Consider the following 72,089-nt stretch of genomic DNA (forward strand, 5'->3'; position numbering starts at 1 on the left):
AAAGTGCTTATAAGCCAGTTTGACAAGTTAATAAGCTTAGCCAAACACCCTTTTAATTATAACGGTCACTATGTTTACACTACCCATAATCAACAATCAAACTCACATCTAATAACCATCTAGCATAATAGCCATTTAAAGGCCTTAAGCCTAGCATAACAGCAGAAAAAGAAAAAGGCAGATTGGTGGCTATATAAACATGGGATGAGTCTTTGTTATTCAGGTTGGTCGATGGTAACAGAAGTAATGAAGAAGAGAAAAGAGAAAGGAAAATAAAAAGAAAGAAGAAAATGAAAAACAAAGAAAAGAATAAGAAACAAATAATATTTTAATAAAATATCACGTGTCAAGTGAGTATTGTTCACTGCCCAATAGAAATTTGATCGTGATATTTAAGAGTGAATTAATTCTACTTTAAAATAGATCGGGGGAGGGGGGAGAGGGCAATAGTATCCCCGCAAAGGTAAATTGTGTAGTAGAAAATTTGGCCTTAGTTGAGGGAAGCTCAGCCACTTAGCCTTAGCATCTTGAAGTTGTGCATGTAATTGAGTGGCTTCTTGGCTGTGGGACATCACTTCTTTCTCACTTTGCTTCAAACGACACTCAAGCTCACCCGCCTTTGCCTCTAACACTAGGATGAGTGCAGCAAGTTGGTCCCTTTCGGACAACAGTTCATCCCACTCGAAGGTGATTCCTTGCTTATCAAGGATCAATTTCTGCAGGACTTCAGAAGTAAGGAAGTTGTCCTGTAAAAGGAATATCAAGGTTAGAAATATCGATTATAGTAGAAAGATAGAAAACAAATGATAAAAAAGCAACTACCGTACCACTTCCGCATTATGTATTGCATTGTTTAACAAACACTCCCCAAAATGGAGCGTATTTTCTTCTTATCTTTCTCCGAAGCTAGCGGCTTTAGATAGTTAGCAAGCTCTACCAGCTAGACAACATATGGCAATCCTTTGAAACCGAAAGAGTAACACTCCCTCTCCCCAGAGATCTGGGGAAGGGGGTGAGTAATTGTAACGCCCCGACATGTCGTTTTGAGTATTACGACCCCGTTCCCCCATTTACTGCTAAATTTATGCTTTACAGTTATTTATGACTTACCGGGTTAGTTGATTCGGGTCCGAAAGAAATTCAAAGTGAAATGAGAATACTTAGTCTCATAATTGAAAATTTAAGTTAGAAACGTTGACCGGGTGTATGTGTAAACGACCTCGAATTTAAAATTTGATGATTCCGATAGCTCCGTAGGGTGATTATGGACTTAGGAGTGTGTCAGGAAAATTATTTGAAGGTCCGTAGTGGAATTAAGCTTAAAATGGCGAAAGTTGAATTTTTGAAAAGTTTGACCAGGGGGTTGACATTTTGATATCGGGGTCGGAATCAGATTCTGGAAATTTGAATAGGTCCGTTATGTTATTTATGACTTGTGTGCAAATTTTAAGGTCAATCAGACTTGATTCGATAGGTTTCGTCATCGAATGTAGAAGTTGGAATTTCTTAATTTCATTAAGCTTGAATTTGGGCGTGATTCATGATTTTACCGTTGTTTGATGTGATTTGATGCTTTGACTAAGTTCATATGATGTTTTAGGACTTGTTGTTATATTTGGTTGAGGTTCCGAGGGACTCGGGTGAGTTTCGAGGCGGTTTTGGACTATTTCTAGGCCATTTTTAATTGCTGATTTTTGTATACACAGGTGTGCATCGCGATCGCGAAGAGCAAACAACAGTTCTGGGCCTTCTGAATCGCGATCGTGGAAGCTCTTTCGCGATCGCGTAGAACAAAATCTCTGCTGCACTAACCCAACTTTGGAAGCTTATAGCTCGCAATCTATAAGGAATTTGGAGATGATCCAAAAATAAAAGTTGTAGATCTTGATATCTAGTTTTCAGAAAGCTAAACCATTTGTCATTTGGAGTTGTGTACAAAATGTTATGACCATTATACTAGAGATTGTGTGGAAGAGATGTGGAGTTTGTTCTTTGCGATCACGAGTAGTTTTTTGCGATCACGAAGGGAAAATTTTGGGCTGGAAAGTTTTGTGCTTAGCGATCGTGAAGTAATTTCTGCGATCGCTAACAGTAAATGTCTGGGCAGAAGCTATATTTCAAGGTTTCGGCCATTTTAACACATTTGGAGCTATGGAGCTCGGATTGAAGCGATTGTTGAGGCGATTTTTACCATATAGATTGTGGTAAGTAATTCTAACTCGGTTTTGGTTAAATTATACGAATATATTATTGTTTTTATTAACAAATTAGTATTTTGGGTTGAAAATAGTAGAAAAATTCATAGACTTTAATTGAAGATTTGAAGGCCGAGTTGTGGTCGAATTTGAGTAATTTTGTTGGAGTCGTGGTTGAACGGGGGTTCGAATTTTGTGAGTTTTATCGGATTCCAAGACATGCAATTTTTGAGTTAATTTCTGATTTTTATTGGAAAATTAGTATTTTCTTATGGAATTAATTATAATAATTGGTATTGACTGAATCGAATTAATTGTGGCTAGATTCGAGCCGTTCAGAAGTTGATACGTGCAGAATGGGATTTCTGGAGCATTGTTTAGCTTGCTCGACATTAGATTCGTCTTGTTCGAGGTAAATAACTCTTCTAATCTTGGAGCTGAGGGTATGAACCCTGAATATACGTATTATGTGAATTGTTTGGAGGTGACGCACATTCTAGGTGACGGGCGTGTGGGCGTGCACTATAGAAATTGTGACGTAATTGGTTCTGTGAAATTTTGTAGTCAAATAATCTTGGCATTTTCTATGTAGTTTTATGTGTTAAAGAAATTGATCTGAGAATCATATTAAAAATCAAGCTGAGGCTATGTGTCAGTGTTATTGAGACCTACAAAGGTCATATTGTTGTTAAATTATTTGTTTAAAATGAAATTTCATACTCAGTCATGTCCATTCATTTCATATCATCTCTCAGTCTCTGTTGCTATTTATTGATTCATCATATCATCATTTTGGGCTAGTTTCATGACATTGTGAGCCCGAGAGACTGGAGAGATTGATGACTGAGTGAGGCTGAGGGCTTGATTGTGAGGATAATTATGGAATCGGGCTGCACGCCGCAGCAGTCCAGATTGGCTTATTATAGCACGTGAGTTGTCCGTGCGGATTACAACACTTGGGCTGAAGGAGTCCCTCCGGAGTCTGTACACACCCCGAGTGAGCGTAGGTACCTGTTGAGTGCGAGTGTTGAGCAATTGGGAGGACTGATTGACTGTGAGGACTGAGTGACTGGGAGGACTGAGTGACTAGGAGGACTGGGTGAAATGATACTATGAGAGTATGCATATGGTTTTAGCACTGAGTTGCATCGCATTGACCTGCGCATTTGACATACATGCATAGAGATGCATTTTCCTCATGTTGTACGGTATCAAGTCATTCATGACTTCTCACGCATATTAGCATATAGGCATAGTGATGCATTTTCCACTGTCTATCTAGAAAGGAAATGAAACATCTTATTGTTGAAAGGATTTTTGGGAAAAATCACAGTTTTCAGACTTACTCATATCTTGGTGATTTCAGTGAAAAGAATTGTGTTTTACTATTATACTTGAAAAGAAAATATTTATTTTTCCGGAACTATGAACGAACTAAGCATTTTATTATTGAGTTATTCTTTGTGTTGCCTCAATTTTATTGTTCTGATATTTTTTCTGGATATTGGTGTGACCCAACCTTTGTGTTAACTTGTCACTACTTTCAACCTAAGGTTAGGTTTGTTACTTATTGAGTACATAGGGTCGGTTGTACTTATACTACACTTTTGCACCTTGTGTGCAGATTTTGATGTTGATGCTGCTGTACATGGTAGGAGCTGGATCTGAAGATGTACCTGCGTTCCAGTCATTGTTTCCTCTTATTCATGGTAGATTTTGAATTTTAATCTGTTTATGTATATTTCAAACAGATGATGTATTTTTATTTCATACCGGCTTTGTAAATTCTAATCTTAGAAGATCATGATTTGTACTACCAGTCCTTGGGGAGTGTATTAGAGTCAGTTATATATTAATGAAATTGGATAGTTGTTAATTGGCTTACATGACGGGTTGGGTTAGGTGCCATCATGACTAGGTGGATTTTGGGTCGTGGCAGTAATTATGCCCCAAATTCCCTTGGTCGGGAGACTAGGAAGGAGAAGCATTCCTCTCTCAAACGTCTATTAATGGTAGAAGAGATACAATGGGTGCTAGTGGTGAAGGTGCAGCCGGTGTAGAGGGGCGTGAGGTTGTCGGCGTTGAAGGTTGAGAAGTAGCTGCAACGGGAGCAACGCTGATCATTGGTTGCTCAGTGACCAAAGGAAGAAGAGGTCCGAGCTCCTGGGACCAGAAATTGCAACAGGGGTCGGAAAGCGAGAATCATCATCCTCTACTATCTTACTTTACCCCTAAAGTGCTTGGGTCTCACCGTCGCTCAGGGTTTGAAGCTCTCCTGGGTGAGCACCCGGGTGAGCTGATGGAGATCGTTTTCTCTTTTGAAGGGAAGCCTCTTCATCACTATATTCCCTGTCATCTTCAATGACCACTGCCATGGTCGGCTCAGTTTTGGCCTTCTTTATTTTCTTATTTTGAGTCCCTGTCAAGGAAGAACGTCACCCTTTTGGTTGCTTGTCCTCTAGCTGGGGACTCTGAGAGGAAGCACTCTCATCGGAAGCTGATCCGCGTGCATTGCTTCGAGCAAGGGTACTTTATTGCATCCCCGCGGCCTCCACGGGGTCATCCAAAACATCAACCTCGGTGCAGGTGACAGAGCCCTGCGTGAGTTAGCGAAATTACCTACATCCATACAAAGACAAAAGGAAAAAAGGACTCAGTTTACTATGGTTCTTCGCTTTCCACCCATATTTATGGTCCATTTCCTTTCACCGACGGGTTTCTGGTGTTGTAATATCCAGAATCTTCTGAACCCAGTGGTCAAGGCCTTAAACCCGTGGTGGTGTCTGTTGAGTAGCTGAAACAACGGAAACAAAGAGGTCCACAATTATCACGACCCAAAATCCCTCCATAGGAGCGTGACGACACTTAGTCTCTAAGACTAGGTAAGTCTAACACTTACTGAATTAATAACATATTTCAACCAATCAACTACTAAACATAAACCTGAATTTCTATAAAAAGCCAACAATCCAAAGTAGATATATAACATCCCAAAATCGGTAGTACAAGTCATAAGCTCTACTGAGTTTACTAGAAAATCTCTAAGTACAACTATACCGGAGAAGAAATAAACAGTACAAAGTAAAATTTCATAAGGTGACTCTGAGGCATGCGAATGCTGTCGCGGCCTATTTTCTCGTGAAAGCGGGCTTCGACATGTGACAACGTTTTTAAATGGGTATTAAAAGAGAAGAGTTGCCACCTAGCGACTTTTAAGGTGCGTTAGGACACCTATTTACAAATAACTTTATTTGACTAGTTCGTGTCACCAAATATCGGGTAAGGACTCAAATTACCTCAAAGAGAAGGTGTTAGGCACTCTTCGAGGCCCACAACTGTGGGTCCCGACCGAACATTAAACTATGTGGATTATGTAATTAGACTAGGTGAGAAAATAAATAAAAGGAAATTTAGAAGTCGGAAAGTCTTATTATAAGTCATGGGAATCGATACAAAATCTTAATGACTACAAGGATGCAACTACATTGATCTATGTTAAATGACTAAGTGAAAATAACGAGTCCATAAAGAAAGGAGGGAGGGGTTCTAAGTTTTTTAGCCTAAAGGATCACCCCGTGAAACATAAATAATACTTCGCAACTCTCTTGAGGTAGGGGTTGATAATAATATTCAGCGGGCACAGACTATCATCTCCTGCTACCCGATTACTATATTAAAGTTATTTACCTAAAGGCGCTCTAATTCAATTCTAGGTCATACCCTATGCGTGCATTACCCGTCCCATACCTATGGTTTAGAAGGCTTTGGACCTACTATTAGGTGGTTCTATACTCTACTTAGGTTGCTCAAAAGTTATACATATAATCAACACATAAGGGCTCAAGTTTGCCTCCTCATATAGACACAGATGCACTCATGCAGTTATGAGCTTATGCCAACACTGTTCAGATTATTAGACATGCAACAATATGTAGGTAGGCTTGGAGTCAAGGTGTATTAAATTGTTCAAGACCTATAGGCATGATTTCTATGTAATTGAACGATTCAAAAGTTGACATAAAGTCTTATAGGCAGTATTTCTAGGTAGATTGTCTTGACAAAGCGATTGATTTTAATATTTGATCCTATCAAAAATCCTATAGGCATGATTTCTAGGCGAGTGGCAGCACCCTATAGAAATGATCTCTACATGATATGCGTCTGGGCAGTGAGGCCATTGAAAATGCAGAATTACTCATTTTTGTCCCTATAGGCATGACTTTAGACGAACTATGTAACAAGAAGAGAACAACAACAATATCAGTTTTTAATTAATCAATTTCAGATCCTATAAACATGGTATATAGATGAGTCAAGTGATTGAGAGAAGTACGTTAAAGCATGCATTTCTAGTCATTGCATTGAGTTCCTATAGGCATGATATCTAAGCGTAACAAATCCAATTTCAGACCTTATACGCATACTTACTAATGTTTGCAAGTTAATGAATTATATTAACCCTAGGTCATGCTTTCTAAGTGAATAGACAAGTTAATCGACACGTTGTGCAAATAATTTCCAAAGGTGGGACATGAAAAGAAAATAAACAATTAGAGCCCTATAGACATACTTTCTACCTATTCATGCAAAGATAAAGCATCCTAACCCCCTCCCCAGCTTTCACTATCCCCCAACTGTTGTATATTACAAGTTATTACAGGCCCACATCGAAGAATACATGCTTCAAATATGACCAAATTAATAGCTGAAATAAATACAGGCCCAATATGCAGTTACAGGCCCAAAGAAAATAGCCTGGTGACATTTCTGGGTCTTTAGTGGCCCCATTATTTGCACAAACAACAGACTCAATCCCAACTTCACCCAAGGCATCATAGTGTGCTAGTTACAAAGTACAACTCTAACAACACACATGGATCTAAACCATGCCCAAATGGAGGACTTACTTACCCAGCCAGATGCCAAACTTAACCATAAAACTACACATGGGATTAATTAAACAACCTTTTGAAATCTACACACTGAATTCTCAAAACTGTATCTAACAGTAGCTTTCACTAAAGCATATTGACAAGTTCATAGGGCATACGTAAGGCAGGTTCGTGCTTGCATTCTTTGAGAACAAAGCTAATGTGACAGATTGATCAACATGAGATAACATACTACTTCAAGTAAAGTTTCAAAGCAAACATGGTCCAGGATTAGCATAAAGAACTTAGTCACGAGATTTTACACACGAGAGTGTAATAAAATCGTGGACAGAAAGCCAACATAGTATAGTCCTCACATAAGGATGTCTAACATGAGAAACTGATGAAAATAGAATAACCAAACAAGTTGGTGGATATTGCTACAAACAAACCTTAATTTGAACATGTTAAGTACCAGTCATAACACAAAAGGCTTAAGCAACACCAGAACTTAGTAGGCAAGGATACATAAAAAACTAGACTATCAAATTACACATAAGAGGAAAGCCGGATAGTGCACTTTCACTTTGTAAACCATAGGTAGTACTAGACAACATGGGATTAAGTCAGGCAGGGAACACACCTTAAAACTCACAATTATCAAGGCAATACGTTTGACTAATAACACGGCTAAGAACTAACTCTAGTAGGGTATTAAGTACACACGAATGATCCAATAGGAATTAGAACACATGAGTTGATTTATCACAAAGATACAGAACAAGGCAAGGATATAAACTCAAGATGAATAGTAGGTATAAACATTCAAACACACAAAAACACACTAGGTTGGGCATGCTTAAGGTAGTGGGGATCAATCATGCTGAACATATTCAGTAGGTATACATCAGAGTCAGAAGATGGACAAGCTTAGATGCTAGAAAAGTTCTGAGTCATAAAATGACAGGGATAACACAATAGCATATAGATTCTTAAAGTTTAAGTGACATAGATGTACAAACATGAACACAACGAGAAGAAATGAAATTGATAGAGCCAAAGACACTTACCAGTTGCGAATTAATGAACGTGTAAACAAGAAGAATAATTCCAATAATACTTCAATCATTGACAGCAGGGAGAGCATCATAACCCAAAACTCAGTGCGTAAGAGTTCCCAAGGGTTTCAGATCAATCCCGGGCAGTGCTCGTACTGAGAAGGTCAGTTAATCAAAATTCGGTGGCCTTGGCTTTCAGCCGGCCAAGAACCAAGAGTGCAGAAAGTATAGAAGAATCAGAGCTGTGGTAATAATAGTTAAGTAATGAATCGTTTTTAGCTCGAAAGGTTACGGGGAATGAGTTTTATATAGTGTAGAAATTGAACAAGCAAACTTGGAAAACAATTAATCAAAACTCAAATAAGGAAAGAAAGTCAATCAAGTTTAAGCAAGAAAAAGGAAAATCACATGCATGGCTTATTCCGAATCAAAATAGGTAAAACATCGGACAAACCCTAGTTTGACAAGTAGCCAAAATTAGCCAAGAATGTCGGTGAATAGGACCCATACGACCTTGCTGAGAGTGTATACAGATGAATTTTCGTCTGAAACTTGTAGGTTGAGGACGATTGCACCCGATTCAGAGAGCTAATACTTACCAAAATTGGGAAAGTACTAAGTAATACCACAAGTGCATGGGTGATAACGAGATGGTGCAAATAAGGTAAGCAGATCGTGAAAGGATTTCATGATTTAGCCGGTTTTCAAAGGGATCTGGGAGGAGTCGTATAGGGTTTCTCAGAGAAGAAGAGAGTAGAGAGGATTTTGGGGCGGCGGTTCTAGGAGAGTGGGTCGGGTTTCGTGGGGTTTGGGTAATTAAAGTGAGGGAAAGGCTGTGAGCCATTGATCTTTTGAGGTCAACGACCAGGATTGAGCGAGAGGCAGGGCAGGTTGGAGAATGGGTCCCCACCGGGTTAAGATTAAAGGGGTCGTCTGGTTTGGGCTGGGGAAATTGAGCTAGGGATTTGAGGAGTTTGGGCCACTAATGTGGTCCAAAGAATTGGTATAATTTGAGCTATATTTTAAATACACGAAATGTTTTAAATAAAATATTAATAAATAATAAAATATTACTTATGCAATAAAATAATTGAAAATATTAACTTAATATTATAAAAAATATAAAAATGCTATTTTAGCATGACTAATGTAATAATATAATTATGTATAGAATGTAGGGTATTCTTGCAAATATTGTGTAAATAGGTAAAATGTAAATGTAATCATATACAATGAAATAAAAAACATTATAAAATGTATATGTGGGTGTAAATAATAAATTTGGATGATTAAGGCATCACAAAATAATTTAAGGGGTAATTAATGCATAGTCAAGTAATTAAAATACAAAAAAATCTATTTTAATACTTTAAAAATTATAGAAAATACTTGTATGACTCTTGTAATTAGGTAATGATGCAAAATGATATTTTGAAAGTATATATACTATTAAAAAAATATGAGGACAAAATTGGGTATCAACAAACGCGATGACAGATATACCTTGAAGTCTCCACATCAATACTCGATCGACTATCTAATGACCAACATGCTTCGAGGTACCTGGATCTGTACAAAAATGTGCAGCAAGCGTAGCATGAGTACACCACAGCGGTACCAGTAAGTATCAAGACTAACCTCGGTGGAGTAGTGACGAGGAATAGTCAAGACACCTACTAGACATAACCTGTACAAGTATGAATACAAAACTATAAGGGAACAATATAAAGCTACACATGGTAAAAATAATGTTACAATACTTGCAATGAGAACTAGAACAACAACAACATCAACCCAGTATTAATCCCACTAGTGGGGTATGGTAAGGGTAGAGTGTACGCAGACCTTACCCCACCCGGGGGTAGAGAGGCTATTTCCGGGAGACCCTCGGCTCAGAGACAAAAGATCTGTAACAACACAGGAGCAAACAAGGAGCAAACATTTAATAACACTGTAAAATAAGCAGAATACATATAAAGTCGAGTAAAACCAAATAAGGTAAAACAAGTAACAACCCATTGAAACAACCTCTTTCACACAAGGTTTATACACGAATTTTTCCGAGGTACCACACCTCATAATCACAAATCACGGGTCCCAAATCATGAACCCTAATATCTTGGCATCGTGTGCCCATATTACAAATCACAATCACACAGACAACTCATGTGTTGCACAGATAACTCACGTGCCAATACTATTAATATCTCATATCTGCACGGAGAACTCACGTACTAAGAGAGTAACAATATCCCATACCCGTACAGACAACTCACGTGCTAAAGGTGCAACTCACCCACATAAGGCATGTATACAAGAATACATGTAAATGATCAATAAATGTCAAGGTTCATCTTCTTGGACTGATATGAATGACTAACTACGGTGTATGCTTGTGCAAGTGTTCTATCGTAGCTCGAGTCAACAAGTAAGATCAAAGACAACGAATGGAACATAGGAAACAACATGACAACACCGTTATATGAATGACTCACACAAAGTAGGCACACCACTACATAAATATCATCAATAACAATGCTCCCAGACCATCACAATTAATCTCAAATCATCCCCGACATAGCCCCCTTGTCTCTCCGCGTGCACAACAATAAAGTAAATGCCCGCCATGTCTCTCCACACGCGCATATAATCATCCCACCTTGTCTCGCCACATGCGCAAACTCACATATATAGCCCGCCTTGTCACGACGCTTGTGCAAATATCAATAATAACAATAGCACAGACAACTCACGTGCGAACACCCCGACAATCCTCTCAATAATATCACGTGTGCCAAAAATATAATAACACAATATAGCAACTCGCACCATATGTGTTAATATGCCACAACATTTCCGTAAAATAATTCGAATACCAAAATCACACATAGCCCTCGACTCAATAACACCGAGTACAACAACAATACTAACACGGGAGTACGATAAGTAAATCAACACAAGAATTACAAAATACAAAGAATGGAAGAACGGGCTCACAATTAAATACATAACAAGTAATAATGGTTTCAAACAAGAATAACTCAACAATGAGAGAGATAATGTGTAACAATGACTTCAAATAAGGATAAGTCAAAAATGGAAGACATAACATATAACAATGACTTCTAATAAGGATAAGTCAACAATGGTAGAGATAACAATAACTTCAATTAAGGATAATCAACAACTTCAATTAGGGCAAACAACTTCAATTAAGGCATATGGGAGTATATTTGGGAATAAAGGGTAGAACATAAACCAATCAACTTCAAATAAGACATGTAAGGCTAAATTTAGCAATGGAATATATGACATGATAAGATAACTTAATTTTAATGTACATAAGAACTTAAGAGTCTAAATCGGTCAAATTCCACATATAAGTCGTTTACACACTCGTCACCTAGTGTACACATCTTTTACGTAGTTCAAGTAGTGCAAAGAAATCAATCCCTATAGGGTAGTTCTCCAACACAACATTAGGCAATATAATTACCTCAAAAGCCCTCAATCAATACTCTAAAATAGCTTTCCCTTTACCATTCACCTCCGCTCGACTCATATATAACCAAAATCAACTCAATAACATCAACTTATGCAATAGAAATCAATTCTAATAATTAAAGTTATGATCTTTACACAATTCCTCAAAAATCAACAAAAGTCAACCCCAGACTCACCCGGTCAAAACTCGAGTCCAACGGTAGATTCCGACTACCCGTAACCCCACGAGTCCATATATGTATTTTGTTTCAAAATCCGAGTCCAAATTGACACTCAAAACTCAATTTTTTATTTTTCAAAACATAGACAAAGTTTCCCAAATTTTCACTTTGATTCTTATATTTTTGATGTTAAATCTCATATATAAGCATGTAAAATAGTTGGAAAATGATCAAAATCACTTACCCAATGATTGTAGATGAAAAACCCTCTACAAGATTGCCTCTTACCGAGTTTAGGGTTCCAAAATATGAAAATGAGACTAAAATCCCGTTTCTCAGCTTTTATGTCCAAGTGCAAGCAAACGTGAGGAAACAATTGCAAAAGTGAAGAACCTCACATCCCTGATGTCATCACAAATGCGAACATTGGACATGTCGCAAAAGCGACCCTTGATCGTAAATGCAGAACTGTCCCAGCCCATCCCCCTTCGCAAATGAGAACAAAATATCCGTAAAAGTGAACCAAGCAGTCCCAGCCTTTTCTCACAAATGCGAACAAAAATCTTGCAAATGTGAGACCTGAAGTATATGTTCACACTTTCAATTTCCAAAACGCATCTGAAACTCACCCGAGCCCTCGGGGCTTCAAACAAAAGATCAACACAATTCTAAAAATATAACACAAACTCGCTCGTGTGATCAAACCATCAAATTAACATCCGAAACCATGAAGCAGACCTCTAACACATATGAAATCAACATGAAACTCAAGAACTTCTAAAAGCACAACCGTGCGTCCGATTCCTATCAAATCAACTCTGAACGACGCCAAACTTTGCGGAAAAGTTTCAAATGACAAAATAGACCTATTACAAGTCCTAAAATAGAAATCCAAACATGATAGCTATGAAGTCAACTTACAGTCAAACTTATCAAAATTCTAAGCCTTTAAATTGCCATCTTTCAGCAAAACAACACAATTCAACCTACGGACCTCCGAATTTGATTTCGGGCATACACCCAAGTCCAAACAATGTGTAGTGACCCGACCGATCATTTTGATATCTTGCATATTATTCAACTATTGGAGGAGTTGGGTAGCTTTACTTCATGCATTATGACTTGTACGTATAGTCGGAATTGAATTTCAGGAAGTTTGGAGTTGATTGAGATGGAAAATTCTCAATTCGGAAGATTTAAGTTGAAAAAGTTGACTAAGATTTGACTTTTGAATAAATGACCTCGAAATAGGGGTTTGAAAGTTCCAATAGGTTCGTATGATGATTTTGGACTTGGGCGTATGTTCGGGTTGAGTATCGGGTGGCCCGGGAGCACTTTAGAGCTTATTATGGAAGGTTAAAATTTGGAAAGTTTAAGAATTTCTTAAGTTTGATTTGAAATGGACTTTGGTATTATCGATGCCCGTTTGATGTTTCGAGCCTTGAAATAGGTCCATATCGTGATTTGTGACCTGTACGCAAAATGTGGCGTCATTCCAGAATGTTTTGATATAATTCAGACGCATTCGTCGAAGTTTGAATGTTTAAAGAAAGGTTTTGATCTTCAATTCATAATTTTGATGTTGTTTGACAAGTTTGAGGCTTCGTCTAAGTCCGTGTCATATTTTTGGATGTGTTGGTATGCTTGAACGGGGTCTCGGGGGGACTCGGGTGTGAATCGAATAATAAACAGATCGAGTTTGGACTTGGGGAACTGCTGAAGTGCACCAGGTCTGGTTCGATTGCACATGCGAAGGATTTTGTCGCAGGTGCGAGACCACATGGGCGTGTTTGGCATCACAGGTGCGGAGTTGTGCTGGACAGAGGGGATGTGCAGGTGCGAGGGTTTGGCCGCACCTGCGAGATCGCAGATGTGGGAATGAGATCTGCAGGTTCGAGGGAGCGTGAGGTCGTCGTTTCCGCAGAAGCGGAGCCCAGGTCACAAGTGCGACTCCGTAGAAGCGAAGGAAAAAGGCTTGAAGGGAATCGCAGAAGCAAAATTTTGGCCGCACCTACGTGAGCGGAGATGCGGTCAAGTGACCGCATGCGCGATGATCGGTAGATAGAGGGCCTTTTTAAGTACGTGGGTTTGGCTCATTTTCATTTTATATCTTCCATGGGATCCGGCCTTGGAGCGATTTTGGGGCGCCAATTTCATCGCCAATCATGAGGTAAGTAATTTCTACTAGTCTCGCTAAGATAGGGATCTTCACCAAATTCCCGGTGACATAAAGATATGCCATCGGAAAGAAGAGGGACTATATGTATAAGGTAAAATTGGTCTGTAGTTAATGGTCAAATGATAGCACGCCATATGGAACCGAAGACAGGTAAAAGGCGAATCATGTGACAACTAGTATCGGGAGCAACAACTGCAGTTGGTATTAGATAAACCCCTAAAGGAGCCTGGTCGACGGGAGCAGTTCGAATGTTTGCCATCAGATAGTATTCAATGAGGAATATTCTCTAACATTAAATGGGCAGCCATTTCAGAGGATATTTGCATTCATGTCCTGCCGTTACATATTCATCAATGACTCATTTATTTTCATTTAAGAGGGGATTGATCCTAAGATCTTATTTCCCTAGGTACAGCTATAAATAGTAGACTCAACAGCCATTATAAGACAGAAAATTCTTGACAAAACTTATGCTATATTCCATTCTCAAGCTCAATCAAATAATTTTTTTGCTCTTTTACATTGTTCTCATTTCTGTCCTCGGAGGCATTGCTCTCGGAGCCATGTTTGTCATTTCTTTCAATTTTAACCGCTAAGTATTTTTTTAATGTTGTTTATCTATCATTTTTGGATCAAATCAATGCGCTTGTCTATAAACCACGTAACAAATTCAACTGTACCATTTTACGGATAAACAATGCCATGTGAAAATTATCCTTGATAAATCTACACTAGTGGTTGGGATTTTAACTAGCTAAAGAGATTTATCTTTGGATACTAGTAACACCAACACAATCAACATGAAGAGATATTGGGGTTTTGACCGAACGGGAGAAAATATAATATCTTGGTTTCTTATGTGTTTAATAAAAGGATAATTTCAAAAGGAGGTATTATGTATCCTAGAAATAGAAAAATCATAATATATGCCTTGAGCTCATAGTATAATTATAAGGAGAATGGAAACTAATATCATATTTATATTAATTCAAGAAACTGCCTAAGACGGTTATTATCCTAGTTTGGTCACAGATTCGTGGTCATGAATTTGACAAACTCCGATTGACTTGAAACTTGGTAGGTTAATCGAAAATGACTTGGCGAGAAAAACTCACTGCTATGCAGTGAATCATGTCGTTTATCGGCATTTTGAGGTCGTTTAGATGGATTTTCAAGCAGTTTATTGAATATAATGTGTTATAAATATGAACTATCCTTATATATTAGCTATATTTGTGTTAAACCTGGAACATGATGACAAATGATGATTTAATTTGATATTATCAATATCAATAATACAAATCACGTGAATTTAATCCTAAATACGCCAAAACTAATTTATTAGAATTTGGTCTAGTTTTGGCAATCGTGAATTTCACGATCACCGAGTGACCTAAAATTTTGGTAGGTTATCGAAAATGATCTGTTAAGAAGAAATCACTGCTATTCAGTGTATCACGTCGTATTTTGACAAGTCGGGATCGTTTAGATGAGGTTGTTGGCAGTTTGGTAGATTAAAACGTAATTTACATACGAAAAGTCATTCTTTATGTCATTTTATTTATGTCTAATCTTGAACATAATGGCACATGTTGATTTGACATGAATTTATATATGATAAGAATGTAGGTCGTATATTAAGATCGTAAAAATGCTTAAAATGGTAATTTCCCAAATTTGGTCGTTGTTTTGGAGATTGTGATTTTAACGGTCATCAATTGATCTGAAATTTAGTAGACCTATCAGAAACAGCGCAATGAGAAATACTCACTACTATGTAGTGTAAAATATTAATTTTAGCATTTCAAGACTATTTAGATGGGATTTTGAGGATTTTTTGAATTATGGAACTTAATACTCAGAGAAAATTTCATGGTTGTGATCAAGTGGTTATAGGAATTAACCCCTATGATCTTTACTATCTATTTATAGTAAGATAATAAATTTATGTGTCGACTTTAGGTCTTCCTCCATATTGGATAAATTTATTATGAACTTACTGGGTATAGTTACTAGTTATTGATAACCTGTATTGACTCTCTATCTGAGTTTATAGGTTGACTCAAATTTTTAATTATAATATAAGCATGATTAAGTAGTGATAAAAATATATTTCTATGGTCTTTCACTATTAATTTCAAGTGAGTAATAAATTTACGCATTGACTTTAGGTCATCTTCCATATCAGATAAATTTATTGTAAGCTCACTAGGTGAAATACTAGTAATTGATATCATATACTTACTCTTCATCTGAGTATACATGTTGGATCAATGGAACTGTAACGGCCCGACTGGTCGTTTTGAGCTCTAGCACGTTGTCCGGCGATTTGAGGCTTTGGGTAGCTTCACTTCATGTATTATTCTTATACGTGCGGTCGAAATTGAATTTCAGGAAGTTCAGAGTTGATTTGGAAAGAAAATTCTAAGTTTGGAAGCTTTAAGTTGGAAGGGTTGACTAAGGTTTGACTTTTAAGTAAACGACCTCAGAATTGGGTTTTGAAGGATCCAATAGGTTCGTATGAAGATTTCAGACTTGGGCGTATGTTCGGGTTGAGTATCGGGTGGCCCGGGAGAATTTCGACGCTTATTATGGAAAGTTGACATTTTGAAAGTTTAAGAATTTTTTAAGTTTGGTTTGAAATGGATTTTAGTGTTATCGATGTACGTTTGGAGTTCTAAGCCTTGAAATAGGTTCGTATCATGATTTGTGACTTGTGCGTAAAGTTTGGCATCATTCCGGAATGTTTAAGACTAATTCGGACGTATTCGGCGAAGTTTGAATGTTTGAAAGTTTAAAGAATGGTTTCGATCGTCAATTCATAATTTTGATGTTGTTTGACGTAGTTTGAGGCTTCGACTAAGTCCGTGTCATGTTTTGGGATGTATTGTGATAGAAACTAAGGGTCCACCAAACTATCTAGAGAACCAGGTTCTCAATTAGTTCCCACAGAACACACGCACACTGCAATAGGTAAAATACACAAAGAAGTTTTACGTGGAACACTCCCAGCTCACGGGATTAAAAATCGCGACCTACCTTTATAGGATTTCAACTTCACTACTGAGCAAACTTTAGATTACAACCTATTATAACCTAGGAATTAACCTCTTAATCCCTCACTAACTTGTAACAACTCTATTACAAGCTACTTTGTAATAACTCTATTACAAAGACTTACAACTCGACTAACTCTAGCCAAGACACAAACACAAGGGTTTATGATTTACAAAGGTTTCCTACACAGTGCTTCTAACTAAGCTAAGTAAGAATTACAAGTAAAGAACTTTAACAAAGGTGCAACATAACTAGGGATATGTAATGACTCAATACATGAAACTGGTCCTTCGTTATGTTGTTCTTTATTCTTGATGCCCTTGAGAATCACTTACAAGATTGACACAAACTTGAGAGAGTGCTTGATCGATTCTTGAATGTGCAAGTGTTTTTTTGTTTTACCTTTGCTTGATGTTAATAACTCATTTGTGGCATCACTTGAATGATGCAAGAAAGTTAGGTAAAGGGCATTCCATATAAAGTTGACTGCTGCACTATTTTTGCACTATTGTGTGTGTGGGCAGCAACTTTACAGTTGTGGGGAGTTGACTGGGTATGGTCACCAGGGGAACCGATGTCCATATGTTCCCCTTGTTGTTTCTTTGCCGAAGAGTTGATTTACATTTCCAGCTTGAGACTTGTTATTCCCACGTACTTGAGGGTGTGTATCAGGTTCCTTATCTGGTTCTTGTCATTAAGTTTGTTAGATCATAAAAACATTACAAGGTACATATAACCTATCAATTTCCCCCTTTTTGATGATGACAAACTTATAATTGAAGTTCCCCTTAAGAACCAGAATGATATACATATATCTTGTATTCCCCCTGAATATGTTCCCCATCTTGTTCCCCCTTAATTATTTCCCCCCTTTTTGGCATCGTAAAAAGATCAGTAGTAAGCAATAAGCAAGAAAAAGTCTAGCTTGGTTAACTCATGCCACATGTGTGCACACAATCATGACTAAAAACAGAGCAGAAGAACACGATATGCACAACAAAAGGAAATTACTTACCTTATGATTGACAAAGAAAATGGCGCTCCAAAATCGCTCCAAGGCCGGCTCCCATGGAAGAAATGAAATGAAAATGAGTCAAACCCACGTTCTTAAATAAGCCTTTTGGCCAGCGATCATCGCACCTACAACTAAAAATTCCGCTTCTGCGGTTCACTTCAGCACGCCTGCCTTCGCTACTGCGGACCAGACTCCACTTCTGTAAATTCTCACCTGCGACCTGGTCTCCGCTTTTGCGAAAATGATGACCTTACGCCCCCTCGCACCTGCGTATTTCTTTCCTACATTTGTGATCTTGCAGGTGCTGCTAAAACCTCGCACTTGTGCATCCCCTCTGCCCAGCACAACTCAGCACCTGCGATGCCAAACACGTCCATGCGGTCTCGCACCAGCGACCAAATTTTTCGCAGGTGCGATCGCACCGGACCTTGTGCACTTCAGTAGTTTCCCAAGTCCAAACTCGATCCGTTTCCAATCTGATTCACACATGAGGCCCTCGGGACCCCGTCCTAACATTTCAACATGATAGGTTATATGTACCTTATAATATTTTGATGATCTAATAAACTTAATGACAAGAGCCAGATAAGGAACCTGATACAGACCCTTAAGTACGTGGGAATAACAAGTCTCAAGCTAGAGATGTAAATCAACTCTTAAGACGACAAAGAAACAACAAGGGGAACAAATGGACATCGGTTCCCCTAGTGACCGTAACCAGTCAACCCCCCACAGCAGTAAAATTGTTGCCTGCACACGCAATAGTGCAGCAGCCAACTTTATGGGGAATGCCCTTTACCTAACTTACTTGCATCATTCAAGTGATGTCACAAATGAGTTATTAATATCAAGCAAAGGTAAAACAAAAAAACACTTGCACATTCGAGAATCGATCAAACACTCTCTCAAGTTTGTGTCAATCTTGCAAGTGATTCTCAAGGGCATCAAGAACAAAGAACAGCATAACGAAGGACCAGTTTCATGTATTGCATCATTACATGTCCCTAGTTATGTTGCACCTTTGTTAAAGTTTTTTACTAGTAATTCCTACTTAGCTTAGTTAGAAGCATTGTGTAGGAAACCTTTATAAATCCTAAACCCTTGTGTTTGTGTCTTGTAATAGAGTTGTTACAAGTTAGTGAGGGATTAAGAGGTTAATTCCTAAGTTAGAATAGGTTGTAATCTAAAGTTTGCTCAGTAGTGAAGTTGAAATCATACAAGGGTCGGTCGTAGTTTTTAATTCCATGAGCTGGGAGTTTTCCATGTAAAATTTCTTTGTGTGTTTTACCTATTACAGTGTGCATGTGTTCTGTGGGAACTAATAGAGAACTTGGTTATCTATATAGTTTGGTGGACCCTTAGTTTCTATCAATTGGTATCAAAGCATGTTCTTTCTATCAGGCTAACACCTAGAAAGTATCCTCATGGTTGCTCCACCAAACTTTGAAGAAGGTCAGTCTACCTACAAGACACCAAGGTTCAATGGCCAGTATTATGGATGGTGGAAGACCTGGATGCACGACTTCATCATGGCTGAAGATTCCGAGCTCTAGGACGTCATCTGTGATGGACCCTTCATTCCCAAAAAACCAGTGGCGACCCTGCTGTAACCATTCCCAAAACAAGAAAAGAATCCAATGGTCCTGATGAATACAATAGGATATAGGCATGCCAATTAGCCAAAGAAATCTGGGAAACTCTCTAGACAGCTCATGAAGTAATAACACAGGTCAAGCAATCCAAGATCGACATGCTCACAACTGAATATGAGCTCTTCAGGATGAAGGATGATGAATCCATTAAAGACATGTGTACTCACTTCACATCTATCATCAATGAGATTCACTCTCTTGGAGAAATTATTCCAAGAAACAAACTTGTCAGGAAAATACTTAGTGTACTGCCCAGTTCCTGGGAAAGCAAAGTGAACGCTATCACAGAGGCAAAGGACTTGGAGAAGCTGACCATTGATGAACTTGTTGGCAATCTGAAAACGTATGAAATGAAGAAAAAGAAGGACAATGAAAGAAGAGAGCCCAAAAGAGAGAAGAACCTAGTCCTCAAGATAGACAACAATGATTCAAGTGGTGAGGATGGTGATATGGCTTACTTGACAAGAAGATTTCAGAAAATGGTTCGCAAAAATGGAGGCATTCCAAAAAGGGGCAGTTCTAGCAAGCCAAATAATTATGACCTATGTCATAAATGTGGCAAGCCAGGACACTTCAGCAAGTATTTTCCCCTCCTAAAGTAACACAAATTCAAGCACAACACAGACAAAGCAGCCAAGAGGAACCTGGTTCCTAATAAATGCTTCAAGAGAAAGAATGTCGTTGACAATGTTGTGAAGCAAGCTCTTACTGCATGGGGAGACTCCTCCAGCGAATCTGAAGAAGATAATGATCATGGTGACAGTTCAATGATGGGAGTAAAAGTGAAGCAACTGAGTATGACTCTATTTGTGCCTTGATGGCTCAGTCTGATGATGATGAAGATGACGACGATGATGATGAGGTAAATTTTATGGATGTTCAGAGAAATCTGAAATCTTATTCTCCTAAAAAACTCATGTCTTTGGAAAATGTTTTAATAGATGCATACCACCGTCTTATAAATGATAAAAATGCTCTAATTGTGGAATTAGGAGAAACAGAACAATCTAGAGATGACCTAGTAGTCGTTGTAGTAGATTTGAAAGAAACTATTGAGTGTGCTAAGAAAGAAAAAGATGTCTTGATAAAAAGAGTTGCTAACACTGAGCTTGAGAGAGCTGACCTACTAGCAATAGTAGTTGATCTGAATAACACAATAAGGAACTGAAAGGAGAAGGTATGCATGAGACTCTTCACAAAAGTAAGGAAGTTGCTAATGAAACACATCTTGGGCTTGAAGATGAGATGAAGACAGTGAAGTCTAGACTGTGTATTGAACTTGAAAAAAACAAAATCACTCAAGTGGATCTGGTCCTATGATGCTATCACTGCCTTGTATAAAAACAATGGGGGAAATAGGCAAGGGATATGGTTACAAAGGGAAAAGACTCCTTATAACCCTCATAGCAAGTATGTTACTGTACCTGATAAATGGATTTTCACTCACTGTGTTAATACTAGGCACTTTAAGGAAAATTGTAAGGCCAAGTTTCAGTCTCAACAGAAAAATAAAGTTTTTGCTAAAAAGGTAACTACTATTAGAGAACTTGGTCCCTCATATAAAAGACACATGATGTCGGCTTGGACAAAAAAGGTCATGATTCATCCCTTTCCTCATTACTAGGGACCTAAACTTGTTTGGGTTCCTAAGTCTAACCCTTGATTTCCTTGTACAGGGAGCAGTGAAAGGGAGCAGCCAATAATGATTCATAGATAGTGGTTGCTCGAAGCACATGACTGGAAGCATAAATGATTTCCTTTCACTCAAAACCCTGCAAGGAGGGAGTGTGTCCTTTGGCAATGGAAAAAAGGGATACATTCTAGGAGTAGGAAGAATAGGACTCTTGAAGACATGGCAAGAACAATGTTGATTGACAGCTGCATTGCAAAGAATTTCTGGGCAGAAGCAGTCAACACTGCATGCTACTTGGTGAACAAGTGCATGATTAGGTCCCTCCTGAACAAAACCCTGTATGAACTGCTGAACGGAAGGAAGCCCAAGCTGACACATTTGAGGACATTTGGCTGCAAATGTTCTGTTCTCAAAAATATCAAGGAAGTATTGAAGGATGATGACTGGATTACTGCTATGCAAGATGAACCTCATCAATTTGAGAGAAACAGTGTGTGGAACCTGGTTCCTTGTCCTGCTGACAGAACCGTCATTGGAACCAGGTGGGTATTCAGAAACAAACTTGATGAGTTTGGAAACACAACAAGGAACAAGGCAATGCTAGTAGTTCAAGGCTACAATCAGGAAGAAGGGATTGACTATGATGAAACTTTTGCTTCAGTTGCTCGAATAGAGGCAATCAGAATTCTTATTGCCTTTGCATCGCATATGGAATTCAAATTGTTCCAAATGGATGTCAAAAGTGCATTTCTGAATGGTTTCCTAAAAGAAGAAGTCTTCGTCAAGCAACCACCTGGATTTGAGAATCATGAGCATCCTGAGCATGTCTTTAAACTTGACAAGGCTTTGTATGGGATAAAGCAGGATCCCCAAGCTTGGTATGAAAGGTTGTCAAAATTTCTTCTAGAAAATGGCTTTACAAGAGGAAAAATTGATAACACCTTTTTTTCTGAAGAAACGAGGGGGGAACCTGCTTATTGTGCAAGTCTATGTTGATGACATCATTTTTGGAGCAACAATCGACTCTCTATGTGAGGAATTTGCAAAACTCATGGGAAATGAGTTTGAAATGAACATGATGGGGGATTGAATTTCTTCTTCGGCTTACAAGTGAAGAAAACTCACAAGGGGGTGATGATAAGCCAGTAGAAGTACATTAAGGAGCTGCTAAATAGATTTGACATGGAAGAATAAAAAATCATTGATATTCCCATTGCCACAACGACTTGTCTAGACATGGATGAACCTGGTTCCTCTGTGAATGAGACCATGTATAGAGGTATCATAGGGTCACTCCTATATCTCACAGCAAGCAGACCAGATATTGTCTTCAGTGTTGGTCTTTATGCCAGGTTTCAATCTAATCCAAAGAAATCTCATCTGAAGGCAGCCAAGAGAATCCTGAGATATCTCAAAGGAACACCGGACTTGGTTCTCTACTATCCCTCAGGAGACAATTTTGATTTAGTTGGGTATGATGATGCTAATTATATGGGGTATCTGATGGATAGGAAAAGCACTTCTGGCATGGTACATTTTTTGGGTTCGTTTCTAATCTCATGGGGCACAAGAAAACAAAACTCAGTGGCCCTTTCAACTGCTGAAACTGAGTATGTGGCAGCTGCCTTTTGTTGTGCTAAACTGCTGTGGATCAAGCACTAGCTAGAAGGTTTCAAGACAATGTTGAGAAAGGGCTCATCTGCATTAAGTTTTGCAGCACAGAAGATCAAATTGCAAATAGCTGCACCAAAGCTCTGAGCAGAGAGCACCTTGAAAAGAATCGCATTGCACTAGGATTGATAAAAACAAGCTGAGGACCTGGTCCCTCAATGATTGGCTACGAAAGAAATGTACAGGTAAAATAGCTAAAAAGTATTTTCTGGCGCAGTCTAACTCACCTATATACCGTTATAGGTAGACACACATGACGATTACAGAGCAGACAAGTAGCTAATGCATTGCACGTTGGTCAAATGATGAGACTTACATTTTCAAACTCTGTCAGGGAACCTGGTTCCTTTGACACAAGTTAGTAGTTCCTCTGTACTCTCATGCACAATTTTTTAAATGGCTGAAATGGTGCCACGTCATTAAATTGTCAGTTTCTTTTTTTTCCGCTTCTTGAATCCAAACGTCTCACCCTTTATGAAGCGACCCAACTACCCAAAATTGATACCCAACCGGTCTCTCACTCCTCTTAAATAAATCCATTTATAGTCACTTTCAGAACTTTTCACATCAAGAATCCAAAATTCCCCTTTTCCTTCTTCAAACTCTCTTCTTCAACTAACTACACTCCACCATGTCTAACAATCATGAAACAAAAAATGTTCCAAGCATCGTCCCCACTGTGTCCTCATCCGTTGAAACACCAGTGATAGATCCCACACTCTCTATTTAGACCAATCCAAACCCTAAGCTAGAGTCACAACCACCCTCTGCTTCATCTCCAACCCAGTTGAGTTCTGGTTCTCATCGGAGTCGCAAAACATTGACTCCCAAGAAATTTATGGCTATGACCTCTACTTCTGCCTTGCCTGAAAAGATGGTTGACGAAAATACAGTGGATGGAGAAGCAAATCAAGAACTCTCTAGTCTACCAGTGTAATAAAGTTCTACTAAAGAACAATGTATGGTTCATACCAGTGGTGAATCAACAATGGCAGCCCAGGGCTTTGATCCTACAGGTAATGATCCTCTTATGCCTTTTGAAGTTACTTTGGAGTTACAAGAACAGGAAGCTATAGAAAATATGCTTTCAATCACTGCTGAGGGAAGTCTGATTGGAGGTTATGAGGGTGTGTCTGAGTTTCAGGGGGATGATAATGGTACAGAGGTCGAGGGTAGGGAAATGGTGCCTGTCGAAACATCGGCACCTGACAGTACTACTGGGGAACCAACTAGGGGACCTGATCCCTCCGCCCTAGAAGAGCCCTCTGGATCTAATAGGGATAAAACCCCTAGTTCTTCACAAGAACCCCAGGTCAGTACTGATCCTGCTCCCTCTCTTCACTTCTACGCTGAGCCTTTGTCCATGGTTTTTCCTGAAATGAGATCATTATCTGAAGTGGAAAATGAGGACAGTGAAGATGACTATGACAATGTGGCTCTTACGAGCTTCATCAAAGCAAGTAGTAGTCAAGAAACTTCCCATGATTCAACTTCCAAGAGACATATCACTAGGTTGTAAAAGAAGGAAGAATTTGAGTCAGTTTTAAGGAAAAGCAAAAAGGAAAAGAAGAAAAGGAAATTGGTGAAAGATGGAAAGGTTGTGAATGACAAGGTAGTGCATCTTGCATTAGTCGTTGATGTTAATGATGAGGTAGAAGAGGAACCTGGTTCCTTGCTTCGTAAGTCCTCAAAGAAACTTATTGTTCCAAAGTCCAAAAGGGAGTCATATGTGAGTGAAATGGACTTGAGTAAGGTTGAGGGTGAAAAATCTTGTGAGAAAGTAGCCGAGAAATCTGGTGAAGAGTTGGTTGAACAAGTGTCTGAGAAAAATATGCCTAAAAAATCTAGTGAGAAAAGAAAAAGTTCAAGACAATTAGTGAAAAGGAAGGCTAGTGCTGGGGAACAACCCGGTTCTTCCAAGAGGGCCAAGGTTGGTGCAACCCAGGATGCTGGAAGGGAAAAACTGAGAATCCAAAAGGTACTGTGGGGCTGCACATTTGCCCCCGATATTCTGGATATGTCAGGAATGCACCAATTGGTGGAGATTTGTGAATTCCAACAGTGGACACATATGTTCACAACTGACAATCCCAAGGTATATGAGGCAGAACTGAGTAGCTTCTATGTTGACTTCTTCACAGTTGAGGATGATAACATTTGTCAAAAAGTGAACGGTGTTGATTTTATGATGGACACTAGTGTACTGGGAGCCATTTTGGCCTATTGATGGGATGTCATCCATTGAGGGGGTCGTCTCTACAAATATCAGAAATGCCATTGTGAAGGATAAGGCAGTACAACAAGGGGAACGTGTACACAAGAAGGCCCTCCTTCTAGTGTACCAACTGCTGTTCGAAATAGTGAACCAAGTTCTGCTCCCATGTGCTGAAAGATGCTCCAATACATCACGAGTAGACTTGGTTCTCATGGAAGCGCTGGATGGCTACACCACCATAAATCTGCCTAGTCTTATGATAGAGCACATGAAGAAAGTAGCAGAGTTCAGGGAAGGTAATCACGGGTTGCCGTACGGGTTTCTCCTCACTAAAGTGTTTGAATTCTTCAAGGTTCCTTTGGGACATGCTAAAGTAGGAACTCACAAGCAATATTTCTCCAAAACTACCCTCTAGGAATGTGAGTGCATTGATAAGGTTGGAGGAGTTGGCAGCACTTCTACTATCTCCCAGTTGATCAACGCCCCAAACAGTGCCATTGATGATTTAAGGAAGTTGAAGGCAAGGAATGCCATTTTTGAGGGTCAGCTTGAGGAGGCACCTGGTTCTAGCAGCTCTCACAGCACAAACATTGCCCATTTGACAAAAGAAAATGCCGACATTAGGAAACAATTTGAGGAGCTGAAGGAGAAACTACTCAATGAGCAGATGTCAGCTAATGCTCGAATGGACATCCTTCTTAACACCCTTGCCTCTTCATCTAAGCCTTTCCCTTCCAGTGCTCCATAGAGTCATTCCCTTTCCAGTGTCAAGTTCAAGTAAAAGTTGTTTTTGTTTGCTGTGTTTGGATATGTTTGATGACTGGTACCTTTTTGTTGTTTTTATTTTGTGGTGATTGTGTATCAATGGAACTTCTCCCTATTTATTTCCAAAATTAATGAATTTCTCGGTACAAGTTGTGAGTTAAATACATGAATTCTACACAGATTTGAGCATGGAAATTGTGGGATTTTGAAGGAAGCCTAGAATTTAGAATAAATTATATATTTGAATTCGTGGTGTTATGAGTAAATTTTATCTTCAAAAAATTTCAGAATCCGAGCACGTGGGCCCGAGGGGTGACTTTATTGACTTTTCGGGCAAAATTGCGAATTTTTGTGAATTGATTTGTTATGAGTAATAGAGTATATTTTTATTGGTTTGCACATTGTTTGACTAGTTTTGGAGCGACGAGCATCTGTTTGAGGTGTTAGAGTGGCGTGGGAGTTGGTTATGGATCTTCGGAGCAAGGTAAATCTCCTGTCTAACTTTGTGAGGGGGAAACTACCCCTAGGTGATGTAATATTTACATGCTATTTTTTGTGGGTGCTACGTACGCATGGGGTGACAAGAGTCCGTATGTAGCTAAAGCATATTTATGTCAGGGTAGACTTAGGACTTTATTACCTTAAGTTGTTGACAAGTTATTTGAGAAACAGTAAAGGCTATACTCACCTTGTGTTCATACACTGTATCTTAAGCTAGTGTCTCGTAATTCAATAATTTCTTTCCTTTCTTGTGGCGTAATTGGTATATTTGGTCAAGGTCCCGGGGGTCTCAGGTGGATTCCGGATGGTTAACGAATTGAATTTGGTCTTGTGAAAAGGCTGGTGGTAGCATATCTGGTGTAACCGCACAAACGAGGTTTTTGGCCGCAGGTGCGGAGCCGCAGAAACGGCATTATGGCCGCAGAAGCGACTATTGGACTAAGTTGGGTGGCCGCAGATGCAAGTGTATTTCCTCATATGCGAGCCCGCATATACGAAGGGAACTCTGCAGAAGCGAAAAACGAGAGGGGCAGCTGGGTCGCAGAAGCGGAGGGGTTTCCGCACATGTATGAGCGTAGAAGCGAGTTGTGGACCGCAAAAGCGGTCGTGCACAAGTGTAAAATGGTCCGCAGAAGTTGATTTCTCATGGCTTGGAGGGAACCGCACATGCAATGGATTTGCCGTAGGTGCGGCTGGCGCTCCGCAGGTACGTAAAGTCGGTTGGGCAGATTATTTTAAAAATGGGATTTGGCTCATTTTCTTTCATTTTCACTTGGTTGAGGCGATTTTGGAGAGTTTCAAGGGGGGTAGTTTCATCAAGCATCACAAGGTAAGTGATTCCCACCTATTACAAATCAAATACATGGTTTATATATGGATTTAAATATGAAAATTAGTTGAAATTTGGGATTTTGGTAGAAAACCTTGAAATTTGTATTTTTGGATTTTTACCACGAAATTGGACATGGAATTAAGAATAAATTATATATTTGGGTTCGTGGTATTATGGGTAACGTTTATATTCAAGAATATTCAAAATTCGGGCACGTGGGCCCGATGGTTGATTTTATCGACTTTTCGAGCGAAGTTGGGAATTGTTTAAAATGATTAATTATGGGTATTAGAATATATTTTGATTGGTTTGCACATTTGTTTGAATTATTTTGGATCTACGGGCATCAGTTTGGGGTGTTAGAGAGGCTTTGGAGCCGGTTATGGAATTTCAGAGCGAGGTAAGTCTACTGTCTAACTCTGTGAGGGGAAAACTACCCCTAGGTAATGTATTTGTTATGTGTTACTTATTGCGGGGTCTACATACACACAAGGTGACGAGAGTTCGTGCGTAGCTAGATTCATACTATTCCAGGTAGACTTAGTTTCACACCATGTTATGACTGTACTATTTGAGTTGTCTCTTGCCTATTAAATTCCTTCATATTACGTTGTGATTTGAGACTAAACTTGTGTAGAGTGATAGACTTTCTATTGTAGAGATTCGACAGGCTTCATGATTAGCCGAAATATAATTGTACTCCTCTTACGGAATTCTCCCACGTTATGCATTCTCACCGAAAGGTTTTCCTAAAAAATTTATAACTCACACGTCTATTCGTGAGTGGGGTCAAGGACCCGAAAAAGATTCTTATTCTAATGGGATTAGGCCATTCGCCTCGACAGGATAGATACATCTATGGTTCGTGCCGTTCGATCCTCGGCAGTGCGCACACTAATGGGATCGGGCCGTACGCCACGACAGAATTTATGTACCACACTTTCATGGGAGCGGGCCGTTCGTCTCGACAATAAAATAGATGTATCTATGGTTTGGAAATATTATGATGGATCATGCCGTACGCCTCGACATTTCTATAAAAATACTCTTATGAAATCGTGCGTGATAATTGGCAAAAAGCTAGCACATTTGTGAGCTCTTCCTGATTGAACTGTGACGACCTATCTAGTAAGGTCCATTTTATATACTCCGATTGAGGAGGTAGCTACTAGCTGAGAGTTTGAGTTATTGCTGAGAGGAGGATTGTACCACGTATTATACTTGTTACTTAATTTATTTTCTCTGATTCACATTTGTTTACTTCTACTGTATCTGTCTTGTTAGACCACTAGTAAGTGTCGATGTCGACCCCTCGTCACTACTTCTCCGGGGTTAGGCTAGATACTTACTAGGTACGCATTGATTTATGTACTCATACTACACTTGCTGCACTTTTTGTGCAGGTACACATATGTTCGGTGGTCTTTGTGCATAGAGGCGCAGCCATTTCCGGGACCTTACCGTGAGCTGTATCTCATATTACGATCCGCAGCCTGCAGAATCTCCATCAGAGTTATTTATATTTTTCTGTCTAACTTGTATTCCACACAGATGTTGTATTCTATTATATTTCATAGTTGATACTCATGCACTTGTGACACCTGATTTTGGGGGTTCCTACTATTTTTTGTCATTGCAGATCACGTAGTTATTAACATTTTCCCCCTGTATATTCTATTTTATACTATTTAAGTAATGGAAATTATGATTTCAAGTAATAAAATGAGTAATTGAATTGATCAATCATTGTTGTCTTGTCTGACGACGGCGTTAGGCGTCATCACGACCTTTAGCGAATTTTGGATCGTGACAGTTGTATTATTATTGTACTCCTTAGTAAATGCTCATGCACTTGTGACACCGAATTTTGGGATCTACTAGTTGATGCTTACAGTTCTGCATATTATCATCGCCTTTCATTTCTCTTATAAACTACAAATTTGTACGTTCCCGTGGATTTAAAAGTGTAAATTTCCTTCTTATTAAAATTTATGATTTCGAAAGTAATAAAATGAGTAATTAAATTGATCAATCACTGCTGGCTTGCCTGATGGAGGCATTAGGCACCATCACGATCTATAGTGGATTTTAGGTCGTGACACGAACTAGAGCTATTAATTATGATATTCACTTGACTTAAATTAACAGTATACTCTCCATCTGAGTTGGGTCTGTTTTAATTTATTGGAGTGAATAATCTGACATTACATATGTTTGTTGCATGAGTAATTCTTTTCCCATCGAAACTTTCTATTTAAGATGCATGCATATCGTTCGTCTTTTTTACCCTTTTAAAATAGATTTTACATTGAACTAATTATTCATTTGTTATATTTCTAATCTCTATCTATCTATATTATATTAAAATCACGAATGCCCTTAGCGAAATATCGTTCGCCTTTTTTACCCTTTAAAATAACTTTTACAATGGACAAAATTAAAATTTTAATTGTTTTTCTAATATTTAGGATTTAAAATTACCTAAGTTTTTGACTACATTAAACATTTCCTTATTTGAACTATGTATCTATTCATAATATTTAAAAATTTAATATCTTTCCTTATTTATATTGTCAATTAATTATTTGCCTAATATCTAGGACTTTGATACAAATATCATATTATTTAGTTTAAAGTTCTTCCTATTCCGTTCCCGTTTTAGTATTCCTTCAATACTAATTCCATTGGGATTATTTTATAGGTTTGCGAGTGGCTTTTGCCAAAATTTCAAAAGAAACAACCTTAAATCATCTTTCTTCCACAACTATGATGCTATTGAAACTTTAATTCACACCCAAAACATTTGACTCCTATTGGGATATTAATGTAATCTCAACATTTAAATGGTTTCTGCCACATTAGCTCCATAAAAAGGGCTCATGCATGTTTTAGATTCAAGCGAGTAAAGGTAATACATATACTGATATACAGCATGTTTTAAATTATTGACTTTTGCAATATATTTTGACAATCTATTTTAAACTATGTATTCAGCATGTTTCATGATTATTCGCCGGAGAATTATCACGTTGTTAGGAATATTTGGAGATAGTGATGATAGTCTAAAAATACAAGTTTTTAGCTACTTTATACCTATTATTCGCTACACTTTATTTGTGTTTGAGCTAAAATATGAATAATTTATATTAAATATGTGTTTTTTTATGTGTAGGAAAATATTTGAATGCAAATTCGCTAAAAGAAGATAATTTGGGCACAAAGAAGTGAAGAACCAAGAGAATTTCTCTAATATGGCCAAGCCATTTTGATTGGCACATGCTTATGTGATGAGTGGACAAAAAAAATTATAAAGACAAAAGGCAAACAAATAATTAAAGGAATACATAAACATGCAAAAGAAGAAAAGAAAGAAAAGGCTAAGAAGAACGTACCTGCCAGCAACGAACGAAACAGCCAAGGATTTTGTGCGACGCATTGGACGTCGCTTTGGGCGACGCGGTAGTACAATTTCGGCTCCGGCTTTGTATTTCGTCTCATTAAGGGTAGTTTGGTCCAAGCGTATTTTGTACACGGTATAAATCCTAAACACAATTTTGAAGGGGGATTCGACCTAGGAGAGTTTTGGAGAGCTACTTCGGCTTGAAGACACAAGATTTCATCAATTCTCTTACCAACAATCGATACAAAACGAGAGTTTGTATTGTAAATGTAACGACCCGATCGGTCGTTTTGCTTTCTAGAACTCCGTTCCCCTAAATAAGACTCCCTGTAAAAAGACTAAGTTTGACTTTGGTCAATATTCTGAGAACATGACCCTGGAATCGGAATTTGACAGTTCCAATAGGTTCGTATGATGATTTCGGACTAGAGCGCATGTTCGAATCGAGTTTTGGACGACGCGAGAGCGTTTCGGCGTTTAATAGTGAAAGATAACTATTTAAAGGTTTTAAAGTTATATAAATTTGGGTTGCAGTAGGTTTTGGAGTAATTGAGGTCCGTTCGGAATTTCGGACCTGGGAATAGTTCCGTATGGTGATTTAAGACTTGCACACAAAATTTGGTGTCATTCCGAGTAGTTTAAGTATGTTTCGGCGCGTTCGGAGTAAGTTTGAAAATTTTGAAATTTCTAAGTTGAATCAATTTGGTTTGAGGTAAGATTCTTAGTTTTGATGTTGCTTTACGCGTTCCGAGGGTTCGAGCGAGTCCGTTTTATGATTTCAAACTTGTTGGTATGTTCGGGCGGGACCCCAGAGGGCCTCGGGAGTTAATCGGAAGAGGCTCGGACTAAGTTGGAACTTGGGAGCAACAACTGAAGCTCCCAACTTTTGATGTAACCGCACCTGCGCATGGACAACCGTAGGTGCGAGCTCACAGAAGCGAGCCACGAGCCGTAGAAGCGGCCAAGAAAGGGGTTGCCAGTGAATGCAGAAGCGGGGAAATGGACTGCACCTCCGAAGGTGCATATGCGAGGAAGGAAGCGCAGAAGCGGACAAAGGTCGCATGTGCGACGCACGCACCGCAGAAGCGGTCTCGCAGAAGCGAAGGGGACGGCCTAGGGGAGGACCACATCTGCGAGGCCATTTCTGCAGAAGCGGAGCCGCATATGCGGTGGTTAAGCTATAGATGCGGAAACCACAGAAGGCAGAACACTTTATTTAATACGGGACTTAGGCATTTTTGATTATTTCTTACACTTCTTGGGGGCGATTTTGGAGCTGGTTAGAGAGGGATTTTCGTCAATCAATTGAGGTAAGTAATTTCTACAGCATGTGAGTTAAATACATAGTTTATGGGTAGATCATAACATGTCAATTAGTGAAAAATCATGGGTTGGATAAAAAACCTAGGGTTTTGGTAAAAAAATAGTGTTTAACCACGAAAATAATTATGGAATTTAGTGAAAAATATATGTTTGAGTTCTTGAGGTTATGGGTGACGACTTTCTTTGAATATTTCTGGAATCCGGGCACGTGGGCCCGGGGTTGAATTTTGGGAATTTTTCAATTGGGGTTGGATAATCACTTTAATATTTGGGATATGAGCTTTCAAGCATGTATTGACTATGTTTTATAATATTTGAATATTTTCAAGTCGTTTGGCACCGAATTGAGGGTTTAAGCACAATCTTGAACCGGAAAGTAGGCCTTGAGATGAGGTAAAACTCTTTTCTAACCTTGTAAGAGGGAATTAACCCCATAGGTGAATGTAATTAATATGTGCTTCTATTTGTGGGAGTTATGTAAGCACGAAGTGACGAGAGCCCGTACCTATATACTAATTATGCTTATGTCCGGGTAGTTTTAGGTTTACCTTATGCTTTGCTGACATCGTTAATTGATTATGCTTACTAATTGTCTTAGATAGAACTAAGGTTGAGGATTTCAATATTTGTAAAACGTTTCCAGTTGAATTTCTTGTTTTGGAAAGAGTTGAGAGATATTATGATAATTTGAGAAATCTATGTTCAACCGCGTCGCAAGTATATTCCGCGAGAGGGATAAATTTTCACTACTCTCATGGGAGCGAGTTGTTTGCCTCAGCAGGTTAATAGATGTATCTATGGTTCATGTCATTCGACCCTCGGTAGTGCACAAAGTATATGTATATCTATTATGGGATCGGGCCGTACGTCCTCAGCATAATTCATGCGTATTAATACTGGGAGTCCCATTATATTTGATATTGCTTCATTGGCTTGAGAGGCTAAATGGTTAAATGAGGGAAATTGATTCAGTATTTATTATCGGTGAAAGGATTGTTTATTTATTTCTTGCTTCTGAATTCTATTGTCATTTATATATTCCATGTTTAATTAGAATTTTATACATTTTATTGTTGTCCCATAGTAAGTGTCGAAGTCGACCCTTCGTCACTACCTCTTCGAGGTTAGACTAGATACTTACTGGGTACGTGTTGTTTATGTACTCACGCTACACTTCTGTACTGAATGTGTAGGATCTGAGGCAGGTGCATCTGGATATCAGTCCGGCACGCATCCTTGACTACTACGAGAGTTTGCGGTGAGCTACCTTCCGAGCTCGTTCTGCAGCAGTCGAAGTCTTCCTTTGCTTTATTTTCTATCTATTTCATTTCGGACAGCAATGTAGTACTCTTTTGTATATTCTACTAGTAGCTCATACACTTGTGATACTAGGTCTTGAAAATTTAGGCTAGTAGACACTTGATGGCTTTGGGTTGTTTTACTTATCTCGCTTGCTTTAAAATTTTTGATATTGCACTTTTATTAAACTCTTACTTCTTATTTATGCATAAACTAAAAATCAACTACTTCAAATCTTTAAAAGAGAGTGTCACAGAGTTAGTTCCCGGTTGACTTGCCTGAAGGTAAAGTTGGGCGCCATCACGGCCTATAGGAGGAATTGGGTCTAGAAAAATGGTATCAGAGCACTAGGTTCACATAGGTCTCACAAGTTATGAGCAGGCCTAATAGAGTCTTGCGGATCAGTGCAGAGACGTCTGTACTTATCTTCGAGAGGTTATAAGGTGTTAGGAAACTACTATTTCTTCATCTCCTTTCGTGCAGTTGATGTTATACTAAGTGTCTTTCTCTTATTCTCTCACAGATGGTGAGAACGTGCACTACGGATGTTCCAGACTCTGGAAGAGCAGCTCCCTCTATTGCTAGAGGCCGAGGCAGAGGCCGGGGGAGGGCACCAACCCGAGGTAGGCGACAAGGATGTCCCAGAGTGGCCCCAGCTATAACACTAGCGGATCCAGCATAGGATCCTATTATTGAGAAGCATGGCGAGATGCCTACAGCAAAGCCAGCCCCGATGGATTTCATGTCCGCACCGAGATTTCAGGAGGTTATGGGCCGTATGCTACAGTTCATGGATACTATGACCCAGACTGGTTTATTTCCCGCAGACCCAAACACATCTCAGGCGGGAGGGGGAGCACATACCCCTACTACTCAGGCTCCTGAGCATGCAACTTCCGTATATCATACCCCGGGCACACTACCCGCGGGCGGAGCACAACTAGTGGCACCAGCCATACCTGAGCCTAGATCAGCTGCAGTTGGCGAGCCGCATAAGTTATTGGACAGATGGACTAGGCTACGCCTCCTGTCTTTGGGGGTGAGCACAATGAGTATCCCCATGACTTCATTGATCGGTGCATAGACAGACTGCACAACATGAGTATACTAGAGTCCCATGGGGTGGATTTTACTACTCTTCAGCTGGAGGCAAGTGCCCGTAGATGGTGGAAGTCACATCTTCTCGACAGACCAGCAGGTTCTCCTCCCATGACTTGGGATCCTTTTACACGCCTTTTCTTTGATAGGTATATTCCACCCTCCCAGAGGGAAGAGTTTCGGTTTCAGTTTGAGCAGCTCCGATAGGACCAGATGTCAGCGACCGATTATGAGGCGAGGTACTCTAAATTGTGCCATGCATTTATGATACTTCCTACTGAGACAGAGAGGGTACGGAGGTTCGTTGCGGGGTTACACTCCGGTATTCGAGCCACTATGGCCCGAGAGGTTGAGATGGAGACCTCTTACCAGCTTGTTGTGCAGATAGCTCAGAGGATTGATGGTTATCGTCAGCGGGACAGAGAGTAGATGCCGCGAGACAAGCAGTTATGTCATTCGAGAGGATTCAGTCGTGCTCCATCTGGGGGCAGAGGTCAGCCGAGCAGGCCTACATATCCAGTACCGCCGCCTCCTCGAGATGCTCCAGTTCGACCCTATTTCAACCCCATGCTAGAGAGTTCCTACTGCCTACCAGCTATTTCGGGTTCTTCCTGTGGTTATTCAGGACATCAGGGTCAGACCTTAGGGTAGCAGTCCACCGCTCCGAGGGGTTGTTATGAGTGCGGGGATCCTGGCCACGTGAAGAGATTTTGTCCCATACTTCTGGGCAAGGCAGTGCAACAGGGTCAACAGCTCGTGATTACAAAACCAGTAGCCGCACCAGCCGTCCGGGCGCCCAGAGGCGGAGGGCAGGGGCCGTCCTAGAGGTAGAGGCCAAGCATGTGGTGCTCTAGCTAGATTTTATGCTTTCTAGGCCAGACCAGATGCAGTGGACTTAAATACCGTGATCACATGTGTTATTTCTGTCGGCGGTAGGGATGCTTCGGTATTATTTGATCCAGGGTCTACCTATTCATATATGTCGTCTTTGTTTGCTTATTTCCTGGATGTTCGTCATGAGTCCTTGGGTACTCTTGTTTATGTGTCCACTCCGGTGGGCGATTTTGTTATTGTGGATCGGGTCTATCAGTCCTGCATTGTTATATTCTGTGGTTATGAGACTAGAGCAGATCTTTTGCTTCTCGATATGACCAAGTTTAATGTTATTCTAGGCATGGATTGGTTATCTCCATATCATGCCATCCTCAATTGCCATGCCAACACTGTTACCTTGGTGATACCAGAGTTTCCTAGGTTAGAGTGGAAGGGTTCGTCTGTCAGCACACCTAGTCGGATCATCTCTTTTATGAAGGCTCGACACATGGTCAAGAAGGGTTATTTAGTTTATCTAGCTTATGTTAGAGATACTACCGCAGAGACTCCGACGATTGATTCAATACTCGTAGTACGAGAGTTCTCCGATGTGTTTCCCTCTGATCTTCCAGGCATGCCACCAGATCGTGACATCGATTTCTGCATTGATTTGGATCTAGGTACCCAACCTATATCCATCCCACCATACCGTATGGATCTGAAAGAGTTGAAGAAGTTGAAGGAACAACTTGAGGAGTTGCTAGCAAAGGGGTTCGTCAGGCTGAATGAATCACCTTGGGGTGCACCGGTGTTATTTGTGAAGAAGAAGGATGGAACCATGCGGATGTGCATTGATTACCACCAGTTTAACAAATTTACCATTAAGAACAAGTACCCGTTACCGCAGATTGATGATTTGTTTGACCAGTTGCAGGGTGCCAGGGTGTTCTCTAAGATTGACTTGAGATCGGGGTACCATCCCGTTAAAGATTCGGGATTCGGGTGTTCCGAAGACTACTTTCCGCCCTAGATATGGCCATTATGAGTTTCTATTTATGTCCTTCGGTTTGACTGACGCCACAACGACGTTTATGGATTTGATGAACATGGTGTTTAGGCCTTATATTTATTCGTTCGTCATTATTTTCATTGATGACATTTTGATCTACTCGCGCAGCATGGAGGAGCATGAGCAGCACTTGAGAGTGGTGCTTCAAATCTTGTCAGAACATAAGTTATATGCTAAGTTCTCCAAGTGTGAGTTTTGGCAAGATTATGTAGCATTGTTGGGGCATGTGGTATCCGGCGAGGGTATTAAGGTGGATCCCAATAATATTGAGGCAATTAAGAGTTGTCCTCGTCCTACTACGGCGACTAAGATCAGGAGCTTCTTGGGGTTAGCAGGTTATTATCGCCGATTTGTAGAGGACTTCTCATCTATTGCAGCACCTTTGACTAGACTAACCCAGAAGGGTTCCCCATTCTGTTGGTCCGATGATTGTGAGGCGAGCTTCCAGAAGCTCAAGACAGCATTGACTACAACACTGGTTTTAGTGTTTCCTTCCGATTCGGGGATGTATACCGTGTATTGCGATGCTTCACATGTTGGTTTGGGTTGTTTATTAATGTAGGGGGTGAGTTATTGCATATGCTTCACGTCAGTTGAAGCTCCATGAGAAGAACTATCTTGTACACGATTTGAAGTTAGCCGTTATTGTTCATGCTCTTAAGATCTGGAGGCACTATCTTTATGGGGTGTCCTGTGAGGTTTACACTAATCATCGTAGCTTGCAGCATTTGTTCAAGCAAAGGGATCTCAATTTGAGGCAACACATATGTCTTGAGTTACTGAAGGACTATGACATTACTATTCTTTATCACTCGGGCAAGGCGAATGTAGTTGTAGATGCCTTGAGCTGGAATGCGGAGAGTATGGGTAGCTTGGCATTTATTTTAGCAGAGGAGAGGCCATTAGCGTTGGACGTTCAGTCCTTGGCTAACAAACTTGTAAGGTTGGATATTTCAAAGCCCAACCGAGTTCTTGCATGCGTCGTTGCCCAGTGTTCACTATTGGAGCAGATCAAGGCTCGACAGTTTGATGATCCACACTTGTTGGTTCTCAGGGAGAGGTACTACAGGGTGGTGCCAAGGAGGTTACTATCGGTGAGGATTGTGTTCTTCGACTCCAAGTTTGTCTATGTGTTCCTAACATCGATGGCTTGAGGGAGAGGATTCTAGAGGAGTCACACAATTCATGGTATTTTATTCATCTAGGTGCTACGAAGATGTATCGCGACCTGAGACAACATTATTGGTGGCGGCGGATGAAGAAAGACATAGTTGAGTATGTTGCGAGGTGTCTAAATTACCAGTAGGTTAAGTGTGAGCATTAGAGGCTAGGTGGCTTACTCCAGCAGATGACTATACCTAAGTGGAAATATGAGCGTTTTACTATGGACTTCGTAGTTGGGTTGTCGCGGACCTTGTGAAAGTTTGATGCAGTTTGGGTCATTGTCGACAGGTTGACCAAGTCGACACACTTCATTCCGGTGGTGACCACGTATACTTTAGAAAGGTTGGCCCGGATTTATATTTAGGAGATAGTTCGGTTGCACGACGTGCCTGTTTCCATCATATCAGATAGAGACCCTCAGTTTACTTCACATTTCTGGAGAGCGGTACAGAGTGAGTTGGGGACCCGGGTAGAGCTCAGCATAGCATTTCACCCACAGACCGATGGGCAGTCAGAGCAGATAGTTCAGATCTTGGAGGACATGCTCAGGGCATGTGTGATTGACTTTGGAGGGCAGCGGGATAGATTCTTACATTTGGCTGAGTTTCTTACAACAGTTATCTGTCCAGCCTCGAGATGGATCCATGCGAGGCTTTATATGGTTGGCAATGTCGTTCTCCCATCGGATTGTTTGTGCTCGGCGAGGCTAAGTTATATGGTACTGATTTGGTGAAGGATACCTTGGAAAATGCAACATTGATTCAGGAGCGACTTCGCACAGTACAGTCCAGACAGAAAAGTTTCGCGGACCAGAAGGCGCGTGATTTATCATTGAGAGTGGGCTTGAAAGTCTCGCCGATGAAGGGGATCATGAGGTTCGGGAAGAAGGGCAAGTTGATTCTAATGTTTATAGGTCCATTCGAGGTGTTGAGATGAGTTTGGGAGGTTGTTTATGAGCTTGCTTTGCCTCCCAGCCAATCAGGAGTTCATCCAGTCTTCCACATGTCTATGGTCCAGAGGTATCATGCCAACATGTCACATGTGTTAGACTTCAACACATTCAGTTAGATACCAACCTGGGATATGAGGAGGAGCCAGTTGCCATTATTGATAAGCAAGGTCGCCAGTTGAGGTCCCAGAGGTTTTTCGCAGTAAGGGTCCAACCAGTCGAGGAGGAAACTTGGGAGTTCGATAAGAACATGCGGAGCAGATATCCACACTTATTCAGCACTCCAGGTACGTATCTAGACCCGTTCGAGGACGAACGTTTGTTTAAAAGGTGGAGAATGTAACGACCCAACCGGTAATTTTGCTTTTTAGAATCCCGTTCAACTAAATAAGACTCCCCGTATGTGCTTTTACTGTTTCATGACTTGCGGGGATGGTGAGTTAGGGATTTGGAAGGGTTCGGATTGAAATTGGAAGACATGGTTCCTTAGTTGACTTTCAAAAGGCTAAGTTTGACTTCGGTCAATATTTTGAGAAAAGGACTCCAGAATCAGGATTTGACGATTCCAATAGGTTCTTATGATGATTTCGGACTTGGGCATATGTTCGAATCGGGTTTTGGACGATCCGGGTGCATTTCAACATTTAATAGTGAAAGTTAACTATTTAAAGGTTTTAAAGTTATTTAAATTTGTGTTGGAGTAGGTTTTGGAGTAATTGAGGTTCGTTCAGAATTTTGGGCATGCGAATAGTTTCGTATGGTTATTTAAGACTTGCACGCAAAATTTGGTGTCATTCCGAGTAGGTTAAGTATGTTTCTGCGCGTTCAAAGTAAGTTTAAAGAATTTGAAATTTCTAAGTTGAATCAATTTGTTTTGAGGTACGCTTCTTAGTTTTGATGTTGTTTTATGCGTTTTGAGTTTTCGAGCGAGTCCGTTTTATGATTTCAAACTTGTTGGTGTGTTCGGGCGGGGCCCCGGGGGCCTTGGGAGTTAATCGGGCGAGGCTCGGACCAAGTTGGAACTTGGGAGCAACAGTTGAAGCTTCCATCTTCTGGTGTAACTGCACCTGCGCATGGAAAGCCGCAAGTGCGAGCTCACAGAAGCAAGCCACGAGCCATAGAAGCGGCCAAGAAGGGGGGATTCCAATGACCATAAAAGCGGGAAAATGGACCGCACTTGTGAAGGCTCATGTGCGAGGAAGGCAGCGCAGAAGCGGACAAAGGTCGTAGGTGCGACGCATGCCGCAGAAGCAGTCTCGCAGAAGTGAAGGGGCCGGCTAGGGGAAGAACCGCATCTGCGTGGCCATTTCTGTAGAAGCAGAGCCGCAGATGCGGTGGTTGAGCTACAGATGCGGAAACCACAGAAGGCAGAGCACTTTATTTAATACGGGACTTAGGTATTTTTGCTCATTTCTTACACTTCTTGGGGGAGATTTTGGAGCTGGTTAGAGAGGGATTTTTGTCAACCGATTGAGGTAAGTAATTTCTAACGCATGTGAGTTAAATACATAGTTTATGGGTAGATTATAACATGTGAATTAGTAAACAATCATGGGTTGGATGAAAAACCTAGGGTTTTGGTAAAAATGGTGACGAAAAGGGTTATGGAATTTAGTGAAAAATATTTATTTGAGTTCCTGAGGTTATGGGTAAGGACTTTCTGTGAAACTATTCGGAATCCGGGTACGTGGGCTCGGGGGTAAATTTTGGAAATTTTTCAATTAGGGTTGAGTAATCAATTTAATAATTGGGATATGAACTTTTGAGCATGTATTGACTGTTTTATATAACATTTGACTAGTTCAAGTTGCTTGGCACCTAATTGAGGGTTTAAGCACAATCTTGGGCAGGAAAGTAGGCATTGAGACGAGGTAAGTATTTTTTAACCTTGTAAGAGAGAATTAACCTCATAGGTGAATGTAATTAATATGTGCTTCTATTTGTGGGAGTTACGTATGCACGAGGTGACGAGAGCCCATACGTAGCTACTAATTATGTTTATGTCCGGGTAGTTTTAGGTTTACCCATGCTTTGCTGACACTGTTAATTGATTATGCTTACTAATTGTCTTGGATAGAACTGAGGTTGAGGATTTTAATATTTTAAAAACGTTTCCAGTTGAATTTCTTGTTTTGGAAAGAGTTGAGGGATATTATGATAATTTGAGAAATTTATGTTCAACCGCATCACAAGTATATTCCGCGAGCGGGGTAAATTTTTACTACTCTCACGGGAGCAGGCCGTTCACCTCGGTAGGTTAATAGATGCATCTATGGTTCATGCCGTTCGACCCTTGGCAGTGCACACAGTATATGTATAGTATTATGGGACTGGGCCGTATGTCCTCGGTATAATTCGTGCGTATCAATACTGGGAGCCCAAGTATATTTGATATTGCTTCATTGTCTTGAGAGGGTAAGTAGTTAAATGAGGGAAATTCATTCGGTACTTACTATCGGTGAAATGATTGTTTATTTATTTCTTGCTTCTGAGTTTTATTGTCATTTATATATTCCATGTTTAATTAGAATTTTATACATTTTATTGTTGGCCCATAGTAAGTATCGAAGTCGACCCCTCGTCACTACCTCTTCGAGGTTAGACTAGATACTTACTGGGTACATGTTGTTTATGTATTCATGCTACAGTTCTGCATTGAATGTGTAGGATCTGAGGCAGGTGCATCTGGATATCAGTCCGGCGCACATCCTTGACTACTGCGAGACTTTGCGGTGAGCTACCTTCAGAGCCCATTTTGCAGCAGCCGAAGTCTTCTTTTGCTTTATTTTCTGTCTATTTCATTTCGGACAGCGGTGTAGTACTCTTTTGTATATTCTACTTGTAGCTCATACACTTGTGACACCAAGTCTTGGAGATTTATCCTAGTAGACACTTGATAGCTTTGGGTTATTTTACTTATCTCGCTTGCTTTAAAAAATTTGATCTCGCATTTTTATTAAACTCTTACTTCTTATTTATGCATAAACTATAAATCAACTACTTCAAATCTTTAAAAGAGAGTATCATAAAGTTAGTTCCCGGTTGGCTTGCCTAGCGGTAACGTTGGGCGTTATCACGACCTATAGGATGAATTGGGTTGTGACGGTAAAATTATCTTTGATGTTTTCTATGTTCTTAAACTTATTTGTGATGGCTTTCTCCATATCTATGGAGTAGTTCTTCCTAAGGATTTTGACGGATATGATGTTTTGAGTATTGTTTGTAGATTTAACTCTACTTTAATTGCTTGAATTCGTTTATGGTGCTTTGAATTAATTGCAAGTTTGTTCACTAGTTTATTTAATCGAAAGAGGAATATTTTAGTCATTATCTTTGCATTATTTAGTTTGGTTTAATTTAGTTATTCTTTTAAGTAATTGAGAGAGCTTTTTGAATTATTGATTAAACCAAGTTAGAATAATATTTGAGAGACGTCTCCCTAAGGAGTAGTCCATTAACGTGTTCTTGCATATCTTCACAGTACTTCATATTAATTTATTTTGTAGAGTTCAGATTTAATCGAGAGAGGAATCTTGACCATACGCTTAAGCTAGTTATCGAGTGAATTCGTGAGAATCATTAGAACATTGGAAGCGAATTTAAATAGAGTTAAATCCTAAATAACTATCTTACACCTATCATGTTATGGCCCTTGTTTCTCATATTATTTACAAACCGTTTTAGCTCATCTCTCATTCTCTTTGATTGGGTCTAATTAATAGTAGTCTTAATTTAGTAGTTAATTGTAGTAGTAATCACTCCAACTCAAGTGTTGATCCTCCTGAATAGCGATTAAGCCAGAAATTACCCGAACATTGTTTAAATCCAATCACCGTGGAGATGATATTTTACTATACTATCTTTGACTAGTGAGTATCAATTTCTGTTGTGTTTTGCGCTCGTAAGATAGCATTATGGTAAATTTTTTTATTTTTGATTGTTAGTTATGCTATTTTTATATATTCTACTTTTGGTTCTTGATGTATATATTTTAGGTAAAGTTTTGTACTCTAATTTTATGGTAAGGATGGCTTTGTTTATTTTAAGAATAAAGAGCGGTATTTTCTTTCAACCAGTTGTTGTAGAGACTAATTGGATAAATATAATTAGAGTTTCAATTCGAGAATGGTAACTCAGGACGTCAAAGGATGAAACTTTGCAATCCCGACACCATACTTTGAGAAAAAGGTCTGAACATAAGATCATCGATTGAATCAGTGGAGGAAGACGGTAACTATTTTTGCTTACAATTGGAACGAATTTTAGTCTCCCATATGAAATTATCTGATTTGGCACTAACAATGTGTATGTTTATATTTTTTAATGGATATAGCCCATTAAAGTTATGATATCCGTCTCTCATTTGTTTTTTGTTTTGGATTTTACTTTTTTGATAATCCCTATCAATAATTATTGGTTGTTGTCACGACCCAAAACCTAACCCGTTGTGATGGCGACTATCTCAATACTAGGCAAGCCGGCAATCTCAATAAATCACATATCTTTTAAATTTGAAAACATAATGATTAAATTCAGCGGAAGAAATCTCACAAGTACAAATATAAATACTCCCAAAACCCGGTGTCATTGAGTACATGAGTATCTAATATAAATACAAGTCTGAAAAATATGATCTATAATAGTTTGGGACCAAATACAGTAAAAAAGGAGATATGGAAGGAGAGGCAAGGTCTGCGAAACACGGCAGCTACCTCTGAATCTCCGAAAAATCAACCATGCGAAAGAATCCACACCCGCTATGTCAGAGAACACTTGGATCTGAACACGAAGTGCAGGGTGTAGTATGAGTACAACCAACTCGGTAAGTAACAATAATAAATAAGGAACTGAAGATACTGACGAGCTACACAGTTATAGATCATTTTAAGTAATTCCAGCAAAGAATAGACATGCTTTCAAATCCGACAGTTTAAGTCAAACCAGTTTTATACAGTTCAAGTTGAAGTAATCTGAATATAAAATCTTTCAGAAATTTCACAACAATGATAGATAGCAACTAAGTGCAACAACAAATGAAAAGCAAGTACAACCTCTCAGAGTAACAGTCACTCAACTCATCACAACAGCTCAATCACTCAGTTCTCAGCCCTCAGTACTCACACTCAAAAGCTACCTGTGCTCACTAGGGGTGTACAGACTCCGGAGGGGCTCCTACAGCCCAAGCTCTATAATTTTCACGGGACAACTCACGTGCTATATTATAAATATCTGGATCCGCATGGACAACTCACATATTGCACGGACAACTCACGTGCTATAATATCAATATCCGGGTCTGCACGGACAACTCACGTGCTGCATAGACAACTCACATGTTATAATATTAATATCTGGATCCACACAGACAACTCATGTTCTGTACGGACAACTCACGTGCTATAGTATAATAAAAGAATCCGCACAGACAACTCACGTGCTATAGTATAATATCTCACAATAAGGCCCTCGTCCTCACTCAGTCATAAATCTCTCCAGTCTCCCGGGCTCTAAATAGTCATGATAATCAGCTCAAACAACAATAATATAATGCATCAATAATGAGCAATAGAGACTAGGATAAAATAAACAAGTAAATTGTGACTGAGTACGAAACAACAATTTAAGTAGATAATTCAACATGTACACAACCTATGTGGTCTTTACAGCACCAACACATAGCCTAAGCATGATTCACTGTCAAATTTCTATATCACAGAAAGGGCACACAGATAACAACAAGCTTATTCACTTTCCAGTTTCACGAAATGGACCAAGTCCCAATTCCCACGGTGCACGCCCACACACCTCTCACCTCCAAAATACACGCATAATACAATAATTCGGGGTTTCATACCCTCGGGACCAGATTTAAAATTGTTACTTACATCAAACCACGTAATTCTTTATTTTGCTATGCCTTTGCCTCGTGAATTGGCCTCCAAACGCCTCGAATCTAGCCACAAATAATTCGATTCCGTCAATAACATTTATTGGAATTAATTCCATAAGAAAATACTAATTTTCCAACAAAATCCTAAAATATCATATGAACTTAGTCGGACCCTCAAATCACCTCAAACAACGCTAAAAGCATGAATCGTACCCTAATTCAAGCATAATGAAAAACTAATAATTTTCAACTTCTATATTCAATGCCGAAACCTATCAAATCAAGTCCGAGTAACCTCAAATTTTTCACACAAGTCATAAATAACATAATAGAAGTATTCCAATTTTCAGAATTGGATTCCGGCCACGATATCAAAAAGCCAACTCCCCGGTCGAACATCCAAACTTAACTTTCTATTTTAGCCATTTCAAGCCTAATTTAGCTACGACCTTTCAAATAATTTTTCGAACACACTTCTAAGTCCAAAATCATCATACGGAGCTATGAGAACCATCAAAACTTCATTCCGGAGTCGTTTGCACAAAAAGTCAAATCAGTCCACTCTTTTCATTTAAGCTTCTAAACAAGGATTGGTCTTTCAATTAAATCCCGAATCATCCAAAAACCAAAGCCGACAATTCACACAAGTCATAGTACACATTATGAAGCTGCTCAAGACTTCAAATTGTATAAATGAGTGTAGATGTTCAAAACAATAAGTTGGGTCGTTATATTCTCCCCCACTTAAACATACGTTCGTACTCGAACATGCCAAAAGTTGTTCCTAAACCTTCAAATCACTATTCCACCTTACCATTCACATACCCAGGGGTGATCCCACATCTCCCTATACCATATAGGCCTCACAAAACCACATAACTAAAAATCACTAATTTAGATTTAGCCCATTAACCTTGGAGTCCAATTTCCAACATCCAAATTTTTTTTTCAAGGCCCGGATCTTACATCTACACACTGTTTGAGTTTTAATCAGTTTTATTAGGCCTTAGCCATAACCCCATATATAATCACTTATCATACTACACAACTCGCATGCTCGCAACACCATTTCCGATCACAGTAACTACTCCAAACTAACCCAGTAATAGTATTAAACCCCATATCAAGCCAAACCTCATTCCAAAACCTTCGTACACTACTAATAATGAAAGAAACACGTGGAATCTTATAACCCCTTATCAAATCAATAATTCATGGGGCCTTCTTGCCCAACCAGAATCATAATCACCTTCTAAGATGACTTTCAATATTATCCTCCCAATATACTGTAATAAAATCTGATAGTACCCATTCTAGGTCTAATGAACATATATTATTAAATGCAATTATCCCACTGACATACCACACCAATACTACTCAAGCCACAACTGTGAAACCTTGTACCCAAAATGGAAGATGTCTCAAAGTAGAGAATCATATTGCAAGTTCAACAAGCACCACCACAATTGCAATGCTATAAGCTCATTATATATAGTAGAACCAAGATACGCGAATTTAATAACAGTAACCAGCTCTTCTGGAGCTCACATTAACATCACTCGCACGAAACAAATCACTTGCCAACAATATAATCCGCCTGGCATGGTCATAGGCCTCCAGTCCAATCATATTATACCTGAGAAATCAAATAAGTACACCTGTATGTGATAACTGAATTATGATTCTCATGCTCTTGAACAGGTATAAATAATACGTCATAGAGTAGGCAGGTGCAAAGTGTGTTATCACCACTCAAATCGGCAATTTAACGCAGAAATAGTAACTACCCAATTTATTCAGGGAATTAGCCTATTTGTAACCTCAAGTGTAGTCTAGATAGTTCTCGACAAAGGTAAGAACACAAGAAAAATTATAACTTTAAGCTTAATAGTCAACTCTAGGCATATCATAGCCTAAGCATTCATTCGAGTATAAATACTTGCCCTGATGCCCGCACATGGGCTCAAACCTTACATATATGCACACTTATAGCGCGTAGCTATCACAAATAATTAACGCAACTAGTGCCTCCACTGAGATAAAATAAAATACTCACCTCAAATAGGCCGCAACCCAAAACAATATGCTTATGAGAACTCCCAGTATCCAAATTCATCTAACACATGAATCACCGTAACTGATCCCAACTCCAACACTAGAATGACTAACACATCTTCCATTCACGATAATCCCATGAGGAACACTTTCATAATTCTTCCGTGCCACATAGCAATAATTTGAATATCAACAGTCTATCAACCAGGTGGGTACTGCAGTACCATTGGCATCCGTAAATCAAAACACAATGCACCTTTTGAAATGTGCACCCTTCTCAGGGATTTCCGAACAGTTATAACATTCATCTAAATATCTGAAATCGACCATTATGTCCAAAATTCATGATCTTTCTTTCAAGAATGAACTGCCATCTTGTACAGGCAAATCTAAATCCAGGCACAACACACCACATCTATTATGTGAAAGGCACAAGAATCTCATTATAAACTCTGAGTCACCAGCAAATTACATGCCCTATTAATTATAAATCTTTCTCTTGCTTCTTTCCAGAAGAAAACCACAATACACAACACGTTCCATACACCGGTAGAAAATATCCGGTTCAAACCATGGTAGAAACCATCATGAACACTTTGAAATCCATTTGTACATAACCAAGCTATCAGAACTGAACTTCTCTAATTCGACCAAGCCACACGGCCAAATCCGAGAGTATTGCCAAAAAATAAACACTTGTAAAGTCCCACCTCATCATAAGAACCAAAAGAACCGAGCATACCATTACCATACTGATCCAACATGTTGCCCATTTGTGGTATTTTCTCCGAGTTTCTTCTAAATTACCCTCAAGTTGACATTTCTCCTTGTCAGAACACTACTATCCTTTTCCAAATCTCACTACAAGACATCCTAACATAAAACCACACTTCCCTAAGGCCCATAAGCCACTGTATTCTTCTTAAGTACCTTCATAAATACCACAACCGTAACACTCACTCTCAAAATACCTTATGCGAATTTAAAATTGTTCCTCTTTCCTTTCTTATACTGAAATGTAGAATCCATAGTCAAACAGAATTACCGCACGTCCCGATACCATCCAATGTAAGTAACTGATTCTAGTGATATACAAATTCGAAAAAATTTCAATTGCCACATATACATTTTGAATCCATTAGAACACTCTCGAGAGTCATCCACTCTGTTCAAATCTAATTTGCTCTGCCCCAAACGGGCCGAAAGACATGTGATCCTTTAGCACAATCAACATTCAAAGAAGTAACCCTGCCTTAACACGACTAATCAAATTCATACTTCGTGTGCACTACATCCTTCAAAATAACAACTTAATCATTCCATAATTTTCATAAAGTACAACGTAACCCGTATCCAGGAATTTACTTACCCGAGTCATCCTCGATCTCCACCTATGTAAGTCATAACTAACCCACAGGTATGCCTAAAACCAAAACTAAAATTTAACATATATCCATGAAATTGAATTGTCAATAGCAGACTCTTCCACTTGGCTCAATAACTCACAATACCCATACTTTTTTACTGCCATAATACTGCAGTCAGTTCAATGAAAATTCTTCTCAAGCTTATGCAACACCCACCATAAAATACCTCAATCATCCGCTAAGTTCGCATTTATTCTCGTGACAATCAAGTCAACTTTCTCAACCAGATTCAAATTCAAATCTCAACACATATTCCCCGCTGGTTGAAAAGAAACTCTCCACTCAACATTATAAGGAACACACCTACGTAGATTACTCTGCAAGAGATAACCTACCTGCTTAGTCTCAAATTGGCATCTTCCTATACCCCTTCGTATCCATAATTACCACGGTATCACTTAATATTTCTGAGTTTGAACTCATCAACATGACATGAAAATGTACTTCGCTCCACAATTAAACAACATGACAGATCCCTCAACGCATTCTCAGCTCAAGACTGTACGTCACATCAAAACATGTATCAAGTACCCAATAGTAGACTCTTGAGTCACAAGTAAACTATGTTTGTCACATTCAACCCATTTGAACACATTCCGCAGACACATCATACTCATCATATAGCCATTCGACCACTCACCGCCATAATTTTTCACTCATAGGGACACTACCGGACATATGAGTCCAAATGTACAAGTTCACACAACCGAAACTACCGAGCTTAAGCTGCAGTCTAACTCTGGCCTCAAGTCCTCCATACTGGCCCATCACCAAAACACAGAATACATATCACGAATCACGTTCATGAAATCACAAACCGGTGATGCACAACCGATACCGAGCGCTCATATGCGCACACGAATGCGTGGAAGAAATTCAAAGAGTTATGTTTCAAGTTGAATCAATTCCGCATGATAGAATACAAGAAAGTAAAATTTTCCTAAGAGTTTGGAAGCCTCTCGAAGATAAGTACGGACGTCTCCGTACCGATCCGCAAGACTTTACTAAACCTACTCATGACTCATGAGACCTATGTAACCTAGAGCTCTAATACCAACTTGTCATGACCCAAAACCTAACCCGTCGTGATGGCGCCTATCTCAATACTAGGCAAGCCGACAATCTCAATAAACCACATATCTTTTAAATTTGAAAATATAATTATTAAATTCAGCGGAAGAAATCTCACTAGTACAAATATAAATACTCCCAAAACCCGATGTCACTTAGTACATGAGCATCTAGTATGAATACAAGTCTAGAAAATACGGTCTATAATAGTCTGAGACCAAATACAATAAACAAGGAGATTGGTAAGGAGAGGCAAGGTCTACGAAACACAACAAGTACCTCTGAATCTCCGAAAAATCAACTGTGCAAAAGAATCAATACCCGCTATGTCCGGGAATACCTGGATTTGCACACGAAGTGTAGGGTGTAGTATGAGTGTAACCAACTCAACAAGTAATAATAATAAATAAGGAACTGAAGATAGTGACGAGCTACAAAGTTATAAATCATTTTAAGTAATTCCAGCAAAGAATAAACATGATTTCAAATCTGACAGTTTAAGTCAAATCAGTTTTATACAGTTCAAGTTCAGGTAATCTAGATAGAAAATCTTTCAGGAATTTCACAACAATGATAAAAAGCAACTAAGTGCAACAACAAAGGAAAAGCAAGTACAACCTCTCAGGGAAACAGTCACTCAACTCATTACAACAGCTTAATCACTCGGCTCTCAGCCCTCAGTACTTACACTCAATAGGTACCTGCGTTCACTGCGGGTGTACAGACTCCGGAGGGGCTCCTATAGCTCAAGCGCTATAATCTGCATGAAAAACTCACGTGTTATAGTATAAATATCTGGATCTGCACGGACAACTCACGTGCTGCACATACAACTCACGTGCTATAATATCAATATCCGAATTCGCACGGCCAACTAACGTGCTGCACGGACAACTCACGTGATGCACGGACAACTCACGTGCTATAAAATCAATATTTGGATCAGCACGGACAACTCACATGTTGCATGAACAACTCACGTGCTATAGTATAATATAAGAATCCGCACGAATGACTCACGTGTTGCACGGACAACTCACGACCTATAGTATAATATCTCATAATCAGGCCCCCAGCCTCACTCGGTCATAAATCTCTCCAGTCTCTTGGGCTCTCAATAGTCATGATAATCAGCCCAAACAACAATAATATGATGCATCAATAATGAACAATAGAGACTGGGATAAAATAAACAAGTAAAATGCGTTTGAGTACAAAATAACAATTTAATAGATAATTCAACATGTACACGACCTATGTGGTCTTTACAACACCAACACAGAGCCTAAGCATGATTCCCTGTCAAATTTCTATATCACAGAAAAGGCACATAGCTAACAACAAGCTTATTCACTTTCTAGTTTCACGGAATGGACCAAGTCCCAATTCCCACGACGCACGCCCACACGCCCGTCACCTAGCATGTGCGTCACCTCCAAAATGCTCGCATAATATAATAATTCTGGGTTTCATACCCTCAGGACCAGATTTAAAACTATTACTTACATCAACCACGTAACTTTTTATTTCGTTATGCCTTTGCCTCGTGAATTGGCCTCCAAACGGCTCGAATCTAGCCACAAATAATTCGATTCAGTCAATAACATTTATTGGAATTAATTTCATAAGAAAATACTAATTTTCCAACAAAATCCTAAAACATCATACGAACTTGGTTGAACCCTCAAATCACCTCAAACAACGCTAAAACCATAAATCATACCCCAATTCAAGCCTAATGAAAAACTAACAATTTCCAACTCCTACCTTCAATGCCGAAACCTATCAAATCAAGTCCAATTAACATCAAATTTTTCTCACAAGTCATAAATGACATAATATAGGTATTTCAATTTTCAGAATCGGATTTCGGCCCCGATATCAAAAAGTCAACTCCCCGGTCAAACTTCCAAACTTAACTTTCTATTTTAGCCATTTCAAGCCTAATTTAGCTACGGGCTTCCAAATAATTTTCCGGACACACTCCTAAGTCCACAATCACCATACGGAGCTATTGGAACCATCAAAACTTCATTCCAGAGTCGTTTGCACAAAAAGTTAAATCGGTTCACTCTTTTCATTTAAGATTCTAAACAAGGATTGTTCTTTTAGTTAAATCCCGAATCATCCGAAAATCGAAAGCCGCTAATTCACATAAGTCATAGTACATATTATGAATTTGCTCAAGACTTCAAGTTGTCTAAAGGAGCGTAGATGTTCAAAACGACAAGTCTGGTCGTTATAGTTGTCTTTAGTTATATTTTTTGTCTTCATAATTAATTTACTCTTATAAGTATCTTCATTTTTTTATGATAATCAATCTATTTACACTATTAAAAAAGCACCAAGTCCAAACACGATGTTGATAGACTTGTAAAAAAATTAATTTTTATTCTTTCGAAATAACTAAATTATTAATAAACTAATAAATAATTCAACAAAAAAATATTTAATAAACAATTAGAAAACATTTTAATTTCTACTCAAAAAAGTTAATTAAGAACATAAAGGAGAATAGAGAAAGGGAGAGATAGAGATATAGAGAGAGAAAGAAATTAAGGCAATTGTAGACAGCGCAAAAAATACAATAAAACACTTTCCTAAATAGGGTAAATATTGTTATAAATATATTATATTATGGATGTTCATTTAGTACTCCGTTGTACATAAGATTCCTGAAAAAACTTATCCATATGAGACTCCGCCGTAAATATGTTTATCTATTTAGTACTCTATTGGAAATAAGCCTCCTTATGAAGCTTATCCTTTCGGTATTCCGTTATAGATAAATATTACCCATGGTAGAAAATTATCTATATCTGGTATAGTAGCAGCTTACAAGCAGCTTACACAGGAGCTTAGAGTAGCAGCTTGCAAGCAGCTTACGCAGCAGCTTACCCAACAACTTGCAAGCAGCTTACACAGCAGCTTACACAACAACTTGCAGTAGCAACTTCCTTTCTTCTATAAATAGAATAGAATTCATTTCATTATGTACATAAGTTTGAAGTTTGAATAATATATCAGTTTCTCTCTATACTTGTCTTTACTTTACAATCTTTATTTTATAACACGTTATCAACACGAGACTCTGCCATCTCGAGAAAATACTTTGAAAGTATCAAAGGTACAAACTTTATTTTTCTGAATAATGTTAAATATTTCTAAACTTGAGTTTGCAGCCCTGGATATATCGGGCAAAGCTACATTTCTTGGGTGCTTGATGCCGGAATTCATCTTGATGCGATGGGTCTGGCAGACACCATCAAAGATAAAAAAAAAAATAGGCATCAAACCAAGACTGTGCCAAAGCAATGATATTCCTACGCCATCACCTTGATGAGGGCCTGAAAATGGAATATCTTATTGTTAAAGATCTAGTCATACTGTGGAATAATTTGAAAGATAGATATGACCACCTGAAGATGGTCGTTCTTCCACAGGCGCATTATGATTGGACTCATATAAGGCTACATGATTTTAAATCTATCAGTGAGTATAATTTTGCTATGTTCAGAATTATTTCCCAATTGAAACTATGTGGTAATAATATTACTGATCATGATATGTTGGAGAAAACTTTCACCACTTTACATGCCTCGAATATGTTCCTGCAGCAGCAATATCAAGAGATGAGATTCAAAAAGTATTCTGAACTTATCTCACATCTTCTTGTAGCCGAGAAATATAATGGGCTATAAATGAAAAACCATGAAAGCAGACCTACTGGTTCTTGTCCATTCCCTGAAGTGAATGAGACGAACTTCCACCAAGCTAAGCGTGGAAGAGGACGTGGCCCCAGTCATGGTCATAGACGTGGTTGGGGAGAAAAATCTAATCGTGGTAATAATAATGCACCAAAAAACCCTCATCACTACCAACAGTGGAAAAGGAAGGAACAAAAGTATCACGATCCAAAATTCCAACCTGTCGTGATAGCGTCTATCTCGATACTAGGCAAGTCGATAATATAAATAAACCATAATTTCTTGTAAGTTTGAAAATATAATATTTAAATACAATACGAAATCCCAAAAATATTGATACGAACTCTCCCAAAACCTGGTGTCACTGAGTATATGAGCATCTAATGTGAATACAAGTCTGGAAAAATACGGTCCATAACAGTCTGAGTCCAAGTACAGTAAATAAGGAGATAGGGAAGGAGAGGCAAGGTTTGCGAAACACGGTAGCTACCTCAGAATCTCCGAAAAATCAGCTGTGTGGAAGAATCAACACCCGCTATGTCCGGGAACACCTGGATCTGCACACGAAGTGTAGGGTGTAGTATGAGTACAACCAACTCAGCAAGTAACAATAATAAATAAGAAACTGAAGATAGTGACGAGCTATAAAATTATAGTTCATTTTCAGTAATTCCAGCAAAGAATAGACATGCTTTCAAATTTGGCAGTTTAAGTCAAATCAATTTTATACAATTCAAGTTCATATAATACGGATATAGAATCTTTTAGAAATTTCACCACAATAACAGATAGCAACTTAGTGCATCAACCAATGAAAAACAAGTATAGCCTCTCAGGACAACAATCACTCATTGGGCTCCCAGCCCTCGACACTCACACGCAATGGGTACCCGCGCTCACTGGGGTGTACAAACTCCGGAGGGGCTCCTACAGCCCAAGAGCTATAATCTGCACGGACAACTCACGTGCTGGACGGACAATTCACGTGCTAAAATATAAGTATCTAGATCCGGACGGCCAACTCACGTGCTGCACGGTCAACTCACGTGCTGCACGACCAACTCATGTGCTATAGTATAATATAAGGATCTGCACGGAAAACTCACGTGCTATAGTATAATATAAGGATATGTACGGACAACTCACGTGCTATGGTATAATATCTCACAATCAGGCCCTTGGCCTCACTCAGTCATAAAGCTCTCCAGCCTCTCGGGCTCTCAACAATTATAAACTCAACCCAAACAACAATGATATGATACATCAATAATGAACAGTAGAGACTGAGATAAAATAATCAAGTAAACTGTGACTGAGTACAAAATAATAATTTATGCACATAATTCAACATGTACACAACCTTTGTGGGTCCCAACAATACCAACATATAGCCTAAGCATGGTTTCTAGCATGACTTATAGTCAAATTTCCACAACACATAGAGAGCACATAACTATAAACAAGTTATTCAGCTTTACAGTTTCCACGAGACGGACCAAGTCATAATCTCCTCGGTGCATGCCCACATGCCCGTCACCTAGCGTGTGCGTCACCTCCAAAATAATCACATGACACAAAATCCGGGGTTTCATACCCTCAGGACAGGATTTAAAACTGTTACTTACCTTAGAGCGTGAAATTCTTTATCTGCTATGCTTTTGCCTCGCAAATCGGCCTCTGAATGCCTCGAATCTAGTCACAAATAATTAGTTTCAGTCAATAAGATTTATTGGAATTAATTCCATATAAAAATACAATTATTCTATAAAAATCCAAATTTTGGCTCAAAAATCGCACGTAGGACCCACATCTCGGAACTCGGTAAAATTTATAAAATATGAACCCCCATTCTACCACAAATCTAACCATACCAAAATTACTAAATTCCGATAACAATTCGACCCTCAAATCCTCAAATTAATCCAAGAGAGTTTTCAAACTTTTTCAACTTAATTCACCAATTAAATGATAAAAACAACCATGGATTCGGGTAATTTAACTAATACCGAGTTAAGAACACTTACCCCGTTGTTTCCTCTGAAAATCTCCCTAAACTCGCCTCAATCCGAGCTCCAAATCGTTAAAAATGGAAAATGGGACGAAGTCCCATTTTCTGAAGTTAAACTTTCTGTCCAGCTCTATCTTCTTCGCGAACGCGACAAGTCCCTCGCGTTCGCGAAGTACAACTCGACTGCCCACAAATTTAACCCTTCACGAACGCGAAGCTTTAGAAATCTTACCCTTCGCGAACGCGAAGCTTTACCAGCTCTAACCTTCGCGAACGCGACCACCACCTCGCGAACGCGTAGAACAAGGACCTGGGGTCCCCAATAGCCTCACTCCTCTTCGCGAACGCGACACCACTCACGCGTTCGCGATGCACACACAGACCACACCTTTGCGTTTGCTTCCTCCCCTTCGCGAATGCGAAGAACAAAACCTCACACTCAGAAAATACTATTCGCGAACGCGAGGACCCACTGGCGAACGCAAAAGAAAAAATCAGAAAAATGCAGCAGCAGATATCAGCAATCTCACCAAGGCCAAAAATGATCCGTTAACCCCGAGGAACTCACCCGAGCCCCCCGGGACCTCAACCAAACATACCATCAAGACCTAAAACATCATACAAACTTAGTCGAACCCTCAAATCACCTCAAACAACGCTAAAACCACGAATCATATCCTAATTCAAGCCTAATGAACTTTGAAATTTCAAGTTTCTACAAACGACTCCGGAACTTATCAAATCACGTCCGATTGACTTCAAAATTTTCACACAAGTCATAAATGACATAACATAGGTAGTCTGATATCAAAAAGTCAACCCCCGGTCAAACCTCCCAAAAATTCAACTTTCGACATTTCAAGCCAAATTCCACTACGGACCTCCAAAAAACTTCTCAGACATGCTCCTAGGTCCGAAATTACCATACGGAGCTATTGGAATCATCAAAATTCAAATCTGAGGTCGTTTACACATAAGTCCACATCCGGTCACTTTTCTAACTTAAAATTTTCAATTATGAGACTAAGTGTCTCATTTCACTCCGAATTCCTTCCTAACGCAAACCAACTATCCCGGCAAGTCATAAAACAACTTTAAAGCATAAATTGAGCAGTAGATAGGGAAACAGGGTTATAATACTCAAAAAGACCGACCGGGTTATCTTCGAACGGATTTAGAATCATTCCTGAAGTATCAAATAGGTGTGGATATTTACTCTGCATCTCCTGCTCAATCTCCCAAGTAGCTTCTCCGACTGGCTGGCCTCTCCACTGTACCTTCACTAATGCTATATTCTTTGACCTTAGCTTTTGAACCTGCCGGTCTAAAATATCCACCAGCTCCACATTATAAGTTAAATTACCGTCCAACTGTACTGTACTGAAATCCAGAATATGAGACGGATCCCCGACATAGTTTCGGAGAATGGATACATGAAAAACTGGATGAACACCTGATATACTAGGTGGCAATGCAAGTTTATCATCCACCTCTCCAATTTTCTTAAGTATCTCAAACGGCCCAATATACTGAGGGTTCAACTTGCCCTTCTTCCCGAACCTTAACACACCCTTCATCGGTGAAATCTTGAGCAGAACCTTCTCCCCAACCATGTAACCAACAGAACGAACATTCCTGTCGGCATAATTCTTCTGTCTAGACTGTGCCGTGCGAAGCCGTTCCCGAATCACTTTGACCTTCTTTAAAGCATCCTGAACTAAATCCGTACCCAATAGCCTAGCCTCACCCGGCTAAAACTAACCCACTGGAGATCGGCACTGTCTCCCATACAAAGCCTCATACGAAGCCATTTGAATACTTGACTAATAGCTCTTATTGTAAGCAAACTCCACGAGTGGCAGAAATTGATCACCCCCAAAATTAATGACACAATCGCGTAACATATCCCCCAATATCTGAATAGTGCACTCGGACTGTCCATCCGTCTGAGGGTGAAATGTTGTACTCAACTGAACCTATGTGCCTAATTCTCACTGCACTGCTCTCCAAAAATGTGATGTAAACTCTATGCCCCGATCTGATATGATGGACACTGGTACACCATGTAGGAGAATAACCTCACGAATATAAATTCGAGCTAACCTCTCCGAAGAATAATTAGTACCAACTGGAATAAAATGCGCAGATTTGGTCAACCGATCTACTATCACCCAAACAACATCAAACTTTATCAAAGTCCGTGAGAGCCCAACTACGAAATCCATGGTAATACGCTCCCATTTCCATTCCAAAATATCAAGTCTCTAAAGCAATCCACCCAAACTCTGATGTTCATAGTTTACCTGTTGAAAATTTAAACACCGAGCTACAAATCCAACTATATATTTCTTCATTCACCTCCACCAATAGTGCTGCCTCAAATCTTGATACATCTTTGCGGAACCTGGATGAATAGAGTGCCGCGAACTGTGAGCTTCCTATAGAATCAGCTCACATAAACCATCTACATTAGGCACACATAGCCTGCCCTGCATATGTAATACACCATTATCTCCAATAGTGACTTCCTTGACATCACTGTGCTGAACCGTGTCCTTAAGGACAAGCAGATATGGATCATCATACTGGCGCTCTCTGATGCGATCATATAAAGAAGACTGAGAAACCATACAAGCCAAAACTCGATTTGGCTCGGAAACATCCAATCTAAAAAATTAGTTGGCCAAGGCCTGAACATCCAATGCTAAAGGCCTCTCTGCTACCGGTAAGTATGCTAAGCTTCCCAAACTCTCCGCTTTACGACTCAAGGCATCGACCACCACATTGGCCTTTTCAGGGTGATAGAGAATAGTAATGTCATAATCCTTAAGCAACTCTAACCACCTTCGCTGCTGCAAATTAATATCCTTCTGTTTAAACAAATGTTGTAGACTCCGATGATCTATATATACCTCACACTGGACACCGTACAAGTAATTCCGCCAGATTTTTAAGGCACGAATAATAGCTGCTAACTCAAGGTCGCGGTCTGGATAATTCTTCTCATGTACCTTTAACTGCCTAGACGTATAGGCAATCACCCTACCGTCTTGCATAAGTACTGCGCCGAGACCAATACGCGATGCATCACAATACACAGTATACAACTCTGAACCTGTAGACAACACCAATACTGGAGTTGTAGTCAAAGTTGTCTTGAGCTTCTGAAAGCTCTCTTCGCGTTCATCCGACCACCTGAATGGAGCACCTTTCTGGGTCAATTTAGTCATAGGTGATGTAATAAACGAGAAACCCTCCACGAAGCGACGATAATAACTGGCCAAGCAGAGAAAACTCCGAATCTCAGTAACTGAAGATGGTCTGGGCCAATTCTAGACTGCTTCTATTTTCTTCGAATCCACTTTAATTCCTTCACTGGACACTATATGTCCTAAAAATGCCACCGAACTAAGCTAGAACTCACACTTAGAGAATTTGGCATAAAGTCTCTTCTCTCTCAGCCTCTGTAATATAATACTCAAGTGTTGTGCGTGCTACTCTTGGCTACGTTAGTACACCAGAATATCATCAATAAATACTACGACAAATAAATCAAGATATGGCTGGAATACACTATTCAACAAATGCATAAATGCTGCTGGGGCATTGGTTAGACCAAAAGACATCACAAGAAAATCATAGTGGCCATAACAAGTTCTGAATGCCGTCTTGAGAATATCTGAATCTCGAATTTTCAACTGGTGATACCCAGACCTCAAATCAATTTTGGAGAACACCCTCGCTCCCTGAAGCTGGTCAAATAAGTCATCAGTACGCGACAAGGGATATTTATTTTTGATTATAACTTTGTTCAACTGCCTATAATCAATGTACATCCGCATAGTACCGTCTTTCTTTTTTACAAACAAAACCCGTGCACCCCATGGTGACACACTAGGACTATAAACCCCTTTTCAAGGAGTTCCTGAAGTTGCTCTTTCAATTCTTTTAACTCAGCTGGTGCCATACGTTACGGAGGAATAGAAATGGACTGAGTGCCTTGCACCAAGTCAATACCAAAATCAATATCCCTTTCGGGTGACATACCCGACAGGTCTGCAGGAAATATATCCGGAAAGTATCGCACGACCGGTACTAAATAAATAATAGGAGTATCTGCATCAACATCTCTCACAAAGGCCAAATATGACAAGCATCCCTTTCCAACCATACGTTGGGCCTTCAAATAAGAAATTACCCTGGTAGGAATAAACTCTAGAGAACCCCTCCATTCAACCTTTGGCAACTCCGGCATCGTCAACGTCATGAATTTTGCGTGACAGTCCAGAATAGCATGACATGGAGACAACCAATCCATACCCAGGATTACATCGACATCAACCATACTGAGTAATAAGAGATCAACTTTAGTCTCCAGTTCCCCAATAGTCACCACGCATGACCGATACACACGGTCCACAGTAATAATATTGTCCACCGGTGTAGATACACAAACATGTGAAACTAAGGACTCACAGGGCATATCCAGATAATGAGCAAAATACGATGATACATATGAATAAGTGGAACTAGGGTCAAATAATATAGAAGCCTCCCTTATGGCACACTAAAACAATACTTGTAATCACTACATCTGAGGAAACAATATCTGGTCTGGCAGGAAAAGCATAGAATCAAACCTGCCTGCCACTAGATCGGCCTCCCCCTCTTGGGCGACCCCTAGCTTCCTGGCCCCCACCCCGAGATGGCTGGGCTGGTGGTGTAACTGCTGGTGCTGGTGCTGGTGCCGTCGGTTGAGAACTCTGCTGTGGAGCACCACTCAACAGCCTAGGACACTCTCTCTTGAAATGAACAAATTCTTTGTACTCTAAACAACCCCTCCTCTGACTGAACTGCTGCTCCTGATAACCCGAGGAATTACCTGCAGAAGCCTGAGCGGATGATGTATGATGAGAAATCTACGTTGGTAGTGCACTGAATGAAGACTGGACTGAGTGAGCACTATAAGAAGCGTGGCTAGCTGATGCACCACGATGAGATGGATGACCCGTCTGGGCGTGTCTGTAAGAACGACCCCTACCACGGTAAAAATGACACCCCTGAAGGAACACCGCTGTAATCACCTGGACCACGAGGCCTCTTAACCTCTCTCTCTCCATGTTCCTGGCTACGAACCATCTCTATCTGCCGAGCAATGTCCACTACCTCATCAAAAGTAGCACCAAATACTCTCTCCCTAGTCATAAGTAACTGCACCTAATATATGAGGCCATCAATAAACCTCCTAATACTCTCCCTATCAGTGGGAACCATCCAGACTGCATGACGAGCCAACTCAGAAAATCTCATCTCGTACTGCGTCACAGACATAACACCCTAGCGAAGCTTCTCAAACTGTCTGCACAGCTCCTCTCTGCGGGACTGAGGCACGAACATTTCCAAAAAGACCATAGAGAACTGCTTCCAAGTAAGGGGTGTTGTGCCAATAGGACTACGCCTCTCGTATGTCTCCCACCATCTGAGTGCAGCCCCAGAAAACTAAAAAATAGTGAATGAGACCCCATTGGTCTCCAGAATACCCGTTGTCCGAAGCATCCGTTGACACCTATCAAGAAAACCTTGAGCATCCTCTGACTCAGTACCGCTAAATGGTGGAGGTCAAAGCCTGTCAAATCTCTCAAGTCTCCTATGCTCATCATTGATGCAGCCGGCTGGGCTGGTAGTGACCCTGGTATCTGAATTCCCTATACTACCTGGTCTGGAGTAACGGCAACAGGGGTATGAGTACCTCCCCCTGCCTGAGAAGTGGCAGGTGTGACTTGAGCCAAAACCACCTGAGCAAGACCAGTACAAGCTGCCAATATCTGGGCCAAAGTCTCCTGAAGGCTTGGAATCTCAATGGGCACAACTGGTGGTACTACAGGTGCTGGTCCAACTATGGTACAAGCTACACCCCGACCTCTACCTCGTCATTGGCCTCTACCACGGCCCCGGCCTCTCGCGGCCCTAATTGGTGGCATTGGTGGCTGACAGTCCGATCCGGTAGTACGTGTCCTCACCATCTGTGAGAGAATAGAATAATAAAAAATTAGTTTCCGGAATCAACAAATTCGCACGACAGAATACAAGAAAGTGAAATTTTCCTAAGGGTTTTACAACCTCTCGAAGATAAGTACAGACGTCTTCGTACCGATTCTTTAGACTCTACTAAACCTGCTCATGACTCATGAGACCTATGTAACCTAGGATCTGATACCAACTTGTCACGACCCAAAATCCCAACCTATCGTGATGGTGCCTATCTCAATACCAGGCAAGCCAATAATATCAATAAACCACAATTTATTTTAATTTTGAAAATATAATATTTAAATACAATACAAAATCCCACAAATACTGATACGAACACTCCCCAAAACCTGGTGTCACTGAGTACATGAGCATCTAATGTGAATACAAGTTTGGAAAAATACGGTCCATAATAGTCAGAGACCAAGTATAGTAAATAAAGAGACAGGGAAGGAGAGGCAAGGTCTGCGAAACAAGGCAGCTACCTCAGAATCTCCGAAAAATCAGTTGTGAGGAAGAATCAACACCCGTTATGTACGGGAACACCTAGATCTACACACGAAGTGCTAGGTCTAGTATGAGTACAACCAACTCAACAAGTAACAATAATAAATAAGAAACTGAAGATAGTGACGATCTATACAATTATAGTTCATTTTCAGTAATTCCAGTAAAGAATAGACATGCTTTCAAATCCGACAGTTTAAGTCAAATCAATTTTATACAATTCAAGTTCATATAATCCGGATATAGAATTTATTAGAAATTTAACCACAATAACAGATAGCAACTAAGTGCATCAACCAATGAAAAACAAGTATAGCCTCTCAGGACAACCTCTAGATAGCAACTAAGTGCATCATTCTACTGATGCCTGGCATTTTATACGGTATTCCTTACCCATTTTATATTGGCACTTGATAATTTTTGAGTTGTTGAGATAGGATACGAGATTGAGACATTTATATAGCTAAAAGAAATTTTAGGAAGATTATGTAACTTATAGTTTACCCCATTATTATTGTTGTGCTTCATATCTGTTTATGATTTATCATATTGCTTTATTGGACCTCTAGTAAGTGTATATGTCGACCCCTTGTCACTACTTGTAATGACCCGATCAGTCATTTTGCTTTCTTGATACTTGTTCCCTTAAATAAGACTCTCCGTATGTGCTTTTACTATTTTATGACTTGCGGGGATGGTTAGTTCGGGTTTGGAAGGATTCGGTTTGAAATCGGAACACTTAGTTCTTTAATATTGGCTTAAAAGGGCTAAGTTTGACTTGGGTGAACATTTATAGTAAACGACCCCGGAACCTGTATTTGACGGTCCCAATAGGTTTGTATGATGATTTTGGACCTGACTGTATGTTCGAATCAGATTTCAGATGACCCGAGAGCGTTTCGGCGCTTAATACTGAAAGTTGGCACATTGAAGGTTTTAAAGATCTTTAAATTATGTTTGAATTAGGTTTTGGCATTATCGAGGTCTATTTGGGATTCCGAGTCTGGGAATAGTATTGTATGTTGAATTAAGACTTGCACGCAAAATTTGGTATCATTCCGAGTAGTCTAAGTACGATTCGGCGCATTCGGAGCAAGTTGAAAACCTGAAGTTCATAATTTGATTCAATATGATTTTGGGGTGCGATTCTTAGTGTCTATCTTGTTTTACACATTTCGAGAGTTCGAGAAGATCCGTATCATGTTTATGGACTTGTTGGTACATTTGGGCGAGGTCTCGAGTGCCTCGGGTGTGTTTCGGACCACCCAGAATTAAGTTGAAAACACCATAATTTGCTGTTTTGGTTTCCTTCTCGCGAAGGCGGAAGGACCCTCACAATCGCGATGAAAGATTTGGGGACTGGGGGCTTTTTCCCTTCGCATTCGCGAGTACTGGGCCGCATTCTCGGAGACCTGGACCGTTGGCCTTCGTGGTTACGTTTGACAGGCCGCGTTCGCGTAGAAGCCTGAGCCTGGGTCTGGAGTTGCCCTACGCGTTCGCGTGTTGGGTTCTGCTTTCGCGAGGGGTAGGTAGCCTTGTGCATCACGTTCGCGTGGGTACTCTCGCGTTCGCGTATATCCATTTTCCTGGGCTCTTCATGTCACGACCCAAAATCTCACTTGTCGTGATGGCGCCTATCTCAATACTAGGCAAGCCAAAAATCCTAATAAACCACCATTTCTTTAAATTTGAAAATGAAATAATTAATTCAGCGGAAGAAATCTCAAAATTTCAAATATATTACTCCCAAAACCCGGTGTCACTGAGTACATGAGCATATAATATGAATACAATGTCTGACTGATAAAAAGCCACTGTCTGAAAGTATAGAACAGTACAATTACTGAAGGAAAGAGGGACAAGGTCAGCGGATGCCAAACAACTACATTGATAGTCTCCAATTGATAGTACTCTGAAATCTAACAATCTCCGTGTCCGAAAGCATCTGGATCTGCACACGAGGTGCAGAGTGTAGTATGAGTACAACTAACTCAAAAAGTAACAAGACTAACCTCTAGGCTGAAAGAAATGATGAGCTCTGCAGGTACAGTCCAGTAAAAATAATGGTACAGAAATATAGGCATGCTTTCAAGTTCAACAGTAAACTCAGTACAAGTGAAATAGATCAATACTGCATGATATGAGGCATATGATATCTCAGTAGAAAGACCTCGAGTAAATACTTGTCATAAATTATCCGGTTACTTGGTATTGTTTATGGCCAATCCAGCCCAGGGGTGTTCCAACCCGTATATATGTGCACATCGACTGACAATCAGTCACCCAATACCGTATAAGGCCAATCTAGCCCTGGGATAATTTATCCCTAAATATAAATGACACTGACAAAATCCATGTCAAGATAACTCATTACAATACAAATAAGTAAGGCAAGTCTATGCCCTAGGAAAATCCATCCCAAATATATATATATATATATATATATATATATATATATATATATATATATATATATATATATATATATAAGCAGTAAGTAAGGCAAGTCCATGCCCTAGGAAGTCCATCCCTAATATCGATGATCATCTACGCTCACTGGGGGTGTGTACAGACTACGGAGGGGCTCCTTCACCCCAAGCATAATACAAAGCCAATATGGCCTACTGCAGGTGGGCAGTCCCGATCCGTATAATAACAAAGCCTATAAGGCCTGCTGCAGGCGAGCATCCTTGATCCATAATATAGTAAAGCCTATAAGGCCTGCTGGAGGCGGGCAGCCCCGATCTAGAACAATAATAATGTATAAAGCCATTATGGCCTACTGCAGGCGGGCAGCCCCGATCAGTTTAATAATAACATATATAAAGCCAAATGGCTTGTTGCGTTGCGCAGCTCAATCGCATAAATATCCTCAAAATGGACAATTATTACTGAGTGTGAAATGTATATTTTAGAACAATTAATTCAACAGCATCACGACCCCATGGGCCCAAAAATATCGGCACATAGCCTAAACATGATCTTTATTACTAGCCTCAGCTTAATTCTTCTATCAAGTGCCACACGTTCAGATAATAACATGATTCTTTAATCTTACAACTGCACAGGATTTATTCAAGACACAATTTATATGGTGCACGTCCACATGCTCGTCACCTATCATGTATGTCACCTCCAAACAATTTATATCATACCAAATTCGGGGATTCATACCCTCAAAACCAAGTTTAGAAGTGTTACTTACCTCAAACCGTGTAATTCTTTACTCTGCTATGCCTTTGCCTCGTGAATTGGCCTCCAAACGCCTCGAATCTATCCACAATTCATTCGATTCAGTCAATAAAATTTATTGGAATTAATTCCATAAGAAAATACTAATTTCGCATAAAATCTGAAATTTAGCTCTAACCCGTTCCCCCAGGCCCATGTCTCGAAACCAGTCAAAAATGGTAGAATAACAAACCTTTTCCTCACCCGAGTCCAACCATACAAATTTCACCAAATTTCGACATCAACTCGACCCTCAAATCTTCAATTAAAGTCTTTGAAGATTTCTACCATTTTCAACCTAATCTATACCCATTTGAACTCAACAATCTTTCCATAAACCTTATTGATATGTATAAATGATACTATTACACCCAAGGATCATACTCTTAATCACCCATCTTTACCCAAACTCGAAATTGAAGACTAGGGGTTAGAACCTTACCTCTTGGGTGAAGATCTAGTGATATTTCCTTGTTGGATTTCAAAGCTTGAACATGATCTTGATGAACAAAGCACTTGAGCTTCTTCCTCTCTCTAGAACACTCTCCCTTCTCTCTAAAAATGTTAGATTTTTGCTCTAAAATGAGCCCTAAAGCCTATTTATCAAAATGGGGTCGGGTTATGAAAATAAAAAAATTAACCCTTCGAAAGCTGATTTGTGGTCGCATAATGGACCGCAGAATGGGTATGCGGACCGCAAAATCGATCGCAAAATCGGTGCTCAAATATGGGCTCTTTTGGTCCATTCTGCGACCTGTTTTGCAGTCGCAGAAGCAGTTTTGCGATCGCATAACTGTTTTGCGATCGCATAATTGGTCGCAAAATTGCATTTTTCCAGCCTTTGGTAATTTGGTCATAACGTCTTGTAGGAATGTCCAAATGACAAATAGTTTGAAGCGTTAGAAACTAGACTCAAAGACCTTTTATTTGAGAGGTAATACACCATATAAAACTTTGTGTCTTGATAGTTATGCTCATTTGAAGTTAGGTCTTGTGCGAACTCACTTGAAACTTTAGTTTTATGAAATTTCCAACTTCTACATTCGATGCCGAAACCTATCGAATCAAGTCCGATTGACCTCAAATTTTGCACACAAGTCATAAATGACATAATGAAACTATTACAATTTCCATAATCGGATTCTGACCTCGATATCAAAAAGTCAACTCCCCGATCAAACTTCCCAAAAATTCAACTTTGGGCATTTCAAGCCTAATTCCACTACGAACCTCCAAATAATTTTCCGGACACGCTCCTTAGTCCAAAATTACCATACGAAGCTATTGGAATAATCAAAACTCTATTCCGGGGTCGTTTACACATAAGTCACCATTCGGTCAACTATTTCAACTTAAGCTTCCAATATAAAATTTTATTCTTCCAAGCTAACACCGAAATACCTTAAAACCCAAACAGACAATTCACACAAGTCATAATACCTCGTAGGAAGTTATTCAAGACTTCAAATAGTTGAAAGGAGTGTAAATTCTCAAAACGATCGATCGGGTCGTTACAATCTCCCTCGCTTAAACATACGTTCGTCCTCGAATGTGCCAAGAGTTGTTCTTAACTTTCAAATCTCTATTCCACCTTACCACGCACATACCTGGGGTGATCCCACATCATCCTATTCTATATAGGCCTGACAACATAACACAACTGAAAATCATTAATTTAACCTTAGCCCAGAACTTGGAGCCCAATTTCTAACACCCAGAATTCTTTCCAAGATCTAAATCTCACATGCCGTATAAGTCTGAACAAGTTGTATCAAGCCATAGCCATAACCCAAGATATAATCACATTACATACTACACAACTCACATGACCACAACACCATTCCCGATCACAATCATAGTAATTACTCCAAACCAACCAAGTACAAACATTAAAACCCCGCATTCAATAGAACCTCATTTCAAAACCTTCGTACACTGACAATGATGAAAGAAACAATCAAATACTCATAACCACTCATCAGATCAACTAGCCATGGAGCTCTCTCGCCCCAACCAAAACTATAATCCTCTCGAATATACCATAATCAAACCTGATAGTACCCATTCTAGGTCCAATGACCTTATATTATTAAACACAACTATCCCACAGACACGCCACATCAATATAACTCCAGCCATCACTGCACAATCCGTGTACCCAAATATGGGAAATGTCTCAAGGAATATAACTATATTACAAGTTCAACAAGAACCACTACAACTGTAATGCTATAAGCTCATTATATATAGTAGAACCAAGTCACACAAATTTAATAACAGTAACCAGCTCTTCTAGAGCTCACATTAACATCACTCGCACGGACAACTCACGTGCTAGAGTATAAATATCTAGACCCGCACGGACAACTCACGTGCCAATAATATAAATATCTGGACCCGTACGGATAACTCACGTGCCAAATATATAATCCGCTTGGCATGGTCAAAGGCCTCTAATCCAAGCATATCATACAGGAGCAATCATATAAGTACACATGAACCATCGCAACTGATCACAACTCCAGCACTCGCATGGCTATCACATCCTTCATGCACGATCATCCCACTAGGAATATTTCCATAATTCCTCTGTGCCACATATCAATAACTCATATATCAGTAGTTTATTAACTAGGTGAGTATCGCAATACTGATGACCTCCGAAAGTCAGAACACAATGCGCACATTTCTCAGGAATTACCAAACATTTATAACATTCATTGAAATATCTGAAACTGACCATGTTGTCCAACATTCGTTACCTTCTCTTCAAGACTTGAACTGTCACCTTGTACATGTAAATCCTATTCCCACACAACACACCACATCTATTATTCCATCATGCGACAAACACAAGAATCTCATTATCAACTCTGAGTCACTAGTAAATTACATACCTTATTAGTTATAAACCTTCCTCTTACTTCCTTCTAGGAGGAAATCACAATACACAACACGGTTCCCACATCAGTAGAAAATATCCAGTTCAAACCATGGTAGAAACCATCAAGAATTAAAATCCATCTGCACATAACCAAGCTATTAGAACTAAATTTCTCTAATGCAACCAAACCACGTAGGTCATCAAAAGCCAAGAATATTGCCACCAAAACATCTGTAGAGTCTCACCACATCATAAGTACCCCTATAAATACCACAAGTCTCGACACCATCCAATTGTTACATATTAGTCGCGAACCCATTAGAACTTTCTCGAGAGTCACCCCTTTTGTTCAAATCCACATTACACTGCCCAAATGGGCCAAAAGACACGTTCCCCATTAGCACAACAACACTCAAATGAGTAACTTTACTTTAATACCAACTATCAAATTCATACTCTGTGCGCACTACATTATTCACAAATAACAACTCACTCATCCCACAATTTTCATATACTCATAAAGCGCAATATAACCCGTATCTAGAAATTTCCTTACTCGACTCATTCTTGAACTCCACCTCTGCAAGTCATCACCGATTCCCAAGTATACTTCAGACCAAAACAAAAAGAAATTGACACATAACCTTGAATTGGATTGTCAATAGCAGGCTCCCCCACTTGGCTCAAAGCCATAGATTAAAATATTTGATAACTCACAATACCCATACTTTATTACTGCCTTAATACCACAGTCAATTCAACGGAAATTCTTCTCAAGATGAAGACACACCAACCATAATATACCCCAATCATCTGCTAATATCGCATTTATTCTCTTAACACTCAAGTTAACTTTCTCAACCATATTCAAATTCAGGTCTCAACACATACGACCTGCTGGCAGAAAAGAAACTCTCTATTCACATCATAAGGAACACACCTACATAGATTACTCCGCAGGAGATAACCCACGTGCTTAGTCTCAAATTGGCATCTTGTTATACCCTTTTGAAGCCATAATTACTATGATATCACTTAATCTTTCTGAGTCCAAATTCGTTAACCAGACACAAGAATTTAATTTTCCCCAAATTTGAACAACGTGAGGAATCTTTCAAAACATTCACAATCGAGATTGTACGTCACATCAAACGAAAATAAAGCACCCAATGGACTTCCTTTACATTTCAAGGAAATACTTTCCGTCACATTCAAATCGTTTTAACACATTCCACAGTCACATCATACTCATCACAAATCCATTCTACCGCTCATCGAGCCACAAATTCCACTCATAGTGACATTACTGTACATATTAGTCCAAATGCATAGATTACAACTAAAGCTACCGAGCCTAAGCTGCAGTCTAAACCTGGCCACAAGTCCTCCAGACTGGCCCATCACCCAAAACACAGAATACACATTTCGAATCTCGTTCATGAAATAAGTCGTGATCCACAGCTGATACCGAGCGCCTACGAATGCGTGGAAGGAATTCAAAGAGTTATGTTTCAAGCTGAATCAATTTCGCACGATAGATTACAAGAAAGTTAAATATTTCCTAAGGGTTCGGTAGCCTCTCAAAGATAAGTACAGATGTCTATGTACCGATTCGCAAGACTCTACTAAACCTGCTCATGACTCCTGAGACCTATGTTACCCAAAGCTCTGATACCAACTTCTCACGACCCAAAATCTCACCTGTCGTGATGGCGCCTATCTCAATACTAGGCAAGCCAAAAATCCCAATAAACTACCATTTCTTTTAAATTTGAAAATGAAATAATTAATTCAACGGAAAAAATCTCAAAATTTCAAATATATTACTCCCAAAACCCGGTGTCACTGAGTACATGAGCATCTAATATGAATACAATGTCTGACTGACAAAAAGCCACTGTCTGAAAGTATAGAACAATACAATAACTGAAGGAAAGAGGGATAAGGTCAGTGGACGCCAAACAACTACCTTGATAGTCTCCAACTGATAGTACTCTGAAATCTAACAATCTCCGTGTCCGAAAGCACATGGATCTGCATACGAGGTGCAGAGTGTAGTATAAGTACAACTAACTCAATAAGTAATAAGACTAACCTCTGGGCTGAAAGAAATGATGAGCTCTGCAGGTACAGTCCAGTAAAAATAATGGTATAGAAATATAGGAATACTTTCAAGTTAAACAGTAAACTCAGTACAAGTGAAATAGATCAATACTGCATGATATGAGGCATATGATATCTCAGTAGAAAGACCTCAAGTAAATACTAGTCATACATTATCCGGTTACTTGGTATTGTTTATGGCCAATCCAGCCCAGTGGTGTTCCAACCCGTATATATGTGCACATCGACTGATAATCAGTCACCCAGTACAGTATAAGGCCAATCTATCCCTGGGATAATTTATCCCTAAATATAAATGACACTGACAAAATTCATGTCAAGATAACTCATTACAATACAAATAAGTAAGGCAAGTCCATGCCCTGGGAAAATCCATCCCAAATATATATATAAGCAGTAAGTAAGGCAAATCCATGCCTTGTGAAGTCCATCCTGAATATCGATGATCATCTACGCTCACTGGGGGCTCCTTCACCCCAAGCGTAATACAAAGCCAATATGGCCTACTGCAGGCGGGCAGTCCCGATCCGTATAATAAAAAAGCTTATAAGGCCTGCTGCAGGCGAGCATCCCTGATCCATAATATAGTAAAGCCTATAAGGCCTGCTGGAGGCGGGCAGCCCTGATCTAGAACAATAATAATGTATAAAGCCATTATGGCCTACTGCAGGCGGGCAGCCCCGATCCATTTAATAATAACATATATAAAGCCAAATGGCCTGCTGCGTTGCGCAGCTCAATCCTATAAATATCCTCACCATGGACAATTATTATTGAGTGTGAAATGTATATTTTAGAACAATTAATTCAACAGCATCACGACCCCATGGGCCCAAAAATATCGGCACATAGCCTAAACATGATCTTTATTACTAGCCTCAGCTTAATTCTTCTATCAAGTGCCACACGTTCAGATAATAATATGATTCTTTAATCTTACAAATGCACAGGATTTATTCAAGACACAACTTATATGGTGCACGTCCACATGCTCGTCACCTATCGTGTATGTCACCTCCAAACAATTTATATCATACCAAATTTGGGGATTCGTACCCTCAGAACCAAGTTTAGAAGTGTTACTTACCTCAAACCGTATAATTCTTTACTCTGCTATTCCTTTGCCTCATGAATTGGCCTCCAAACGCCTCGAATCTATCCACAATTCATTCGATTCAGTCAATAAAATTTATTGGAATTAATTTCATAAGAAAATACTAATTTCGCATAAAAATCCGAAATTTAGCTCAAACCCGACCCTCCAGGCCCACATCTTGAAACCAGTCAAAAATGGCAGAATAACAAACCTCGTCCTCACCCGAGTCCAACCATACAAATTTCACCAAATTCTGACATCAACTCGACCCTCAAATCTTCAATTAAAGTCTTTGAAGATTTCTACCATTTTCATCCCAATCTATACCCATTTGAACTCAACAATATTTCCATAAACCTTATTGATATGTATAAATTATACTATTACACCCAAGGATCATACTCTTAATCACCCATCTTTACCCAAACTCGAAATTGAAGACTAGGGGTTAGAACCTTACCTCTTGAGTGAAGATCTAGTGATATTTCTTTGTTGGATTTCAAAGCTTGAACATGATCTTGATGAACAAAGCACTTGAGCTTCTTCATCTCTCTAGAACACTCTCCCTTATCTCTAAAAATGTCAGATTTTTGCTCCAAAATGAGCCCCAAAGCCTATTTATCAAAATGGGGTCGGGTTATGAAAATAAACAAATTAACCCTCCGAAAGCAGGTCTGCGGTCGCATAATGGACCGCAGAATGGGTATGCGGGCCGCAAAATCGATCGCAAAATCGGTGCCCAAATCTGGGCTCTTCTAGTCCATTCTGTGACCTGTTTTGCGGTCGCAGAAGCAGTTTTACGATCGCATAACTGTTTTGCGATCACATAATTGGTCGCAGAGTTGCATTTTTCTAGCCTTTGGTAATTTGGTCATAACTTCTTGTAGGAATGTCCAAATGATGAACGGTTTGAAGCGTTAGAAACTAGACTCAAAGATATTTTATTTGATAGGTAATACACCTTATAAAACTTCGTGTCCTGATAGTCATTCCCATTTGAAATTAGGTCTTGTGCGAACTCACTTGAAACTTTAGTTTTATGAAATTTCCAACTTCTACATTCGATGCCGAAACCTATCGAATCAAGTCCGATTGACCTCAAATTTTGCACACAAGTCATAAATGACATAATGAAGCTATTCCAATTTCCATAATTGTATTCCGACCTCGATATCAAAAATTCAACTCCCCGGTCAAACTTCCCAAAAATTCAACTTTCGGCATTTCAAGCCTAATTCCACTACGGATCTCCAAATAGTTTTCCGGACATGTTCCTTAGTCCAAAATTACCATACGGAGCTATTGGAATTATCAAAACTCTATTCCGTGGTTGTTTACTCATAAGTCAGCATCCGGTCAACTATTTCAACTTAAGCTTCAAACATAAAATTTTATTCTTCCAAGCTAACCCCGAAATACCTTAAAACCCACACAGACAATTCACACAAGTAATAATACCTCGTAGGAAGTTATTCAAGACTTCTAATAGTTGAAAGAAGCGTAAATACTCAAAACAGCCGGTCGGGTCGTTACATTTCAGTTTAACCTTCACGATCGCGAGAGCTTGGCCGCGATCGCGTATAAGGACTACTGGGCAGAAACATTTTTAAAAACAGGACTTGGGCTATTTTGGCT

General features: G+C 39.5%; 2 protein-coding genes across 2 annotated transcripts; both read left to right on the forward strand.

Annotated features, from left to right (window-relative positions):
- Window positions 1-19,790: 19,790 nt before the first annotated feature.
- LOC138908737 (uncharacterized) lies at window positions 19,791-20,510 on the forward strand. The gene is made up of 2 exons (XM_070199400.1): window positions 19,791-20,208; window positions 20,317-20,510. Exons 1-2 carry the CDS (start codon window positions 19,791-19,793, stop codon window positions 20,508-20,510), a joined length of 612 nt encoding a protein of 203 aa, XP_070055501.1.
- A 2,051-nt stretch (window positions 20,511-22,561) lies between these two features.
- On the forward strand, window positions 22,562-23,083 carry LOC138908749 (secreted RxLR effector protein 161-like). The gene is made up of 2 exons (XM_070199403.1): window positions 22,562-22,855; window positions 22,988-23,083. The coding sequence occupies exons 1-2, from the start codon at window positions 22,562-22,564 to the stop codon at window positions 23,081-23,083; spliced, it is 390 nt and encodes a 129-aa protein (XP_070055504.1).
- Window positions 23,084-72,089: the final 49,006 nt, after the last annotated feature.

The sequence above is a fragment of the Nicotiana tomentosiformis genome, chromosome 1 (genome assembly GCF_000390325.3).
Source record: "Nicotiana tomentosiformis chromosome 1, ASM39032v3, whole genome shotgun sequence".
Classification (NCBI taxonomy): Eukaryota; Viridiplantae; Streptophyta; class Magnoliopsida; order Solanales; family Solanaceae; genus Nicotiana; species Nicotiana tomentosiformis.

Coding starts and splice junctions, on each gene's coding strand:
- LOC138908737 (XM_070199400.1), top strand. CDS start 19,791: ATGCTCACAACTGAATATGAGCTCTTCAGGATGAAGGATGATGAATCC. Junction 20,209..20,316: donor AGGCATTCCAAAAAGGGGCA/GTTCTAGCAAGC, acceptor AGCACAACACAG/ACAAAGCAGCCAAGAGGAAC.
- LOC138908749 (XM_070199403.1), top strand. CDS start 22,562: ATGGATGAACCTGGTTCCTCTGTGAATGAGACCATGTATAGAGGTATC. Junction 22,856..22,987: donor GGAAAAGCACTTCTGGCATG/GTACATTTTTTG, acceptor ATCAAGCACTAG/CTAGAAGGTTTCAAGACAAT.